The sequence below is a fragment of the Helianthus annuus genome, chromosome 10 (genome assembly GCF_002127325.2).
Source record: "Helianthus annuus cultivar XRQ/B chromosome 10, HanXRQr2.0-SUNRISE, whole genome shotgun sequence".
In the NCBI taxonomy this organism is placed as follows: domain Eukaryota; kingdom Viridiplantae; phylum Streptophyta; class Magnoliopsida; order Asterales; family Asteraceae; genus Helianthus; species Helianthus annuus.
The window spans coordinates 176,930,275-177,002,363 of NC_035442.2; the positions used below are offsets into that span (position 1 = coordinate 176,930,275).

The 72,089-nt window shown below is 37.3% G+C and overlaps 4 protein-coding genes across 4 annotated transcripts; all 4 read right to left on the bottom strand.

The window, feature by feature from the left end:
• Positions 1 to 26,440: 26,440 nt before the first annotated feature.
• Positions 26,441 to 28,684, bottom strand: LOC110886690. The gene has a single exon (XM_035978430.1). The coding sequence runs from the start codon at positions 28,682 to 28,684 to the stop codon at positions 26,441 to 26,443; it is 2,244 nt and encodes a 747-aa protein (XP_035834323.1).
• Positions 28,685 to 39,077: 10,393 nt separating this feature from the next.
• LOC110883493 lies at positions 39,078 to 39,665 on the bottom strand. Its single transcript, XM_022131224.1, has one exon. It carries the CDS (start codon positions 39,663 to 39,665, stop codon positions 39,078 to 39,080), a length of 588 nt encoding a protein of 195 aa, XP_021986916.1.
• Positions 39,666 to 48,336: 8,671 nt separating this feature from the next.
• On the bottom strand, positions 48,337 to 50,580 carry LOC118482770. The gene has a single exon (XM_035978431.1). It carries the CDS (start codon positions 50,578 to 50,580, stop codon positions 48,337 to 48,339), a length of 2,244 nt encoding a protein of 747 aa, XP_035834324.1.
• A 13,460-nt stretch (positions 50,581 to 64,040) lies between these two features.
• On the bottom strand, positions 64,041 to 66,482 carry LOC118482771. Its single transcript, XM_035978432.1, has 2 exons — positions 64,857 to 66,482; positions 64,041 to 64,231 (listed from the first exon to the last, which is right to left on the bottom strand). The coding sequence occupies exons 1-2, from the start codon at positions 66,480 to 66,482 to the stop codon at positions 64,214 to 64,216; spliced, it is 1,644 nt and encodes a 547-aa protein (XP_035834325.1). The 3' UTR covers positions 64,041 to 64,213.
• Positions 66,483 to 72,089: the final 5,607 nt, after the last annotated feature.

Sequence of the window (72,089 nt, forward strand, 5' to 3'; positions counted from 1 at the left end):
GAGTACAATCTTGCATCCCAATGACAAATCTTCATAAGGTCAACAATAGTATACCTGCACTTTCATTTCATTCTCAAGTCACATTTCATGCGTACACGGAATTCCGAAAGAACTTCACCATTAGTCTACGAACCGGAAATTAAGCGACTAGCAAGAAGGAACTTATCAAGCCGGTTAGAGGCAACAATTATCTCTAATCAAGTCACCCAAACTCCACAATCCACACCATCCATTGAACCTAATTCAATGGAGCACCAAAATTCCAATCACCCAAACACCCAACATCGATTTCAATACCGAGGAACCTTTCGCCCGAACTAAAATGTCCAACAAAATATTTCACAAGATCAACCGGGTGGTGGTAACAACTCAAGACCACCGACACCGCCTTTTCAAAACCGAGGTCCCAATAATAACCAAAGAACACCTCCACAACAAAACCTCCACCGGCACAACTCCTTACCCACTAACTTTAATGACAGGAATGTTAATTCTGATCATAGAGGCAACCGAGATCGCGGCAATCCCGCAAATGAAGACCCGTTTGTTAATATTGATGATTTGAGAAACGCAATTCCGGACGATGAACCATATAGTGTTCCCGGTTACCAATTACCAGAACACGTGAGTATTCACTCGGAATAGTCAGATGACGGGGGGATTATGATGAGCGGGTAGAAGTTGATGGGTGGGGGTATGTGAATCTAGATAATGCTTACAACGCAAGGAGGTTTGATGACGATGAGTTTGGCTATCAAAATGCCAATTTTGTGCGGAACGACAATTATGGTTGTTGGAATGTTAGAAATGATGGTTATAGAAACAACTGAAACCCACGAAACAACAATCCAAGGAATCGGAATGATGGGTATTACAATAATAACAACAATGTTAATCATAACCGGATTCTTCGTTTCATTTCATGGGAGGGGGTAATTAAGGTGGAAACCAAGGTGGGGATCGAGGTGGTAATAGAAGAGATAACCGAAGACCATTTGATCAAGAAGTTGACGGTCCACGTCGTCGTCAGCAACCTCCGAGGGGCGTTAATGACCGTTTTAGACCGGTGGTCACCGACAATGATTCATCGATTGTTTGTGAAAGAATAATGTTTGATTTTAAACCCCATTACATCAACATCCTACCCCATTTCAGTGGTAGGACTAATGATGAGCCGTATACTCATTTGGCGGAGTTTTCTTCCATATGTGGCACGATTGGAGGACATGATTTTGCTTTGGATGAGGTGAAGCTTTGGTTATTTCAGTTTTCGTTAAAGGATAAGGCGAAACAGTGGTTTCTCACACTTCCGGCGGGTAGTATCCGTACATGGGCTGAAATGCAACAGGTTTTTTCTGGAAGGGTATTATTCGATGGCGAATACCGATGATGCTAGAGATGAAATTAGGTCTTTTTGCCAACTCTCAAGTGAACCATTACACGAAGCCTTCACTCGATACAAAGAATTAATCCGGAAGTCATCATCAAATTGAAAAATGGGAGTTGGTTAAATGTTTTGTGAGGGGTTTGGACGATGGGACATGGAATCACCTCGAGTCAATGAGTAATGGGACGTTGTTGAGTAATCATGAGGACGACGATTGGGTATTCCTTGAGAGGATGAGCAAGAGGTCAAAGTCAAAGGAATCGGCCGATACAGCTAAAAACATCCCATTTCCCGATCACTTCCCGATCTCGACTCTAATTCTAAGGATCGGATCAGTACTCTAGAATGGGAGTTGGCTCGTATGAAGAGAAAAGAGGTAAATGTGGTGCAATTCGCAGTATGTGAAGATTGTGGGGAGATTGGTCATCGGACCGATCAATGTCAAATGGGACCGGGTGACTACACCGAAGAAGTGAATCAAGTGTTTGGTGATCGAAAGAATAATGACATGAATTCGAACACTTATCATCCCAGATTGAGAAATTATCCCAATTTCCGATATGGGAATGCTGCAAACCAAATGAACCCGAATTTTCAATCAGGTAATCAAAGCGGGTCATCATATCAAAATCGTCAAGGTGGTAATCAAGGAGGTTGCCAACGTAATTACAACCAAGGGTACCAAGGTCGGGACAACAACTACCAAAGTGGGTACCAAAGGAATTACAACAACCAAGGCGGTAATGGAAGTGGGTCGAACAATCAAGGCAGGAATGGTAATGATTTGAATGCCAAGATGGATGCAATGCTTTCAATGATGCAAGAGTCCAAGAAGGAGAATGAAATTCGGGACAAATCGCATGAAGCATTGGCAAAGCAAGTGGGCCAACATGCGGAAGAAGTGGCTCAAATAAGGAGAAGCATAGGGAAGCTTCCAAGTGACACCACGGTGAACCCTAAGCATCAAGGGTCGAGCTTGAAGAATACACGAGAAGTACCAATTAATATAATATCTTTAAGTAGTGGTCGAGTCGTTGATAATGGTGTTAAAACACCACCACCCCAGTTTGTTGAAGGGCTGGTGGAAGATGTTAGTGATGAGCAAATTGATGACGGTCAAACGGGTCAAAACCAAAATGTTTCTAAAAACGATAAAAATGCTCCCGTTGTGACCGCTCTTGTTCCAAAGGTTAAGGAAAATGGTGTGGAGGTTAATACCGCCCCTTATCCCGAAGCTTTATTAGGACCGTCTAAGAAAGTGGTGTATCAGCGTGGCCCACAACAAGAAGAGATGTGGGAGATTTTGTAAGACCCTAAACCATTTTAAACAAAAAGTACACAGCGGCAATACGAACCATAAAATTTCGTTCTTTATAAACATTTTAACATACCGGAAACATTTAGGATAATCTTTTTTTTTAAATTGTGTAACACTCTAGTTATTATTTTAAAGGTTTTCGTATAAATTACGAATACAGACATGTATTTAGTGTTATGTATCCTTAGGAAATTCCGAGTAAATTAAAACTTTTACAATTCATAAGCTATTCTACAAACGTGATTGGGTTCGTCGTTAAAATTTACAACGAGGCAATGTGCGGAAGCATGAGTCTTTATTTTGTTCGGTTATTCAGTTTGATCGTCTTCCGGCATCCCATAGTGTACCTACATTTCATAAACATGAAATGCTTAGTCATACAGGGTTTTAAACGTGTCTAAACGGGTCCGAGAAACAATTGATAACAAAACAACAATTTCAACCTGACCTCCACCGTAAATTACGGTGGCACCGTAATTTACGGTGGCCACTGGTTTTACATTGCCCCTACCGTAAACCAGTAGGGGACTACCGTAAGACTTTTCATCTCCGCCGTAAATTACGGTGGCACCGTAATTTACGGTGGACTCTGCATCCAGCTTTTCCAATTTGCCGTAATTTTGACCCATTCATGTTTTTATCAAACGAAACATGTTTGTTTGATCCTTATTCTCACGGTAATCATAATTTCAATAATTCCTATCATATTAGGTTCAAGTCACGGGTTCCTTACGTATCTTAAACCCGTTTACGCTCATATGCATATTTTGACCCGTTAAGGGTGTTTATGCATATGTTGATCATGAAACGCTCTCATTCATTTCTAGCATTAACATACAACATTTCTTATCAAGTGATCTTCCACCACAAACTTATTTGTGGTGGACTTAAGGGGGAAATCTATATAATCCGAGTTTTTCTCGTCGGATTACTAAATTCACGACAAAGACTCGTATGGAGTCATTTGACCAAAGGTTTACATCCTTTGCGACTTAATACTTATTTCAATTACTTACTTGATCGTAAAACTCGTTTCAAAACTACCTTTAAAGGTAGTTTGTCCAATTTAGCTTATAAGGGCGTTTTAGTCCGTTTAGCCAATCATTTACGATGAAGGACTTTTGGAAGTATATTCGACCCGCAATCCCTCTTTTAACTTATGATTTTGTTTGAAAAGTCATTAAGCTTCCCAACGCAATGTTCACTATATTAAACATTCGGTTTACTTATCAAGAAACCAAATGTTTATTTTGACTTCTATTAGCACTCGTTGAACCACATATTCTAAATGAGTGTTACCCTTTTTCACATACCTGGCGCGGATCAATATATCAACCCGTTTTTAATACCTTGCTTTTATAACCGCTAATCCATGGTGTTGCTAATACCCATTTCACATTTACTCCTGAAATAGTATAACTCGACAATAATCATTAGTCGTTATTGTCAAGAGGTGATATCTTCACCTTTTGACCCGTTTGGTCTAAGTGACCGGTTAGGTTGACGAGATGGCATTTATTACCAACTCATCTATACGACTCGCCCCGGTTTACACCGTGCGGTCATTTCACCTATTGACCGTTCCCTAACGCTTTTTAGCCTATCATAGCTTACGTCATACGGTGCCTTTCAAAATCAATAGTTATGGTCAACGCGTGACCAATTTACCGTTTTACCCTTATTGTTTGTTTTGGTTTACCCTATAAGGCAACCATTCCAACGTTTCATTTTCCATTTGTCATAAGTAATCGAATTACTGATTTTAAGTCTTTTCTAATCCATCAGCATGGTTTCTTGTCATGCTTATCTAACTTGTTCCGTGCGTCTACACACCGGAACATCATACCGCAATTATGTATTTATCTTATTCGTAACTAATACGATAAGAGAATATTCTAAAATACAAGACTAGTGTAAGCCATACTTACCTCGCACCCGAATACGCTTTTTCTTCTCGTGCTTGATTTGTTTGACCGCTTCTTTCCCAAGCCTCCACCTAGCTTGTAGAGAGTGTCAAACTATTATTATAATCCGTAAGATGATTAGATTAGTCATCTTTACTTATGACTATTTCATTTTACGGATTTCATGCCAAAACTACTATTCGATATCATCATTGGTTAATTTGACTTTTAGGAGTCAACTACCCTTAATTATCCAATAGGCATAATTAAGTTAAATCATCGTTATGATTAGAATCCGTTTTAACCCATATTTCACGTAATTAGTCAAACTAGCCAATTACGCATTTCTTTCATAAAATCCTCTTTTCAATATTCATTCGGGCATTTTAACAAACACCTTGTAGGCGAGATTTACAAGCATATTTTCTCTAATCATGTTCATCATTTTAACCAAGTTTTAGTATCAAAATCATGCCTCTATGTCTAGTGTACATGAACTACACCTAGAACTAGCATCACAACATCAAGGTTCATCCATTTAGCATCTTAATTCGAGTGTTCACCATATTTCTACAAAACCCATTTAACACATGATAGGGTAATTATCAAATCCCTAGTTTGGGCCTCAATTCATCAAGTTTTCAACTAGGGTTTGTTTCTAAACGAAGATTTCATCACAATAACACTCATAGATTCAATATTCATTCTAGAATTTCGATTATGATTGTTCATCATAATCTCAAAGTATCACCAAATCCTAAAATTCGACATACCTTGTGATCCCCACGACTAGGTGATCATTTATATGTGTTCATGCATCGATTTGGGTCTTGATTTGAGCTTCAATTTGTTGAGATTGTTGGAGCTAGGGTTTAGAGCTCTTGCTCCTTCTCCTCGACTACTTCACGCACGCACACACACATCTAGTGTGTGTGTTGTGTTATATTTTTAAGTTATAATTCCATTTTCAAGTTACCCGGCTTTGGTCCCTCGTGTTTGGTTAGTTATTAATTAGGTCACAACCTAATTATTTTCAATAATATTCCCACTTATTAACTAGGTTTAATATTCCTAGTTAACTGAACGGGTTCGGGAAGTCATAACCCGTTTTTATTTTAAGTCCCGTTACTCGGACTTTTACAAATTTCATTTCATTAAAAGCTTTTATTCACTTCTTATTTAATATTAGGATTAATTATTTAAAATCCTAATATTTACCGGGTAAGTTTTACCACTAACGGTATTTTACCCGTCTTTTAGTGCTAACGGGGTTTGATTACCAAACCTGTTTTCGGGGTGTTACAAGTCTACCCCCCTTAAAGAGGTTTCGTCCTCGAAACCTTTTCTTACATAATTTATCGAGTTTAACTCCATGCATTTGCTCTCGATAATCAATTAAGCATTTCTCCTATCTTAACCGATTGTTAGTATTACCAGAAAAGTATGGTAATACTCTTTTGGTTATTAATCATCTATGTATCTTACATGACATAATGCGACTGGGAATAATGTAATCTCGTTATTTCCACTAGTTTAATTAACTTAGCGATATTCCTTGCTTTCATATCCTATGGAATTCTTTGTGAATCCGTTACTTTGACCCGTTTAAAGGTCTTTAGTGAAATATTTCACTTTTAGCAACAAATTCCTTTGTTTTCAAATTTATCTATTCGGTTCAGCTACACCGATCCCACCGTTTTCGAGCAACCCAAATTTCTTGACTTGAATTGTTGACCTTAACTGGTCTCACTAACTAGACTTATTTGTCCAGTTCCTTTTTACCGCTTGATTTATCATATTGTGATTCTACTTCACATTACATTTCTTGACCGTGATTGTGTTACATCATGTTTAATTTATATCAACCTTTCATTTTTGAGAATATCACCTTTCGAATACATCATCTTGCGCCTATCAGTGTCAAGACTTGTATCTTTCATGCTTACTATTTAAATTCCTATCAGAATTTATGTTTGTAAGAACATTATTTCTTACTAAAACCGAAGTTTTAGTTTTAGGATCTTTTCTTTATCTTGTGTCAATCATCCTTACCGGGATATTGACAGTCCGTAATTTAATCCTTTACAGTCTTAGTTTTTATGCGGGGATTCTTAACTGATTTCCTTGCTTTATTCCATCTAACCCGTAGGTTTATCACTTAGCCTTATGGGCTATTTTTTTTTTTTATTAGACATTCACCTCTTTAAGGCGAAGTCCTTATAACTTCTTTCCAATCATGACCCGTGGGTTGTTTTGGCCCCGTAGACCTTTTGCTCTAATTAATACCTCGTAGGTTATGATGATCCCGTAGATCATCTTTTATTCGAGTCTTCCTTTAAATGTGTATACATTTATATACGCATACGGCGTTAAGGCACCATGTTTTTGCTTAACATCATTTATTATCGTTTTGATATTATCTTTGACCTTGACCGTAGTCTAAGGCTACATTCGTTTCTTTTCGGGCACATTTTCCGACTTTATGATTTCTCACGTCATTTATGCGTCGGTTTATCTTATGCTCACCATTATCCAGTTTACATACATTCGTGTTTGATTATGTCCCATTGCCGGGCTCATTATTCTCTTGCATTTAACACTACCTTTATCTGGCTAGTGCTCATTTGTGCCATTCGGCGTTATATTGTATTCAACATGTTTGACCTATTAATGTGAAATCCATCACTTATAAACAATCAACTTTATTCTTTATTCGACCCATTCGACTTCGAATAGTTGAACATATTTACTCACAATTTCTATATACGAGATTTTATAGTCATAACTCGTAATCCACGTTACTTTGATCTTTCAACCCGCGTTCACGTCTCTTGGTTTACGCATGTGTTTAATTCTTACCCATCCACCGGGTGTTTTACCGAAATTGTTATTATTGCAACCCTCCCGGTATGCATTAAGACCTCGCTTCGGTTTTTATATTCTGACTTTATCTTTAAGTTCGACGTTTTACAAAAATGACCCGTTAAGGAACATATTTGCATTTTCCGGGTTCGAGTGTAAGCACACCCCCTCCCAATGCATATCTAATTCATCTTACATGTTTACATTCTCCGGGTTCGAGTGTAAGTATCACTCCCTCCCAATATTTGTCTAAATCGTTTTACATGCTTGATGTTTTCTGGGTTCGAGTGTAAGTACACTCCCTCCCAATACTTGTCTAAATCATTTTACATGCTTGATGTTTTCTGGGTTCGAGTGTAAGTACACTCCCTCCCAATACTTGTCTAAATCATTTTACATGCTTGATGTTTTCTGGGTTCGAGTGTAAGTACACTCCCTCCCAATACTTGTCTAAATCATTTTACATGCTTGATGTTTTCTGGGTTCGAGTGTAAGTACACTCCCTCCCAATACTTGTCTAAATCATTTTACGTGCTTGTTTGTCCCTTCACCCGGGCTCATTATCCTAATGTAATACGCTCCCGTCACTTGGTTGTGCGTTTACATTATTATCAAATATTTTGCTTATCTGATTCATTTGGGTACTTTTCAATTAGTCCCATTCACCCTGCCCTTACTACATCGGATGTAAACGTGTCCGCCATAAGAAGTTCATGGTATCATATGCCGCTACTTACTTGGCCAGAGTAAGCGATTAACACATGACACGCATGACCTTTTTACAGTTTTCACATCACGCCCTATGTAAGTAATACCTCTATCTGTTTTTCTTGGAAACAATATCCCGGATAGGTTTTCTATTCAGGTCTTTCCAACTTTTCAATCTACATATGCAACTTTCAATCTCTACATATCTGTTGCATATTACTATTTATGCAATGATTTAAAACGTGCACCTGATAATGCTTGCCCTAACGGGCTTCTCTTGCCATTAGCCTTGTTCGCGGTCGTTACGCGATTTAGTCCTTGATGGGCATGTTCCTCTTGTCATGCCTCGGACTGTTCCTCTATCACATCTTGCATTTGTTTAACCTTTGCCATCTTTAAATGTAAGTGTCCTTCAATCAAGACATTCACAAAGTTAGTAATGTCAACTTTACTAAATGCCCGTATCATAGTACAAGGCTTTTGTACTATATGTGTCAACGCACGAAATGTTGTTAACCATATCTATCATTTAATTTGGGGTAACGTGTATTTCACGATAACCCTATGTGTTGTTTACAACACTTTAATACGCTAAACGATTAACATACATACACTTACCGGATTTGCGATCAAGCCTCGAACCGAACACACCTTACTCTTTAACCATGAGCTCTGATTACCAACTTGTAACACTCTAGTTATTATTTTAAAGGTTTTCGTATAAATTACGAATACAGACATGTATTTAGTGTTATGTATCCTTAGGAAATTCCGAGTAAATTAAAACTTTTACAATTCATAAGCTATTCTACGAACGTGATTGGGTTCATCGTTAAAATTTACAACGAGGCAATGTGCGGAAGCATGAGTCTTTATTTTGTTCGGTTCTTCAGTTTGATCGTCTTCCGGCATCCCATAGTGTACCTACATTTCATAAACATGAAATGCTTAGTCATACAGGGTTTTAAACGTGTCTAAACGGGTCCGAGAAACAATTGATAACAAAACAACAATTTCAACCTGACCTCCACCGTAAATTACGGTGGCACCGTAATTTACGGTGGCCACTGGTTTTACATTGCCCCTACCGTAAACCAGTAGGGGGCTACCGTAAGACTTTTCATCTCCACCGTAAATTACGGTGGCACCGTAATTTACGGTGGACTCTGCATCCAGCTTTTCCAATTTGCCGTAATTTTGACCCATTCATGTTTTTATCAAACGAAACATGTTTGTTTGATCCTTATTCTCACGGTAATCATAATTTCAATAATTCCTATCATATTAGGTTCAAGTCACGGGTTCCTTACGTATCTTAAACCCGTTTACGCTCATATGCATATTTTGACCCGTTAAGGGTGTTTATGCATATGTTGATCATGAAACGCTCTCATTCATTTCTAGCATTAACATACAACATTTCTTATCAAGTGATCTTCCACCACAAACTTATTTGTGGTGGACTTAAGGGGGAAATCTATATAATCCGAGTTTTTCTCGTCGGATTACTAAATTCACGACAAAGACTCGTATGGAGTCATTTGACCAAAGGTTTACATCCTTTGCGACTTAATACTTATTTCAATTACTTACTTGATCATAAAACTCGTTTCAAAACTACCTTTAAAGGTAGTTTGTCCAATTTAGCTTATAAGGGCGTTTTAGTCCGTTTAGCCAATCATTTACGATGAAGGACTTTTGGAAGTATATTCGACCCGCAATCCCTCTTTTAACTTATGATTTTGTTTGAAAAGTCATTAAGCTTCCCAACGCAATGTTCACTATATTAAACATTCGGTTTACTTATCAAGAAACCAAATGTTTATTTTGACTTCTATTAGCACTCGTTGAACCACATATTCTAAATGAGTGTTACCCTTTTTCACATACCTGGCGCGGATCAATATATCAACCCGTTTTTAATACCTTGCTTTTATAACCGCTAATCCATGGTGTTGCTAATACCCATTTCACATTTACTCCTGAAATAATATAACTCGACAATAATCATTAGTCGTTATTGTCAAGAGGTGATATCTTCACCTTTTGACCCGTTTGGTCTAAGTGACCGGTTAGGTTGACGAGATGGCATTTATTACCAACTCATCTATACGACTCGCCCCGGTTTACACCGTGCGGTCATTTCACCTATTTACCGTTCCCTAACGGTTTTTAGCCTATCATAGCTTACGTCATACGGTGCCTTTCAAAATCAATAGTTATGGTCAACGCGTGACCAATTTACCGTTTTACCCTTATTGTTTGTTTTGGTTTACCCTATAAGGCAACCATTCCAACGTTTCATTTTCCATTTGTCATAAGTAATCGAATTACTGATTTTAAGTCTTTTCTAATCCATCAGCATGGTTTCTTGTCATGCTTATCTAACTTGTTCCGTGCGTCTACACGCCGGAACATCATACCGCAATTATGTATTTATCTTATTCGTAACTAATACGATAAGAGAATATTCTAAAATACAAGACTAGTGTAAGCCATACTTACCTCGCACCCGAATACGCTTTTTCTTCTCGTGCTTGATTCGTTTGACCGCTTCTTTCCCAAGCCTCCACCTAGCTTGTAGAGAGTGTCAAACTATTATTATAATCCGTAAGATGATTAGATTAGTCATCTTTACTTATGACTATTTCATTTTACGGATTTCATGCCAAAACTACTATTCGATATCATCATTGGTTAATTTGACTTTTAGGAGTCAACTACCCTTAATTATCCAATAGGCATAATTAAGTTAAATCATCGTTATGATTAGAATCCGTTTTAACCCATATTTCACGTAATTAGTCAAACTAGCCAATTACGCATTTCTTTCATAAAATCCTCTTTTCAATATTCATTCGGGCATTTTAACAAACACCTTGTAGGCGAGATTTACAAGCATATTTTCTCTAATCATGTTCATCATTTTAACCAAGTTTTAGTATCAAAATCATGCCTCTATGTCTAGTGTACATGAACTACACCTAGAACTAGCATCACAACATCAAGGTTCATCCATTTAGCATCTTAATTCGAGTGTTCACCATATTTCTACAAAACCCATTTAACACATGATAGGGTAATTATCAAATCCCTAGTTTGGGCCTCAATTCATCAAGTTTTCAACTAGGGTTTGTTTCTAAACGAAGATTTCATCACAATAACACTCATAGATTCAATATTCATTCTAGAATTTCGATTATGATTGTTCATCATAATCTCAAAGTATCACCAAATCCTAAAATTCGACATACCTTGTGATCCCCACGACTAGGTGATCATTTATATGTGTTCATGCATCGATTTGGGTCTTGATTTGAGCTTCAATTTGTTGAGATTGTTGGAGCTAGGGTTTAGAGCTCTTGCTCCTTCTCCTCGACTACTTCACGCACGCACACACACATCTAGTGTGTGTGTTGTGTTATATTTTTGTTATAATTCCATTTTCAAGTTACCCGGCTTTGGTCCCTCGTGTTTGGTTAGTTATTAATTAGGTCACAACCTAATTATTTTCAATAATATTCCCACTTATTAACTAGGTTTAATATTCCTAGTTAACTGAACGGGTTCGGGAAGTCATAACCCGTTTTTATTTTAAGTCCCGTTACTCGGACTTTTACAAATTTCATTTCATTAAAAGCTTTTATTCACTTCTTATTTAATATTAGGATTAATTATTTAAAATCCTAATATTTACCGGGTAAGTTTTACCGCTAACGGTATTTTACCCGTCTTTTAGTGCTAACGGGGTTTGATTACCAAACCCGTTTTCGGGGTGTTACAAATTGCGTCCATCATTCTTACTTATATACTATATTATAATGCATGAGGCAAGGGCATTTTAAGATACCCAAAAAATAAGAACTTTTCCTCCCCTTTAATTATAGAAAGACCCCTAAAGTTTGGTCTTTTAAACACTATTTATTTTTTAGCCCCTAAACTTATTACACTTAAATCCCTAAGGTTTTATTTAAATTATAGATAATTTAGTTACAATTCACCCCTCCATAACAAACTTATAATTTTTTTACTTATTCTTGACATATCTTATAAACTATAATGTTTAAAAAAAATCCAAAGATAGCATGACGACTTACACATTTTTGTCGACGTTTCGGTAGTTGTCTTGTTCAATATCGACGCACAGATTAAAAGGTACAAGTAGTTAATGCTTCAATGTACAAGTGATTTAAGAAAATAACAAAAAATAATCTTTTTCGTACATAATGTGTAGATAAAAATAGCCACCTGTTTGACAATAATCTTACTTTCTACTCTATCAGTCCCCAAAGACGTAAAAGATGTAATGTTATTAGCACATGGTTCAATTAAAAATGTGATTAATTGAGTACAGAATATGCTTGGAACACAATCGAATGTCTAAAAATGTTAGACACTGATCGTATACAAAATACACAAAACATATGGAACACAATTAAAAATACAAATTCGAATACAGAATACACAAAACAGTGATACAACCTAAAGTCCGAGCGAGGGATATTGCTTCCAAGCATGTTCTGGCATCAACTTAGCCAGTAGTTCCGCAGATACGCCTTTCAACACTGTACAAAAAACATGTGGAACACAATCAACTTTACAAATTTGAAGTAATGATTCCTGACATATTAAGTGATTGTTTTAACATAAATGAAAAACCGTTTTTACCCGTTACGCTATACGCTACATAATGACGTGCATATGAGATCCTGTTCACAAGCTCCAATTCCAGCCCCTCACTATCCTTAAAACTCTTAAGCCCAGCTACCAAAACTTGAACTCCTGAGCCCATCTAGCCCATGCGTTTAGCCCAACTCACATACAAATAGAACAATTTTATGAGAACAATAAAAAATAACATATGTAAAATATAAAACTGACATATAGAGTGATTATTTTAACATAAATGAAGATATTATGTGTCACATTTTAAATTATTAATATATCCTATAAAAACTAAAAAATAACCACAACAAACTTTTGAAAATAAAGGGGTGGCATCTAAAATTAAACCCTAATGCGTACTACTATAAATACACAACAGATTTCCCCTATATCAATTGCTAAACAAGTTTGGAAATGGATCCAGTTCTGAATTCAAATGTTGTGAAAAACCAAGCATGCAAGATTGAAAATTCAAAGGTTAGTTTTTTTATATCGCAGCTGTGGATAATTGTTTTCTTTCTATTTACGTTTATGTGAATGTTTAACTTATTTGGATCAGAATCAGTTGCATGACGAACAAGCTTCTAAGGTATTGATTTTGTTGATTTTTAACAATTATTTTTGTATATATCTTTCATATTAACATGTTCGTTATCTATACTACATGTGTGTTTTATTGCAGGATCATGGTGATAAAAGTGTCGAAATAATTTCTCATGGTGCAATGTTTAGTTCTTATAAGTCTAATCTTCAACGTGAATTTAGTGAATAGGTAATTTTAAAGTTTAGTTGATTTTTTTAACTTTTGTATTCAATTTTTGTCCTTTTAAGGATCGAAAGTATGAGTCTCAAAGGAAGAGATCCAAGAGACTCTCTGAATGGAAATGGAGTGAGGTTATCAGTTTAGATGATTCTAAGGAAGATAATCAAGAAGAGGAACTAGAAGACACAGCCGATTCAAGCACAAAGAAGAAAACCGAATTAAAAATTCCTCAAGTGTCAATTCAGAAGCGGAACAGATTTCATTCAACATAATATGAAATCTTTCTAAGTGTTTTTTTTTTTTCATTTTCAGTTATGTTTGATCTAGACAATTTCATTTTCAGTTGTTTTGTTTTCATTTTCAGTTGTCATTTTCAGTGTTTTAAGATTTAATGCAATCTAATAAAGTTTATTTTATATTTTAATTTTAGTTTTGGTGTTAATATAATGTACTATTGACCATATTAATAAAGATATAAACTCTTAACATCCTATTTTTTTATACCTGTAAAAAAACTTAATTTAAGAATTTAAGTTAAATGTCTAGAACATACTTACAAGTCAATGAAAATTTTATACTTAAAGTTTATTGGATGGATACTATATGGATATTTAAAAAAAGTAATGAACTTTAAAGAAAAGATTATACTTTATAACTTAACCAATAAAATGAACATACTTTGCAATTATAACTTACCTTTTATTTTTTGTCTTTTGATTATTAATTTTTATTAAAAAAAAAACTTTATTTCTTAAAAGAAAAGACTTTTTTTAAAAACAAAACTATATAAATACTAAATTTTGTTGCAAGGTTTTAGGGATTATAAGTTAACTATGTTCTTATAGATTATATTAGTCAGTTTCAAAACAACTCTTATATGTTGAGTGGATACATTTTTTTATCGATTCTAAGTTATAACCAGATTGTGTTTACATTTTTTAGGGATTATTAGTTAAAATTAAACTAATAATCCCTAGTGGTGGAGTGACTTGGGTTCTCCAATGGAGACCCAAGTTCAATTCCCATTAGTGCCACTTTGGTGGCCACCGACACCCGCTTTAAAGCCGGACCGAGGACACTCGAGGTCTCGGGTTTGAAACATGTTTCTTACCCCTCTTTGATGGCTATGGGTATTTGCCGCCAGGGATCCTTGTCGGGTGGTGAAATGGGAAGGGAGATCCCTTCCGCGGTCAGGGGTACCGTGCAACTACCCTTTTTTTTAGTTAAAATTAAACTCATATAGATAAGATTAGTTAGTTGAAACAAACTACAAGTTAATAAGAATTCGTTGGTTTAAAAGTGCTATATATACAACTTATTTTCATTAGTTTTTATATAAAAAAGATAACAAAACTTTATTTCTTAAAAGAAAAGACTTTTTTTTTTAAAAAAAAGTTTGTAACAAGTAAAATGAATAATAATTTACGATCTTCACTATATAATACTAAATTTTGTTGCAAGGTTTTAGGGATTATAAGTTAACTATGTTCTTATAGATTATATTAGCCAGTTTCAAAAAAACTCTTACATGTTGACTAGATACAATTTTTTATGGATTATAAGTTATAACCAGATTGTGTTTACATTTTTTCAGGGATTATTAGTTAAAATTAAACTCATATAGATAAGATTAGTTAGTTGAAACAAACTACAGGTTATTAAGAATTCGTTGGCTAAGCAGTTAATGCGGAAAAATATCGGTTATCGGTCAAGGACCGATATCTGAGATATCGTTTATCGCGGTGATATATCGGTGAGATATCGGTAATTTCTAATATAGTGCATAAATATATATACACATATAGAACTGTAACACCCTAATTCGTAAATGACTAAAGTCGCAGCGGAAACGCGTACCATAAAATTTCTTTCCTTATAATTACCTTGACTTACTTAAAACTTCATTTTAACACAACTTTTTCACATGAAGTCATCAACCGACTCATTTACAATTAAATACGTGACATGGGTTTTCTAAATTTCAACACCAACGTTCCCGTACAATCTGTCTTGTGACTCGATCCTCGATCTCTAATCCTTGAAGATCCTCATGACTCGTACAACCTGCGCTCACCACATTTAAAATTTATAACATTAGTACGCATTATAACATACAAGATCTATTCACGTTCACTTTCCGTTCCGTTAACTCTTTTACATCCCGATTTTCCATCTAATCATAAAATCCATGGTGAGGCATCCTTGCTATTCCTGCGTTACACTTCATTCACCAGACACGCTATTAATATCATTAGTACTCAATTTCATTGAAACATATGCATACCGACATTTATACATACTTATACATTTTTTCCTATGTTCACACATAGTTAATTATGTACATAAATACATACCCACATATAAACACCACTACGTTAATACATGCATATCTACATACACCCATATCCACATCATCACGCACACTCGTGACATTATACATATATGCATACATACATCCCTACTTGTACACCTTTCAAACTCATACATGTCTACTCTCATACATACCGTCATATAACCACGTACTTACTCACATACTTATAAACATACATCCATACCTATCTACATATGTTCATACACTTAATACTTATAAAAACATGGGTTAAATTAGTCGTACGTAACTTGAAACGCGTTTAAAACGAGTTCCCGATACAAAACGGAGCAAACGAACAGTTTTTCGCCAAGCAGCCACCCACCTATATTTACCTATGCCTTTCTACTTATTTCGCTCCACATATATATGCATACACGCTCAACGTATCCCATAAACATTCTATAATAAATTTAGAATACGATTCGGGACTCCTTTTCGGTTACGGGACTGTTTTGTACGAATTCTGCACATTATACTGAACTGGCAGCTGATGCACGGCCATGCGTCCAACCGCACGACCGTGCAGTTCCTATGACGTTGGGGGCACTGGCAGTGCACAAGCTAGTGCAATGATTTTCTCGAAATCGCAAGACCATGCGGCCAATCGCACGACCATGCGGCCAAGCGCATGACCATGCGCCATTTCGCTGCAGATCCATTTCGATATCCGAAAACGCTAAAACTTGCGTAACTTTTGAACCGTTTACCCGTTTAACCTCCCGTTTCTTCCCACATGCTTGTAAATTCACATTCTACCATATGGACTTAAAATCCTACCTCCGGATTAAGGAAAATATTCACTTAAAGCTCTCGGCTCATTACCTTTTTACAAGTTTTGACCCGTTTATGCATTTACCAACATAACTTGCTTATTTGACCCAAATTTTCCGGAAACCTTATGACTTCAATATTACCAATCATAAAGATTAAATCCTTGGATGCCTTGCATCCTCTTAACCTATTTTCGCTCAAAAGCTTATTTTGACCCATTAAGGGTATTTGCTCATTTTAAGGTCCTTGGCTTACGAAAATCATATTTCTCGCTTTCCTACTTTTTCAAAACATTCACCTAATCAAATAGATTGTTTCTAATCAACTTTTAAGACCATTTGCCCGTTTTACCCATCAAGGGCGATTTTGTCAACTTTGACCCATCCTTTACTACAAAAGACTTCATTGCATGATTAACCAATCCTATTACTTAACTACAACTCTAATCACACATACCTGGCTCGGATCAAAGCTATGACCCGTTTTAATACTTCATGCACTAAATAGCTAGTTAATAGCAACATAATTCCTTTCGCTATTCATTCTGTGAAAGCATAATACTTGACAAAACAATTCGTTAGTTATTATCGCCAAATGGTGATATCTTCACCATTTGACCCGTTAAGTCTAAACGTCCAATTTATTCTTGTGGGATTTTGGTTATTCATTATCCCAATCATATAACTTATTCCCCCGTTAACTCGTAACAAAATCACTATAATACCCTTTTTTACCCTTTTTGACCATCAAACTTAGCTTCTTAACATCGACCCATGTTCCGACCCATATCAAAGCTTGTCGGAACATTATAATTCACATAATTACTTGCCATGTTCGTAATCACTATATTGAATAGATATTTTACAAAAAGGGGTGTAAGCTTTACTTACCTCACATCCAAATATGCTTCCCGTTTGCATAAGTCTCGTTTGACCCGCTTCTTTCCCAAGCTTCCTTGCCGCTTACCAAGCATCAACTATCATATATCATTCTAATGATAGTTAGTTTATTCATCATTCGTCACAACCCTTTCATCACACGGACCTTATATGGAATTTATCATTCAACTTTATAACATGCTAATCTATCGTTTCTTATCCGTTTTCTTTAAGCATTCGCACACATGTATGATTTCAAACATCATTAACATAAGTAGTTCATCATTTTACATCACACTATCTAAACGCACTTCTCGCATTAGTTAACTATCAAATATCTCATTATCACATTCTACACCTAATTACCACGTTCTTGCATACAATTTCACCTTCTAGTTTCACCTAGTCATTTTATCAAACACTTGGCGCGCGTACAACATTTTAAGCTCTATGTACAGGTGTTTTATGCATAACCTACTAGTAAACTTCACTAAACTCAACCATTCAACAATTTCACATGATTCATTCATCCTATAACATGATTGGCTATTAATACATTAGTATTTATGCTTTCATTCAACAAAATTACACAATTGGAAGATCATCATTCATTAACATACTACTAGAACAAGTGGGTTTCTCCTCAATTCTTCATTATAACCAAATTCAAGCATAAGTCATATTCAATAAGGTGATTCTAACTCATATGCATCTTCAATTCATTCAATTTTCATAATTTGATTGAAACCCATTTCATCAACTACCATCAAAAAACAAAATTTAACATACCTCATGTTGAGAACTCATAGATAATTGAAAATCCAGTCACATGCATTCGAAATTCGTCCTCAATCTCACCCAATTTATAAATTTTTGGATCAATTGGAGAAGAAGGGTTTTCCTTCTCCTGCTCCTGCCTTGCGTCGCACATACACACATCCCACACACTACACTTTCAATTTTATTCTTATTAATTTGTTACATGTTCACTTCCAACCCCTAAGGTTTCACTTGGTTATTAATAAGGCAAAGCTTTTATTCTTTCTACCCCTTTTTCTTTTTCCATACAACCTAACTTAGTTAATTAACTAAAACCTTTAAACACAAGGTAAATTCACAATTCGGATTTTTGGGGCGTTACAAGTCTACACCCCTTAAAGGAGGTTTCGTCCCCGAAACCTTCCTTATTCGAATCAAACCAATTCTACTCGTACTCCTTTTAAGTTGTTCATTCACAATACTTATGCTAGACTCTATTCCAGAGCTCTTATTAGTGTCCTTCGTTTCATATTGCTAGTTTCTAGCACATATCATCCCTAGCATTTCATTCATTGAATTTAATCCAAAAGTATACAATCCTTACTCGTATTGATTTTAAGTTTACGGCTTGCCTCTAACTTCCTATTTAAGCATATTACATTCATATATCGAAATAAATCGATTTATTTCCTTCTACTCATACATCATGTACAATCTTTCATTTTATTCGCCTTGAGTCATCCTTAGCATCCCATTACTAATGTTACTTCTAATTATCTTAATGTTTATACGAGAGGTCAACATATCATCATAGGCATACTATAATCATCTATTTATATCAATACTTACTCATAATCACAAGCTAAACATCTTACTAACCTTGACTTCGTCGTGTATACCAACGGTTTGTGGCCCGAGTCGGTCCGTTTCTTCATGGGTTCATGTAATACTTACATTGATTGCTTCCATTGATTTGATGAGCACCCGCCTATGCGCATCCTTTCAACAATGCCTTGTTCAAATGAACATGGCCAACAAGCCCAACATCAAAATTAGCACTTTCCATCGATACTCGTCATTATTACTTTTTCTCCATACTTATTTTATTTGGGGTTTTAAATGCTCCTAATTCTTTTATTCTTAAAATTATTTCATTAACCTTTTCGCAGAACTTCCCCTTCCCGGCCATACTTAAGTTATCAAAGCATTAACTAACGAGCCCAAATGGCAATCGCCATCTAACCCGCATAACCCGTTTGTCCTTTCGACCTTCTTGCATGCAACGCATTCGCATAAATACATTCATATATATATAAATATATATGAAAATTTAAGCATAGTTAGAATCATATCGCTTAAGAAACATTTACTTGTCTGGTTTGTAATTACTTACACCTTCGGATATTTTCACTCCTATCATACTTTTGTTCATTTGCTTTACGTTTACTTATATGACTTGTGTGACACAATTATGGTCAGACTATTGACTTCTTCTCAAGTAGACTAGCTTTAGACGTTTATACCTTAAATCCGTTTCGCGGATTTGAACACCTTACTCATACCTTTCGTACCTTTCATGTTTTGAATCCGTCTCACGAATTCAAATATTGCATTCACCTCTTTCATTCTTTGAAGCCGTCTCGCGGATTCAATCATTTCATTCGCATATTTCATTCCTTGAATGTACTCTCAATCCCCCGAGAGTCTTACTACCCATTTTACCCACACGCCTAGCTGCTACCAAACTCTATCGGACATACCTGTAATAATTATCACGGTCTCACGAACGTCATACGTTTCTTGTGTACTGGCCAGGCACACATTCCACGTACTAGTTTCGTGTCTTCGCGTAATCGTCACCTTATGTCCAAAGAATTTAGTTTCGGCTCGTGTAACATTTTCAAAACTTATTTACCGTGTCGTTATCATAATTTGTTCAAAATTTTTCTTTCACTTGCTTAACCATACCATTTCATACGACCATACGTTAGGTTTACGTACCTGGGGTCAATTCGTTTCATTACTTGCCTCGATGCCGGTCCTAGACCGCATTCACGGATCATCTCTTCCAACAATTGCGCTTACCCTTCACAAAACATACGATTAGTTTCCTTCAATTACATAATCTAATACTTACTTACATTCACTTTTGCCCTTAGGCCTCGATCGAGTCTTGGATTGTACGGTTTCTTGGTCACGAGAGCACACCGGTTTGAGTTCAAGTATTTACCTCCTGTTACTTGATTCTCTCAAACCAGGGCTCTGATACCAACTTGTAACACCCTAATTCGTAAATGACTAAAGTCGCAGCGGAAACGCGTACCATAAAATTTCTTTCCTTATAATTACCTTGACTTACTTAAAACTTCATTTTAACACAACTTTTTCACATGAAGTCATCAACCGACTCATTTACAATCAAATACGTGACATGGGTTTTCTAAATTTCAACACCAACGTTCCCGTACAATCTGTCTTGTGACTCGATCCTCGATCTCTAATCCTTGAAGATCCTCATAACTCGTACAACCTGCGCTCACCACTTTTAAAATTTATAACATTAGTACGCATTATAACATACAAGATCTATTCACGTACACTTTCCGTTCCGTTAACTCTTTTACATCCCGATTTTCCATCTAATCATAAAATCCATGGTGAGGCATCCTTGCTATTCATGCGTTACACTTCATTCACCAGACACGCTATTAATATCATTAGTACTCAATTTCATTGAAACATATGCGTACCGACATTTATACATACTTATACATTTTTTCCTATGTTCACACATAGTTAATTATGTACATAAATACATACCCACATATAAACACCACTACGTTAATACATGCATATCTACATACACCCATATCCACATCATCACGCACACTCGTGACATTTTACATATATGCATACATACATCCCTACTTGTACACCTTTCAAACTCATACATGTCTACTCTCATACATACCGTCATATAACCACGTACTTACTCACATACTTATAAACATACATCCATACCTATCTACACATGTTCATACACTTAATACTTATAAAAACGTGGGTTAAATTAGTCGTACGTAACTTGAAACGCGTTTAAAACGAGTTCCCGATACAAAACGGAGCAAACGAACAGTTTTTCGCCAAGCAGCCACCCACCTATATTTACCTATGCCTTTCTACTTATTTCGCTCCATATATATATGCATACAAGCTCATCGTATCCCATAAACATTCTATAATAAATTTAGAATACGATTCGGGACTCCTTTTCGGTTACGGGACTGTTTTGTACGAATTCTGCACATTATACTGAACTGGCAGCTGATGCACGGCCATGCGTCCAACCGCATCGCACGACCGTGCAGTTCCTACGACGTTGGGGGCACTGGCAGTGCACAAGCTAGTGCAATGATTTTCTCGAAATCGCACGACCATGCGGCCAAGCGCACGACCATGCGGCCAAGCGCACGACCATGCGGCCAAGCGCATGACCATGCGCCATTTCGCTGCAGATCCATTTCGATATCCGAAAACGCTAAAACTTGCGTAACTTTTGAACCGTTTACCCGTTTAACCTCCCGTTTCTTCCCACATGCTTGTAAATTCACATTCTACCATATGGACTTAAAATCCTACCTCCGGATTAAGGAAAATATTCACTTAAAGCTCTCGGCTCATTACCTTTTTACAAGTTTTGACCCGTTTATGCATTTACCAACATAACTTGCTTATTTGACCCAAATTTTCCGGAAACCTTATGACTTCAATATTACCAATCATAAAGATTAAATCCTTGGATGCCTTGCATCCTCTTAACCTATTTTCGCTCAAAAGCTTATTTTGACCCATTAAGGGTATTTGCTCATTTTAAGGTCCTTGGCTTACGAAAATCATATTTCTCGCTTTCCTACTTTTTCAAAACATTCACCTAATCAAATAGATTGTTTCTAATCAACTTTTAAGACCATTTGCCCGTTTTACCCATCAAGGGCGATTTTGTCAACTTTGACCCATCCTTTACTACAAAAGACTTCATTGCATGATTAACCAATCCTATTACTTAACTACAACTCTAATCACACATACCTGGCTCGGATCAAAGCTATGACCCGTTTTAATACTTCATGCACTAAATAGCTAGTTAATAGCAACATAATTCCTTTCGCTATTCATTCTGTGAAAGCATAATACTTGACAAAACAATTCGTTAGTTATTATCGCCAAATGGTGATATCTTCACCATTTGACCCGTTAAGTCTAAACGTCCAATTTATTCTTGTGGGATTTTGGTTATTCATTATCCCAATCATATAACTTATTCCCCCGTTAACTCGTAACAAAATCACTATAATACCCTTTTTTACCCTTTTTGACCATCAAACTTAGCTTCTTAACATCGACCCATGTTCCGACCCATATCAAAGCTTGTCGGAACATTATAATTCACATAATTACTTGCCATGTTCGTAATCACTATATTGAATAGATATTTTACAAAAAGGGGTGTAAGCTTTACTTACCTCACATCCAAATATGCTTCCCGTTTGCATAAGTCTCGTTTGACCCGCTTCTTTCCCAAGCTTCCTTGCCGCTTACCAAGCATCAACTATCATATATCATTCTAATGATAGTTAGTTTATTCATCATTCGTCACAACCCTTTCATCACACGGACCTTATATGGAATTTATCATTCAACTTTATAACATGCTAATCTATCGTTTCTTATCCGTTTTCTTTAAGCATTCGCACACATGTATGATTTCAAACATCATTAACATAAGTAGTTCATCATTTTACATCACACTATCTAAACGCACTTCTCGCATTAGTTAACTATCAAATATCTCATTATCACATTCTACACCTAATTACCACGTTCTTGCATACAATTTCACCTTCTAGTTTCACCTAGTCATTTTATCAAACACTTGGCGCGCGTACAACATTTTAAGCTCTATGTACATGTGTTTTATGCATAACCTACTAGTAAACTTCACTAAACTCAACCATTCAACAATTTCACATGATTCATTCATCCTATAACATGATTGGCTATTAATACATTAGTATTTATGCTTTCATTCAACAAAATTACACAATTGGAAGATCATCATTCATTAACATACTACTAGAACAAGTGGGTTTCTCCTCAATTCTTCATTATAACCAAATTCAAGCATAAGTCATATTCAATATGGTGATTCTAACTCATATGCATCTTCAATTCATTCAATTTTCATAATTTGATTGAAACCCATTTCATCAACTACCATCAAAACACAAAATTTAACATACCTCATGTTGAGAACTCATAGATAACTGAAAATCCAGTCACATGCATTCGAAATTCGTCCTCAATCTCACCCAATTTATAAATTTTTGGATCATTTGGAGAAGATGGGTTTTCCTTCTCCTGCTCAGGAGGTGGCGTCTTCGACGCCCCTGGTGGCGTAGGCGACGCCGCACAGATAGTGGGTTTTTCTGTTTTTGTGTTTCTCGCTTCCGATTGACCCGTTTCGCGTCCCGGTGGTCCGTTTTTCGTCCCGATAGCCCGAAAAGCTCCTTAAACTTCATCAACCCTGCAAAACATAATTTTAATTAAAAGTAGGCTATTCGAAATTAAAACCCATGTAAAAACATCAAGTTACGCAATTACGAACACCGTTATTCGACCAAGTATCAACGCGAAAAACCACAAATGGATTTTATAAATCTTAAGAGATTAACAAATCCACACCAAAATTTAGTCAAAAGTTATATAAAAGTTCTCTATAACAAACCCTACATCCGGAGAAGATCACGAGTGAATTAGCCGCGCGTGGTCGTCATGATATCTCTACAACCTTGAATTCCGTGTACCATATGCGAACCCAAAACTCAGCCGTAAAAACTTGCGATCCTCCCAAAAAGCTGTCGTCTAACAAATCCCAAAAATCCTCCTATGCGAACTCCTCTCAGTCAAAACCTTTTCTTTTCGTATCCCCCTTCCTTTTGCGATATACCCTCTTTATCATTCCAAACCAATACCATCCACTGACTTTATCTTTTGGGCCACCCAACTACTAGGCTCAACCGAGTCCATATACCAAAATTTTAATATTGATGGCCCACTGTTTATCTGACTTCAAAGCCCTTTTGACCTTCTCGTTTCTGTTGCCCAACTCAAGTATTTCAAGTTACATAAATTCACTCCAACATGTTTTGAGACTTTAGTGCATTTGAAATAGATATTAGCCATGGGTTAAGGTATTCTATAAAGACTTCTAAAAATAAGAAGTGCACAAATACACAATGAATGACACAAGATGACACAATATTGAACAAAATATAACACAATGCCGAAAATATAACACAATGTCGAGAAAAAAACACAATGAGTCGAAAAAAAGACACCATGACACAAATATAGAAAAGACACAATGATAAATAAAAGATATAATGATAATAAACAAAAATTCTAAAATCTACAACCTACAAATTCAAAAGCGAAAGCCTAAAATCTCACATCGTATAGAGTACGATGAGACAACTCCAACGTCGCTTGAATGAGATCAATCGGAGTCCGTTTAATACCCTTTGTATGACTTCTTATTTTTAAAAGCCTTTGTATTTAATTCTAAACCATTAGCCCTACATACAAAAGTTGATTGTATTAAATGAAATTAAAACCACTTCATAATATATCCCAATAACAATTAAGCCCATGATAGTTTATCTAATTCCATGTCTTAGTGATTTACGTGATGATGTTGTTCAATATTAACTTTAATTGAATTTAAGTAATTTATTATTTCTTTCGACATATAAAACATAAAAACCACTCAAACTAATATCTTGTATAATATTATCGATGCATTTTTGCCATAATTAATTCCAATAAAGTTAACCTAAAATACACCAATCAGATACTCAAGTTTTATAAAATAGTCATAAGTCTAATATCTACATCTACAAGTTCAAAGTTACAAATGATCCACAACTAGTTTTATGCCTCGCCAACGTTGTGGGGCGATACACCAAATATTGTCAGAACCAATGGGTGAGTGTTAGGCAACTGCCTGATACGAATAAGAATTACATTGAGCCAGTGCTAAAAAAAATGATGGCAACACTATAATTTTGAACAGAGGCAAAATCGTAATTTTAAACTGTGGGCAAAATTGCAGTTCTGAACAGGGGTAAAATCGTAATTTGTACGGGCGAATAAGGAAGTGCCAAGCAGCTGCCTTACACTATTTCCTGCTATGGCCTTCAAAAAGTAAAATTCAAAAAACCACGATTAATTACTAAAAAGAATAAACGTAGAAAGACTAAACATGTGTACCAACAAAGTTAAACCTGGGAGACTAAACATGGATAAAAACAAAGTTAACCAGTAAAAAGAAATTATTTTTAAAACAGAGGAACTAAACATGTATATTTACGAAGTTAAGGGTTCAAAAATTAAATACAAAAAACTTCGATCCATTAGGGGTGCGTAGACTATATATTGAAACACCATGAGGGAGAATAGTCCGGGTGTTTCAATATATAGGTATGACACTATTCCCCTCATGGTGTTTCAATATAAAGGTAATTAAGAAATAAATGGTCAACGATTTCACATGTTATATACCTTTTCTTAAGTATCCTTTTGCTCACCAACAATCACTTTATTGTTAACACAATAAGATAAAAGCCAATAAAGAGTATGATCATATAAATGAGTCATGGTATACCAAAACAATAAGGAAATGCATCCAAACATTCTTCTAACCACATGAAAACCGAATAACAAAAGGTATAACTTGTAAAAGTTTACAACCTAGTAAACCAGGAAAGAGTACACATTATGAGAACCAACGACTTGGTCAATGGTCTTTGTGGATGCTAGTTGTTCAAACTAACTTCTTAAGACCGTTCTGATGACTTTGAGAAGCAAAGGTATTTGCCAATGAAAGTCACATTAGCGTCATACTAAAGGAGGAAATCTAAAGGGGATAAGAAATAATTAACTTCATATCCAGAATTATTACCTGAAGAAACCGAAATGTTTTTTTTTTTTAGGAATCAGGGATTACTTAAATAAGAACGCCATTTGTCGAGATATGGCATGTCACTTGGATCCATGTTTGGAATATAGTGATCTTGAAGGATTCCGATTATTTGTGTAGTCTCACCTAGAAGTTGGGCTGCATCTTTGACACTCGCCTCCCTTTCCTCTATCGCACAAGTGTGGCATTTCATTCTTATGACTTGTGGTAAGTTGGTGAGACAAGCGGCGATTATGTCAGCGATCATTGATGATAAGGTATCAAATAGTTCCTTTTGGCTAACTGTGGCATCATTGTTGGTGTGGTAGGCAAGCAGGATTGTTTCAGTTATACGATACATTGAGTAGGCACAAATAGACCTTGTTATGGGATCATCATTTGGACCTCCAATATTATTCTTGCTTGTCTCCTTCGTGAAAGCCATGTTTTTAGCTCTATCCCTTAACCATTCAACAATCTGCCCGGCTGTATTCATTTGAAGAGCAGGGTCTTGCAACTCGTTTCCTAACCATTTTTTGCCTAATCTAATTTCTCGCCACAAAGTTTCAGTCGCCTTTTGCGCACTAACATGGTTATCGGTTGCATTGAGGCCTTTTTCCACAATTGTGACATATACCAGACCTTCCCTCACACTTTCTAACAAGCTATCAACTTCCTCCTTTTCGATCGCAGGAAGAGAAACTGCAATGGCTGTTAAGGTTACCACAGGTAACCTCCAACAGTCTTGATAATCTACTTTTGATGGAACATCATGATCAATGTGGTCAAACTTTTGCACTCCTTGAAAATCTCTAGTACTTTTTTTAAGTAACTTCATGAGATTGTCAGGTGAACTTTTTGCACCCTTTTCCATAAATTGGTTTACATATTTTATAAGGCCTACCAGTGTTCTCTCAGCAAGCTCGATGTCATCATCAAGTTGTAAAACGTAAGGGCGAAGATCATTGTTTCGTTCCAACTTCTCAAACTTCTTTCCCAGTGAAGTAAACACGGCCTTTAATAACCACTTCATACAACGGAAACAATACAAGACACATATCATAAAGAGAAACGGGGCCAAGGCCGTTATCTTGCACATCACTACAACTCCCTTTTGAAACTTTATACATAAGCTGAGAATTAGCTTTTTCAAAGTCTCAATGATCACCTCGAGGTTGCGGCTACGAAATTCATGTATACCACCATGTTTCCAATCATATAACTTCCATGTCCAGTAGCTCTCTACTTTAAAGACCTTAAAATGGTTTAAAATGATTTTGGATGAAACTTTAAAGCTTAATGTTGCAAAACATCTAGAAAGTGGTGCAATTGCACCAATCACAACTCCGATAGATTGTACTATGAGAATTACCATCATCGACCACTTATAAACCGACTGATAGTCCTTCTCCTTCATACCCATAATACCTACTAGCATAGTAAGAGCGTGTAAGCCAGTGATTAAAGCACATATTACCCCAGAAGCAGATGCTGCAGGAGAGCAAGCTGTGATGAATTGGGGGCTGCCACTTGCTGCCATAATCCAGTGGTTGCGCACATGCTTTTGCAGCTTCTCAACAGTTAATAATCTTCCTGATGATTGTTGAATGTCTTCTGAAGCTGCATCATGACGTTTTTGGTATTTTGATTCTATAATCTGTTTGGATTTTACAATCGCTAATGATGAACACAGATGTAATAGCAACAACTCAAGTAACCAAGTCACATACATGATGGCTACTATGGCGCTTAGACTATCTAAAACACCTGTTTGTATTTGAATGCAAACATTCACAACCAATGTGATTACAAGAACACACAAAGCTGTGATGTTTGACAGAAGTTCATCGTTGTTCATGGTTGCTAAACAAGGTAATAAATTAGCCATCATGGTGCACATAAAGGCCATGCTTCCGAGCTTGGCTGTTTGGTCCACAACACCCGGCATCGAACCACTTAGATCCACAGGTAGTTTCATTGCTATAGATATAAGGGTGAGAAAAGCAGCATTAATTCTAAAGTATTTACACGGAAACCATAGCTGTCGGCTACGTAAACCATGTATTAAATCAGCCACCATGGCAAGGATGCAAACCAGAGATGCCAACGCGATATACAACCCAATCCATAACATAGGTTTGCTATAAGTCTCTTCCAAATCTGATTGGTATATTAAGTTCACACATCCCAGCAAGGAAGTTCGCGTAGTATTAGAAAAATCATACACGTTTAAGAGTTTATCTAACTGTTCTAGAAGATCATTTGTTGACTGGTGACCCATAACTATATCTGAGGAATGATGATTTGATCGAGATAAACTGAAGTTGGCTGGGTTTAGGTGCAGAGGAAGGATGAAATTTGTGTTAAGACTTGACTACTAGTGCTGCATTTCAAACCTGCGAGCTGATGGGTGACCCCAGGAAACTTTATTTGCACTAATTTGGAAAACAAATTTTGAAAGCTTCGCCCACATATAATGCAGGCAAAATTGTGGACTCCATCTTATTGTTTTTTTATAATAAAGTTTTTCTTCAATGCATTTAAAATAAATCAATTTGAAATGACTTGTTCATAAGTTATAACGAGCCATACATGTTTCACGGCCGGCTCTATAATTTGGATCATTTTGCTAAAAAAACAACAGATGTAGTCCAATCCAAGTTTTTTTTTTTTTTAGCCTAAAACTGTAGTATCCTAGTCCAATGCGCTACTTTAACAAAAAAAAGTTGGCCTAATTTGTGTACACACCCACACCTAGGGCTGTAAACGAACCGAACGTTCAGCGAACAGTTCATGAACCGTTCGGCGGGAAATTCGTTTATGTTCGTTCGTTTAATAAACGAACGAACATGAACAAGAAATTTCGTTCGATTAGTTAAATGAACGAACATGAACAGAGGTCTCGTTCGTTCGATTGCGTTCGTGAACGTTCGGTAAGGTGTTCGTGAACATTCGTTGATTTGTGTTCGTTTATGTTTTTGTGTTTTAATTGAAGATCTTTGTACTTTCTTTTATTTTATTTGTACTTTTTATATTATTAAACTTTTATTTATTTTATTACCCTAACAATGAAACTAGGAAACTCACTTTCACCTTGTTTATACATCATTTCCCTTTCATTTCTCATTATTTACATCGGCGAACACGATCGACCTCCGTTCCACAATAAGGGATTCAAGTTCGAGTGCTACTCTCTGGGCCATCTATCTTTATCCTTCGCCGCGTTCGCCAAATTTATTTGTGTTCCTTTGTGTTCGTGAACCGTTCGCGAACACGCTCATTTCTTTAATGAACGAACACGAACATAAAATCCCGTTCGGTAAGTGTTCATGAACCGTTCGTGAACACATTTATTTCCTTAACGAACGGACACGAACAAGGCCTTGTTCGTGTTCGTTCGGTTCGTTTACAGCCCTACACACCCACACTGTTGTTGGGTGACCACGTGATAGATAAAGAACATTGTCACTAGTAATCATGTAAAATAGTATCTTTTTAATTAAAAAAGCATAACAATATCATACTCATGAATTAAAGACAATTAAATGCTTCTTATTATGATGTAATTTGTTTGTGTAAATATATTAATCATGTAAAATAGTATCTTTAAAATCGTGATGGAAGTTTATACAAAAGTCAAAGGACTATGTCATATGTTTTAAAACTTGTAATTACTTCCGAGGTTTTACATATAAACACATGTAAAGGTCATTTAAATATAAAAATTAATATTTCTACATTTTTGTACTTTGTTAACAGTTTTCTTTACTATTTTTACTTATATATATATATATATATATATATATATATATATATATATATATATATATATATATATATATATATATATATATATATATATATATATATTTTAACGGTTTTTACCTGTGTTTATATGCAAAGGTTCTGAAAAATTATTAGGTAAAAATGTGTTTTTTACATGTAAAAATATTATTTATGTGTTTTAACTATGTAAAAATTCTTTCTTATATAAAATTTTATTTTTATTAAAAAAATTTGAAGCTTTTGCAAATAAACACAATGCAAAATTCGTTTCAATAAAAACTAAGAAAATGAAAATATTTTGAAAAAACAATTGACAACAAAGTATTGTTTTTTTTTAAATTTAATATTTTTATTTGAAGGGATTCTATAAATTGATTATCTATTATTTATTATTACTATATATAATATATAAGAGAGGGAAAGTTTAAAATTAAGAGGTATAAATTTTATGGCATTGTGTACAACTCATTCATGCACCCCACATGAAAGGATAAGACATATTTTCTTCTTTTCTTTTGAACTTAGAACAAAATGGAAATGAGGATTCAAATTTGAAATTGAAATGCTTATGAGGAAGGGATGTGTTGTTAGTTGACCTAAAACAACTCTCGCTCATATGACCCCCCCCCCCTCCCCCCTCTTATTTTAGAAACACTCTCATTTGAAAAACCCTAGCTCATTCCTTCTTATATTCTCAGACCTCTTCTTCTTAGCTTCTCGACGACTACAACTCTAGAACATCCCTTGGTACTCTGAGAAGACCGACAACAAGATCACGCACATCTTTGGCCACCTTCATCTTTACTAACTTGGTGCTTATAACCTCCGCCGGAGCGGTTGGGGCTTTGGTTTATGATCTAGGGCTTTAGTTATCATAAACTGCAGGTAATTCCATGTTAAACCTAGCTTTGATTTATAATCTACGGCTTTGATTTATGACTACACTCGGATACATTATTATTACTTTAGTTAACTGGATTTATGAAGGAAAACTGCTATTGTTTTTTAGCAATAACTTTTATGAAATCTCAATAGTTTATGTATTGGTGACTTGGGGGCATGTATGTTGAACAAAGCGATACAAGATAGGGTATAGATGTTTTGTAGCAAAACAAACTAAGAATGGAATGTCACTACAACATCTAATGAAACAATTGAGATTTGACAAGCATTAGTTAATTAGTATAATAAGCTACTCAATGAAAAATGGGTAAATTACACTTTTCGTCCTTTATGTTTGTACCGGATTGCAATGGATAGATTTTAACTTCAATAATTACATTCACAGACCATCCTTTATTTGAAAAACTTATTACACCTTTCGTCCTTTAGCACTAAACCACTTAAAATTATCAGTTAAGTGTGGTCATGTGCAAGGCACATGAGGGTATTTAAGTCCTTTTACCCTATCAATTTATTTAAAAGTATACTTATATATATATATATATATATATATATATATATATATATATATATATATATATATATATATATATATATATATATAGGCTAATTATAATGAGAAAACTCAGTCCAGTTGACTAAACCCTGAAAACTCTAATATGTGGCTAGGATTGATCCACGTTTAAATTGTTATTTGAAGAAGCAAGAGCATGATAGTAATTTTATATGTTTCACTTTTGACATCTTTTTGATGGGGATGGTGATGTCTGCACACGCAGACTTCCTCTCCTTGTATCAAACCTCCCTCTTGTCATGCTTTTTAATAAATGCTTGTACTTGGAGACTTTCTTCTTCTCTCCTTTCTTACTCTCACAACCTTCCAATATCATATCTTCTCATCAGCTTCTTTCTCTTCATTTATTCACACCATAGAGAATGTGTTAAAGAGAATCCTTACTCACCATTGAAGTGTCACACCCCGATTTTCGGTTTGTGCGGAAGCGTATGGCGAGGTGTGACGAGAGCGGCAATCGTTACAATCAATCGAGTAAACAACATATTTGAAACATAAAAGATGTTCATCCATACATTTGATTCAAAACCATAATTTACATTACATATGTCTTGTTTGAAACTTGAAACAACAACTTTAACTACATTATTCAAAGTTCAAAACATAACACTAAAAACGGATGACATCATAAAAGCTTGCGTTCTTGATAACCACTTGAACATATTTTCCCAAAGCCATCCACTAATCTCCTGTAATACATGTTAATTTTGAAAACGTCAACAAAAGTTGAGTGAATTCATATTATTTTGTTTTCGCATCAAATGAGTCTCCAAAACATTTGAAGTAATAAAATTCGTTTTTGTATAGTATGATAAAAAAATTGTATGATCATTAGTGTGTTGCAAGGACACTAATATGTATGCCGAATAGGAGGCAACCAAACCTTGACAATTTATCGTGTGTGTCAACGACACTAGTTTGGACACAAAGGCACTCTTGACGATCGTGGTTATCGTTGTCGTTAAGAGTGGGGCTTGCCAAAACCCAAATAGATCTATCCGTTTGTTCCTCGGTACTTGTTTATTCATTAATGGCCCCTTTATTTTAACACCTATCCGCATGTGATCAAAATAGTTTCATTGTATTATCATACTATTTTTAACATGTATACATCCCCAAAAGTTTAAAACTATAAACATTCAAAGTAAAAGGGGAAAACATGAACTCACAGATTTGCGTTCCGTGCAAATCTCTATTCGATTCCTTGTTCGCGGTTCGTTTCTCGACCTACAAGTGTTCTAATCTAGTTAGACACTTAGGTTTGTTTTTGTGTATGGTACAAATATTCTATCTTGTATTTTGTTTTCGTGTTTTCGTATATATATAACTTCCTTGTATATATACATTTATTTTATTTTATTTGTTTTTGAATGGGCTCAATTTATGTTTTATAATTTAAGTCCATTTTGGATATTTGGTGCTTATAGGCCTAGCCCAAATAACTTTGTTTAAAAAAAAAATGGGTCAAGCCCAAATTAATTTGTAGGAGTGGGCCTTAGCCCAAAACATTTTATAAAAGTAGGACTAGCCCAATTTAGTTTGTAATTGTGGACTTAGCCCAAATAATTTGTGTAAGAATGGGCCTAGCCCAAATTGTTTTCAAAAAAAAAATATATCTAGTCCATAATAATTGTAAAGATTGGGTTTTTAGCCCAAATAGTTTGTAAAGTGGGCTTTAGCCCAAATTTGACTAAAAATATATTTTTAGTCTATTGTTTTGTAAAAGTGGGCCTAGCCCAAATTTTTATTTATGTGAAATTGGACCTTAGCCCAATTTTAACTTATGGACTATTTTCTTTGTTTACAAGAATTTGGGCTAGTCAAAATAACAATAGTAATACTTGTATTTTTATAAAAATCTAGTTTTTATAAAAATCATTAGTTATGCCATAATTAAACGTTTTTAGTGCATAAGCTTTTGTGACGGCTTGTATTTTATTCTAGTCATTTACTACTTGTCGGTTTTATTTATTCGTATCATTTATCCCGTTTGTGTTGTCCGTCACGTTTTACCATTTGCTTTGTTTGTGCCATTTTTGTTTGTCCAAAAGTCCATATAGTCCAATAGTGTCCGAATTTGTCAATTTGTGTTTTCGTGTCCAAGGATGGACATTTTATTTCGTTTTCAAGTTTATATATATATTTTGTAATTTTTATGGATGTGTAATAATTTTGCATTTGTTCCTACTAGAACTAACATATGATGTACACATCAAAATATATAAACTTATGATACTTGATGAATACTTTTGTAAGTACACATTTTATCCAAAAATATATACTTGTCATTTTTATTTAGAAATCTTTTTATAAAACATGGATTTATGACTTTGTCCAAAATTTGTTTAACCATGTTTAAAGACTCCAAATAATTGTTTTAGTACAAACTTCTTTGTTTAACAACTTTTAACACATCACAAAATTTATAAAAATTTTGCCATAATTTTGTTTGAAATATGAATTTTCCCCAAGTTTATACAAAACTTGTTTTCAAATTATTTCAATAAAAAACATCATCAAGTATCAATATCTATCAAAATTTGTCAACAAAAGTAGCATGAACATGATATTGTTCTTATCTTTCCCAAAAAGGAAACTTTATTCCTTATTTTTGCCAAAAAATTGTAGAAAGAGATTTTATGAAAAACTCTTGTTTTAGATGTCTTACAAAGTCATTTGAAGCATAAACACGTATTCAAAATGTTTACTACTAACATATTTCTTGCTTTTGATTCTTTCCAGAAATGGAAACTTTATTCAATAAATTTTTCAAAAATTTATTTTCTTGTTTTTAAATGGTTTTTCACATTTTACTAGCATGCATGTTCATCAAAAACTCATGTTCATTCCTTTGTTGATGAATCTTGGTTGATCCTACATGCATGTATGTAGATCATATTTTTGAGTAGAAATAACCAAGATTCAAGTTTATTAGCCTAGATTTCTCCAAGTTCATCTCATAATCATAGAAAAATCATGGTTAAAAATAATGATTTTTAGTTGTTTCTTGTTGTTTTTCATATGTGATTATGATGAACTTGTAAAAGAAATCAAAAATAAAGTGAGACTAGTGTAGTGTTCTTACAATTTTTCCAAGAAAACAAAGATGATGATAAGAAATCTTGATGATTTTAAGCTTCAAGTTCCACCAAAAGGGCTCCAACTAGCTTTTCTAAACACCCTAGTAGTTTGATTCATCCATGGACCTCCATACTTGCAATAATCTCTAGTGTTTGAATTTTGAAAATGTGAAGATGGTGGTGTGTTTGGTTCAAACGATTTTAGAGAGAGAGTGTGTAGAAGTTGTAGTGTTTTGATGGTTTTTGGAAAATGGAAAAAGGATGGAGTGTAAAAGAATGATTACTTGGATTTTGAATTACACTAATCATATTTATTAAGTTCCCAACACATCAAGAAGGAAAATGGTGGCAAAGAAGGGGTCCCACCAGCCGTGAATCAGCCATGGGGGGAGAGTATTTGCTGATTTTTTATAAAAAAATATTGTTTACACATAAACTTTAAGCATTTTTAGAACTTTGACATTTTATATAAAAATATCTATAAGGTTTTAAGCTCTAATATTTTAAAGTAATGTGACACTAGGTAAAACTAGTTCACCAAAATTTTTAGTTTGTAATTCGGGTGAAAAAGCCGGTTCGGGTCCTGTACCGGGTTAAATACTGACACCGTGTTTCGTTTGGATAAATACATAACAAAAATTATTTTTGCACTTGTTTTATTATCCAAATAATTATTCCAACTTTTTAGACTAAAAATTTTATTATTTTTGACACGGTTCCGGTACCGGCTTTGCTGACTGGCAGTTTACTGAACTAGCCGTGCAGCTTAACACAATAAGATTCGATTGCGGATTTTGTGTCGTTTTTAATACCCATTATATTATTTATGTCAAATAATATTTATTTTTGGGTTTTTCGGACAGTTACTGTTTCGTTCTACGGAATGCTGTACATTTCCGTAGGATTGCTGTATTTTTCTACGGACTTGGACAATTTGGTTTTTAATTGGAATTTTGTAAATGATAAGGCACATATTATTTTTGGACAAAGCTTTTTATAGAATATTTGTGTAGACATAACTGTATGTCTTGTTTTCATTGTGTCAGACTGTACCGCGACTAGTACTGACAAGTATCGTTTATTCGCGTTCCTATTGTTAGTCTAGGGTATTGTTTCTAATCGCAACGGATACGCTATCATAATTTACTATGATTTTTGTAATTCCTAGACCTTTAAGACTTCAATTAATTAAAACCAAGTCGTATACGCGAAAACAAAAATTTTAAATAGTTGTTCAGGTTGTACGGAATTGTTGGAATTTTGCCGTTTGTCACATTCTCCCCCTGTTAAAGAAAATTTCGTCCTGAAATTTTTAATCTTCGTCCCTTCTTAGTTGGGACTTTCTTAAACAAATGAGGGTACTTCTTTTTTTTATTTCATCTTTTCGTGCCCATGTGAACTCGGGTCCTCGTTTCGAGTTCCATCGGACTTTGATTAGTTTGATTCGACTTCTCCTTGTTTTGTGAATCTTTGAAACCAGAACCTCAACAGGTTCTTCGATGAAATGGAGTTTGTCGTCTGCATGGATTTCGTCCGGGGGAATAATAAGTGTTTCATCCGAAAGACACCTTTTCAAATTCGACACATGAAAAGTGTCGTGAATGCTACTGAGTGTTTCTGGCAGTTTTAACTTGTAGGCGACATTTTCAATCTTTTCCAAGATCTCATAAGGTCCTATGTATCTCGGGCTAAGCTTCCCTTTCTTACCGAATCTAGCTACGCCTTTCCATGGCGAGACTTTTAACAACACCTTGTCTCCAACTTCAAAAGACAACGGTTTGCGACGTCTATCCGCGTAGCTTTTCTGTCTGTCTCGAGCCGCCTTGATACGGTCTCGAATCTTGAATATTTTATCGGTAGTTTCTTGAACTAACTCAGGACCTAACATTTGTTTGTCGCCTAATTCTGCCCAGCATAGCGGAGATCGACACTTACGGCCATATAATGCTTCGAATGGTGCGGCTTTAATACTCGTGTGATAACTGTTATTGTATGAGAACTCCACTAGAGGCAAGTGAGTATCCCAATTTCCACCTAAGTCCATCACACAAGCACGCAAACTGTCTTCTAGAGTTTGAATTGTGCGTTCACTTTGACCGTCAGTTTGGGGATGAAAGGCCGTACTCAAATTTAATTGGGAATCCAAAGGCCTTTTAAAAAGACTGCCAAATCCTTGATATAAAACGACCGTCTCGGTCAGAGATGATCAACAAAGGTATACCATGTCTTGCTACAATTTCTCTGAGATAGATTTCAGCTAACTTCTCAGTACTATCTTTCTCACGAATAGGCAAGAAGTGAGCTGACTTGGTTAATCGGTCGACGATTACCCAAATCATGTCGTGACCACGGGAAGTTCTGGGTAATTTAATTACGAAATCCATAGAAATATGTTCCCATTTTCAATTAGGGATTTCGGGTTGTTGTAGCAATCCAGATGGTTATTGGTACTCGACCTTAATTTTAGCACATGTTAGACATTTTCCAACATATGTCGCAATATCACCTTTGATATTAGGCCACCAATAAAATTCCTTGAGATCGTGATACATCTTATCTGCTCCAGGATGTATCGAATATTTGGATTCGTGTGCCTCGTCAAGAATTAGGTCTCGAAGACCACCAAAACGAGGAATCCAAATTCTATTCATGAAATATAAGGCTCCGTTCTCTTTTGGCTCTAGCTGTTTTTCCATACCTCTAAGCATTTCTGCTTTGACATTTTCTGATTTTAATGCTTCTTGCTGAGCATCATGAATTCGAGAGGTAAGGTCGTTATGAATTGTGAGTCTTAAAGATCGCACACGCAAAGGTTTAACTCGTTCCTTTCGACTTAATGCATCCGCGACAACGTTCGCTTTGCTCGGATGATATTTGATCTCGCAATCGTAGTCATTCAACAATTCGACCCCTCGTCTTTGGCACATATTTAACTCTTTCTGGTTAAATATATGTTGAAGACTCTTGTGATCCGTGAATATCGTGCATTAGGTACCATAAAGGTAATGATGCCAAATTTTTAATTCAAATACGACTGCACCTAACTCTAGGTCATGTGTGGTATAGTTCCTTTCGTGAATCTTTAATTGGCGTGATGCATATGCAATAACTTTCTCCCTTTGCATCAACACGCATCCTAACCCTTGCCGTGAGGCGTCACAATAGACTACGAAATCATCTGTACCGTCTGGGAGTGACATAATTGGAGTATTACAGAGTTTGTCTTTAAGCAGTTGAAAAGCTGCTTCTTGTTTCTCTCCCCATTCAAATTTCTTATCTTTTGAGTGAGAGAAGTAAGGGATTGTGCAATCTTCGAAAAGTTCTCAATGAATCTTTGATAATAACCGGCCAATCCAAGGAATTGACGTATTTCGGTCGGTGTCTTTGGTGCACTCCAATTCTTTATGGCCTCAATTTTCGATGGATCAACATGTATGCCTTTCCCGTTGACTACATGTCCGAGAAATTGAACTTCACAAAGCCAAAATTTCGCATTTGGAAAATTTCGCATACAGTTTCTCCTTTTTCAACAACTCAAGAATAGTTCTAAGATGGTGCTCGTGTTCCTCCTTGTTTCGTGAATATATCAGTATATCATCGATAAACACTATCACGAATTTGTCAAGGTAAGGCTTGCACACGCGGTTCATTAAGTCCATGAACACTGCTGGTGCATTTGTTAGGCCAAATGGCATGACAAGAAACTCGTAATGACCGTAGCGAGTTCGGAATGTCGTTTTTGGAACACTTTCTTCTTGAATCCTGAGTTGATGGTATCCTGATCTCAAATCGATCTTCGAATAATAACTCAATCCTTGTAGTTGATCAACTAGATTGTCAATCCTCGGTAATGGATACCAATTCTTGATTGTGAGTATATTCAACTCCCGATAGTCTATGCACATCCTAAAACTTTTGTCCTTCTTCTTCACGAATAACACTGGAGCTCCCCAGGGTGAGTAGCTTGGTCTAATTAAAACCTTATCCAACAACTCCTGGAGTTGTGTGGATAATTCCTGCATCTCCGAAGGAGCTAATCGGTATGGAGACTTTGACACAGGTGCGACACCTGGAATTAAGTCTATTCGAAATTCGACTTGTCGTTGTGGAGGTATTCCCGGCAAGTCTTCAGGAAAGACTTCAGGGAATTCCTTCACAACCGGGATTTCCTCAAGTTTTAGCTCATTGGCCTTCTTGTCAACAATGTGCGCTAAGAATGCTATACATCCTTTTCGTAGGCACTTTCGGATTTTCATACAAGAAATGATTCGCAACGGCGTTTCGTTTTTCTCACCGTGAACAAGAAGTGTTTCATTATTAGTAAGGGGAATTCAAATGATTTTGTCGTAACACACGACTTTGGCTTGGTTGGTAGATAACCAATCCATTCCAACTACAATATCAAAACTACCTAGTTGAACGGGCATTAGGTCAATTTTGAATTTTCGTCCTCCTAACTCCAAGGAGCATCCTTTAATAATGTTATTGGATTCAATCACCTTTCCATTCGCTAATTCGATAGTGAATGGAAAATCTAGTTTAGTTGAATTTAGTCCAAGCATATCTTTAAATTCTAAAGGTATAAAACTAAAATCTGCACCGGTATCAAATAAAATAGAAGCGAAATGATCGTTGACAGGAAACGTACCGGTGATTACGTTGGGATCCTGTTGCGCTTCTTTGGCTCCAACCACAAAGGCTCGTCCGTGGCCTTTGATTTCTTTGGAACAGTCTTTCTTGAAGTGTCCCATATCACCACAATTGAAACAGCCTTGGTTTTGTCCTTGTTCATTTCTATTACCATTGCCTCCATCTTTCTTGCCTTTGTTTTTTTTTTTCTTTGTTGTTACTCCATCAATTTTTAGTGCGATGACCCATTTTCCCGCATTTATCACACTTGGTGGCTTGGCATCCACCATAGTGGTGATAACCACACTGTTTACACTTAGGTGCATTCCCATTATATTTCTTACCACTCATTTCCGTTGTGGCAACGAATGCCTTGGTTTTTCTTACTCGTAGGGTTTTCTTATGTTTGTTGTTCGACATAGAATCTTTCTTGAAATATGAATACTTTCTCTTATTGTTACTCGAAGTAGACTCCACATGCGTCTCCTTTTTCACCGCACCTTTATTCAGTTTTCCCATCCTTACTACATCCTCGTAAGACTTAAGGCAAGAGTTATAGCTTGAACAATTCTCAATATGGTTCCTCCAGTTCCGCCATTATTTGCAGTATGGTTTGCTTCATGTTGTATGATTGCTTCTGCAACTCACTGGTTCAGTAGAGCATCAAGCTCAGCTCGTGTTATAGGTAAGGGTTCCGTCTGGGCTTAAAAAGTGTTACTTCGTTCTGGTGCCATGATCTTCATATATATATAAAATATATATCGAAGAGATTAGACATGAACGAAAATAAAAACATATCGTCACGCACTTTGATCATAAGGTCAAGATAGATCATAATGATACTTTGCAAATCTTTCGCACCATATTCATCACATCCTTGCAGGGATGTAAAATAAATTACAACAGTGTGTCAATAAGAAAATATCAACTTATATATGCCATGTCACATTTTTACAATTATTTTAGTAAAGAAAACAAAAATAATCTCGGAGTTACATCACTTCGGTCGATACACGACATATAGTAATATATAAAATAAGGTGAAGTCTTTTCTTCTCATTGTTCCTGATTGATATTAAGTCTCCAAGTCTTCAACAGTCTTTAGTCTTTCACAAAATCGGGTATACTTCCCAAAAGTTAGTAATTGAACATAACTACCGTGGTGTGGGATGTGTAAGTGAAGACTTAGAAATTAGACCGTGAAGGCACGTAACCTCCTCCTCGAGACCAAAAATGTGCCTAATGGTGGCTGTCAAGTGGTTCTCAAGGGTATGAATGTGTTCCTCAAATGATAGAGGCGCTTTGTAGAATGTAGAGTGTTGAGGTACTGATAGGGGAAAAAATGATAGTAATGGGGTATTCCGGGGGAGGTCGAGTAGCAAAAATCTGAGTCTCAAGATCATGGACTCATCGAAAGGGAAAACTAAGATGAATCTTGGAAGATAAAACTCATAGTTTATAATAATAAGCGGAAAATGGCATGGAAGATAAGGATTAGATGGGCTCATGTCCGATAGTGAGGTTGAGAATGTGCATCGGAATAGTAAGGTGGAGAGTCGTGGGTGATAGGATGTATGTGTTGTCCATATGCCTTAGCAGAACAACCATCTATTCAGGAGGGAAAAACCAAGCAGTTACCTCTATCCTTACAGTATGTATTCCATACTCTATGGACCTTGGTCGTCCAAAGTACGGAAAGTCCTTCATCGCATTAACTCATGTGACGAATACATTGGTATTGTTTGAGCTCAACGAATTCCAACAAAGTTATGATTTCTATAGATGTCGAATGGAATATGGTAAGAGACTTGCGCCATGGCTCGTGCCATATTACCCTTTGAGACAAAACGAATGTCAAATAACGGATTTTATCGCAATAACTCCAATAAATATGATAAGGTGTTATAGGCACCGTGAGATTAACCCAAATGTTGGAGTTTTAGAATGTTTGAGGAAAATCCTTCCTGGATGGTTTTCCTAATTTGTTTGCTTAGATGACTTGTCTCAGCTGACTTGTGATATAGATCGGATGCCAGGCACGAAATCAATACGTGTAGTTTTTAATGTATTGTGGGGAATCATAGTAATCACCTTAGTTAGCGTTCTAAGAAATGGAAAAATTGAATTCTTAAGTAACAACTCAATAATTTTGAACAGGTAGTGATCATTAGTCTGACCCGCAGGGCCCACCAGGATTCCCATCCACTGCAAGTTACTATTACGTGGGCCCCCGTAATAATAAATTGCCTTGGATGGTCACCCTAGCATTCCCTCGTTCAAAACAGACGATCAGTCGGAGAGGGGGACGTGATTATCTAATTACCTTTAACATAGAATGGACCTTCATGATGGTCCACGCGTTAATACTTGTAGCTATCGCTCGCGGAATGGCACGAAGTTAAGAAATAGAAGTAAGAGGATTCATAACAATAATGGCTGAATGGGTACCTTCAAGATGAGTGTTTCATCTTCCTTGTCTTGACAAGAATGTCACCAATCATGATTAATATGAACCATAAGGACCTCGTTCCTACTAATAGAGTATTCATCCAAGCTACCACCTCCACCTAATTGTCATCATCGAGGTCAGGCATTTTCCGTATCTGAGGGAAAACAACCATCTTTTATGGAATGTCGAGCTCAGGGTTTCACTTAGGGACTACGCCCTACCATGAGCTCATCAACAGATGCGAGGTCAATACGCTTGTTATGAGAGTCCAGAATAATAATAGAATTTGAATACTAAGATATCATGGTCGTGGCAAAATAATCCGTACAACGTACACATGTGAACAACTTATAAATAATCGATTTTTGGACAATTGTACTTTTGTTTTCATCGTTGTTTATATCGTATATCATTTCCAGTTCGACTTATTGTTATCGTGTCTAAACCCCATAGTCTTGTACCAAATAAACTAGTCTTTGGTATCATGGTTTCGAACTATCGTTTAATACTATAACATAGTATCCTTGCATTATCGTTTTGTATTAGTGGACGCTTTGTAAAAATATAATGTAGAACGCTTGTTGTAAAGAACATCGTTTTGAAATTGTAGACTAGACTCAAAAAGAATCTTAGTTCACTACAATTGATGCTCTGATACCAGGTCTGTCACACCCCGATTTTCGGTTTGTGCGGAAGCGTATGGCGAGGTGTGACGAGAGCGGCAATCGTTACAATCAATCGAGTAAACAACATATTTGAAACATAAAAGATGTTCATCCATACATTTGATTCAAAACCATAATTTACATTACATATGTCTTGTTTGAAACTTGAAACAACAACTTTAACTACATTATTCAAAGTTCAAAACATAACACTAAAAACGGATGACATCATAAAAGCTTGCGTTCTTGATAACCACTTGAACATATTTTCCCAAAGCCGTCCACTAATCTCCTGTAATACATGTTAATTTTGAAAACGTCAACAAAAGTTGAGTGAATTCATATTATTTTGTTTTCGCATCAAATGAGTCTCCAAAACATTTGAAGTAATAAAATTCGTTTTTGTATAGTATGATAAAAAAAATTGTATGATCATTAGTGTGTTGCAAGGAAAAGAAGCAGAAACGCCAACAGGTCAAAAAGATTGAAAAAGCAATTAAAACTGATGTGGTTCAAAAACAATCTGTTGCTGTAAAACCAGAAAATTCCAAAACTTCAAATAGTCAAGAAGTTAAAATATTAAAGAAAGACACTGGTAAAACAAAACAGACATGGAAACCTAAATCGGTTACTGAATCAGGGGGACCATCACAATTTACAAACCATCAAAGACAAGAAGTTATTGTCATTGATGAAAATGGAAGACCCAAGACCACAATGGCTTGGGTCCCTCTCTCCAACTAATCTCTGAATGAGTGTGCAGGAAGTTCCAGGAGGAACTATTGATAGTCTTAGGATTGTTGATAGTGGAATGTCCTTGCACAAGATAGGCGACAGAAGAAATTGTTGCCTTTGATGGAGAGAGAGGAAAGAAAAAGAAAATGTGGCTGAATGAAGTTGCAAAATTCGACCAAATGAAGAACGTGCCAAAAATTTGGTCATTCTGGTTTTTGATCGGGTCCTCAGGAACGAATGAAGTGAAATGTGTGCCGATGCCTTTGCATGGATTGAACATCCGCACACCATTTCTGAAAGAGAAAGTCAAAGACCTTCGCTGGTACAATGTGGAAGACCAGCCGGACCCGGAGGTTTATGATTTTATTGCTGTCAAGAGACTTTTCAGTAGTTGCAAATTCGACTTTGAAGTCCACACCGGGTGGATATCCAGTTGGGAGAGTGCTTAGATTCCTTGCAATGCACGGAACAGTTGCAGGATACGCCTTTAAATTCTTAATCTCTCCTATACTTGTCGATATTTAAGCTACTTTGTGAATTATTATTATCTCGAACAGCACTCTTTGACCTGACACGTTGATCTCGGATATCACCTCACACGTGATTGTTTCAATATGAAACTCATCAATGTTGTCATGGTCCGCACCGCTTACCGACATGCCAACTCACTTTTCCAAAATTTGTTAAATCTTTTCTGATAAAACTTAATTTTGGTAAACGGCATTAAGGTCAAGCACAAGAGTAAACCAACATCGGAAAATCATTTTTGTAAATATCTTTGTGTCTTTTAAATTTATCTTAGTTTATTGATTTTAGGGGGAGTAAATACAAAAATCAGAAAATCCAAAAACATCGAAAAATTTCAAAAACACAAAAACAATAGAAAAACAAAAATGAGTTTCCTGGCGAGCAAAAGAGAAAATGATAGTACATCAGTGGTCTATCCAAACCTCTTTAAACCTTAAATGAAAAACGATAAGCAGCTCTATATAAGATGTATCGGTAGGCTCACAATCATTTTAAAGTGTGCAGGGTGATATAAATCTTAATCGACTGAAGACCAGGTGGGAACCATTCATTGGCATATGGTCTTAGTACCGAAATTCGTTTGATAGATTGCCGAGGTTCTGAGATATTCGGTCTTTATGCTGCTTATCATCTGGGTATCATGGTTGTATCTTTTACCGAAAAATAACGGGGACGCAAGTCTAGATCTTCCATGATACTATACATACGTGTACATATTACATACTGCATTCGACCTCAATAAGTGATAAACAATCACATGTCCAAACAAATAAGTGATAAATATATCACATTTTTCCGGGTGCCAAGTTCGTCTCTCTGCTGTACGGAAGTACTGACCTGTTCACGGACTTGCACCTGTGCCCTCATGCATATGAAAATCAAGTTCCTCATCAATAAGTGATTATATCACATAGGGCTTGTTTTCAAATCAAAATAAGTGAGTATCTCACAATTTTATACGGTCAAACAGATGATAATCGGTATACTCACCGGTAAGATGAACACTCGTGCATACCTTGATACGGGAATGTGTCGTGATGTGGATGAACACCGGTCGGTAAGTATAAATCATACCTTAACGTATCCCCTCGCCATGATTACATCTGATAAGTTGAGTTTAAGTGGACAACAATACCGATAATTGTTATAGGATGCTTATCTTAATGTTAACTAACTGAACAACAAGAGTGTTTTGGCATGACCGTACACTGATATGATTCTCTTACCCTCGAAACTCGCAAAAAGAATGTCTGTATATATTTATTTACTGCTTAACTCTTATTGTTTTTCTTTTAAACAGTTTCGTCGTTTGGTGCATATCAGCACGACATTAGCGGTGATGTCGTTTGATAACACTCAAAGGATTTTAAATTGTTGTCTTTTAATTTCAAAAATACCAAAAAGATTTTAGGCGTGTTTTAATATAAACTTTGTAAAAGCCAAAAAGATTTTCTTTCTACTTTATTTTCGATCGTACAATGTTGGAGCTCGAGTCTTCGTTACCTGAAACCTGAATGAAAACCGAACTGACTAAATCTTCATAAACGGTCGAAATTTGCATGTTTTGAAAGTTAAAGGCTAAAATTGACAAATTTATTAAACTTTCAAACTGTCGGACGGTGTTTGATTGTGACGTGGTCATTCGTGTGTCATTTGTTTATACTATATTCCAAGCAGTTGTTCTCATTATGCGTTTAGATTTCTTGCATGTGCAGATTCTAAAGGCTAGGAGAACATGGTCGATGACAAAGCTTTGGAATGAAGACACGACGAGAAGGCGCTCAAAAGATGAAGATGATCGAGTAGCCGCTGACCATCATCAACACCACAAGGATCTCACTTCATAAAGATCAAGTCATTCACGAGCACAGCTCAAAGGGGGAGCTTATGTTAAGGGGGAGTTTGTCAACACACTTCCTACATGATACGGGTAGTTTGTTGATACACTCTCTGCTTTCAAGACGTGAAGACTTTGAAGATCCTCCGACAATGAAGACTTGAAAGGACATCAGAGTTTTGGGAACTCGAAGACCAAAGACCGTCGAAGTTCGAGACGAGTCGACAACTATAGAAGATAAAGACAAAGCTACAGCCATGGGGGAGTTTGTTGATGCACTTGTGTCTGTACTTTGTCTGTATTCGGTCTGTATGTAAACGATGTCCTTGGTAGTCTGTAAGTTGACCAAGTCAACCATCCTCCGGATTGACTTGGCCAACAGTTAGCATATGCTTGTTGTTTGTCTGCCTCGAAGGATGAGTGATCGAAGGATAATGCAGATCCTTCGATCACCTCGAAAGATATGCTTCGATTGTTAGACCTCGAAGGATCATCCTTTGAGGTCATTGCTGATCATTCGAACATCATGTCATCGATAGATGATCCTTCGGACCATCTATCGGATCCTTCGGACAAGACCTGCTGTGTATGGGTATATATACCCATGCAGTGTGTTGAGTTAGACAGACAGAGACAGTTCTGTGAGTGCACACCCGAGAGATAGAGAGACAAGTTGAGAGCTTTCTGTCCGGAACCACACACACACACTTTGAGAGTTTACAAGTTAGGTTTGTAAACATTGTGCTTGTAACCGAAACCTTCATTTGCATTAATACAAGTTGTGTTAATCGGTGAACCCTTGTGTGTTGTGTTTATACTTGCTTAATCCCGGTTTGCTCGCTAGCTTGGATTCCGCACTCGCTAGTGGGTTAGTATAACAAGGTTTGAGGTTCGTCATCCTCCGACAAAAAGGGACCTACAATTAGCCATGGGTTAAGTTATTCTATAAAGACTTCGAAAAATAAAAAGTGTACAAATACACAATGAATGACACAAGATGACACAATGTTGAACAAAATATATAACACAATGCCGAAAATATAACACAATCTCGAGGAAAAAAACACAACGAGTCGAAAAAAAGACACCATGACACAAATATAGAAAAGACACAATGATAAATAAAAGATATAATGATAATAAACAAAAATTCTAAAATCTACAACCTACAAATTCAAAAGTGAAAACCTAAAATCTCACATCGTAGAGTACAATGAGACAATTCCAATGTCGCTTGAATGAGGTCAATCAAAGTCCGTTTAATACCCTTTGTATGACTTCTTAGTTTTAGAAGCCTTTGTATTTGATTCTAAACCATTAGCCCTACATATAAAAGTTGATTGTATTAAATGAAATTAAAACCACTTCATAATAAATCCCAATAACAATTAAGCCCATGATAGTTTATTTAATTCCATGTCTTAGTGATTTACGTGATGATGTTATTCAAAATTAACTTTAATTGTATTTAAGTAATTTATTATTTCTTTCGACTTATAAAACATAAAAACCACTCAAACTAATATCTTGTGTAAAATTATCGATGCATTTTTACCATAATTAATTCGAATAAAGTTAACCTAAAATACACCAATCAGATACTGAAATTTTATAAAATAGTCATAAGTCTAATATCTACATCTACAAGTTCAAAGTTACAAATGATCCACAACTAGTTTTATGCCTCACCAGCGTTGTGGGGCGATACATCAAATATTGTCAGAACCAATGGGTAAGTGTTAGGCAACTGCCTGATACGAATAAGAATTACATTGAGTCAGTGCTAAAAAAAATGATGGCAACACTATAATTTTGAACAGAAGCAAAATCGTAATTTTAAATTGTGGGCAAAATTGTAGTTTTGAACATGGGAAAAATTGTAATTTGTACAGCCGAATGAGGAAGTGCCAAGCAGCTGCCTTACACTATTTCCTGCTATGGCCTTCAAAAAGTAAAATTCAAAAAACCACGATTAATTACTAAAAAGAATAAATGTAGAAAGACTAAATATGTGTACCAACAAAGTTAAACCTGAGAGACTAAACATGGATAAAAACAAAGTTAACCAGTAAAAAGAAATCATTTTTAAAACAGAGGAACTAAACATGTATATTTACGAAGTTAAGGGTTCAAAAATTAAATACAAAAAACTTCGATCCATTAGGGGTGCCAGACTATATATTGAAACACCATGAGGGAGAATAATCCTGGTGTTTCAATATATAGGTATGACACTATTCCGCTCATGGTGTTTCAATATAAAGGTAATTAAGAAATAAATGGTCTTCAACGATTTCACATGTTATATACCTATTCTTAAGTATCCTTTTGCTCACCAACAATCACTTTATTGTTAACACAATAAGATAAAAGCCAATAAAGAGTATGAGCATATAAATGAGTCATGGTATACCAAAACAATAAGGAAATGCATCCAAACATTCTTCTAACCACATGAAAACCGAATAACAAAAGGTATAACTTGTAAAAGTTTACAACCTAGTAAACTAGGAAAGAGTACACATTATGAGAACCAATGACTTGGTCAATGGTCTTTCTGGACGCTAATTGTGCAAACTAACTTCTTAAGACCGTTCTGATGACTTTGAGAAGCAAAGGCATTTGCCAATGAAAGTCACATAAGCGTCATACCAAAGGAGGAAATCTAAAGGGGATAAGAAATACTTAACTTCATATCCAGAAGTATTACCTGAGAAAACCGAAATGCTTTTTTTTTTTTTTTTTAATCAGGGATTACTTAAATAAGAACGCCATTTGTCGAGATATGGCATGTCACTTGGATCCATGTTTGGAATATAGTGATCTTGAAGGATTTCGATTATTTGCGTAGTCTCACCTAGAAGTTGGGCTGCATCTTTGACACTCGCCTCCCTTTCCTCTATCGCACAAGTGTGGCATTTCATTCTTATGACTTGTGGTAAGTTGGTGAGACAAGCGGCAATTATGTCAGCAATCATTGATGATAAGGTATCAAATAGTTCCTTTTGGCTAACTGTGGCATCATTGTTGGTGTGGTAGGCAAGCAGGAGTGTTTCAGTTATACGATACATTGAGTAGGCACAAATAGACCTTGTTATGGGATCATCATTTGGACCTCCAATATTATTCTTGCTTGTCTCCTTCGTGAAAGCCATGTTTTTAGCTCTATCCCTTAACCATTCAACAATCTGCCCGGCTGCATTCATTTGAAGAGCAGGGTCTTGCAACTCGTTTCCTAACCATTTTTTGCCTAATCTAATTTCTCGCCACAAAGTTTCAGTCGCCTTTTGCGCACTTACATGGTTATCGGTTGCATTGAGGCCTTTTTCCACAATTGTGACATATACCAGACCTTCCCTCACACTTTCTAACAAGCTATCAACTTCCTCCTTTTCGATTGCAGGAAGAGAAACTGCAATGGCTGTTAAGGTTACCACTGGTAACCTCCAACAATCTTGATAATCTACTTTTGATGGAACATCATGATCAATGTGGTCAAACTTTTGCACTCCTTGAAAATCTCTAGTACTTTTCTTAAGTAACTTCATTAGATTGTCAGGTGAACTTTTTGCACCCTTTTCCATAAATTGGTTTACATATTTTATAAGGCCTACCAGTGTTCTCTCAGCAAGCTCGATGTCATCATCAAGTTGTAAAACGTAAGGGCGAAGATCATTGTTTCGTTCCAACTTCTCAAACTTCTTTCCCAGTGAAGTAAACACGGCCTTTAATAACCACTTCATACAACGGAAACAATACAAGACACATATCATAAAGAGAAACGGGGCCAAGGCCGTTATCTTGCACATCACTACAACTCCCTTTTGAAACTTTATACATAAGCTGAGAATTAGCTTTTTCAAAGTCTCAATGATCACCTCGAGGTTGCGGCTACGAAATTCATGTATACCACCATGTTTCCAATCATATAACTTCCATGTCCAGTAGCTCTCTACTTTAAAGACCTTAAAATGGTTTAAAATGATTTTGGATGAAACTTTAAAGCTTAATGTTGCAAAACATCTAGAAAGTGGTGCAATTGCACCAATCACAACTCCGATAGATTGTACTATGAGAATTACCATCATCGACCACTTATAAACCGACTGATAGTCCTTCTCCTTCATACCCATAATACCTACTAGCATAGTAAGAGCGTGTAAGCCAGTGATTAAAGCACATATTACCCCAGAAGCAGATGCTACAGGAGAGCAAGCTGTGATGAATTGGGGGCTGCCACTTGCTGCCATAATCCAGTGGTTGCGCACATGTTTTTGCAGCTTCTCAACAGTTAATAATCTTCCTGATGATTGTTGAATGTCTTCTGAAGCTGCATCATGACGTTTTTGGTATTTTGATTCTATAATCTCTTTGGATTTTAGAATCGCTAACGATGAACACAGATGTAATAGCAACAACTCAAGTAACCAAGTCACATACATGATGGCTACTATGGCGCTTAGACTATCTAAAACACCCGTTTGTATTTGAATGCAAACATTCACAACCAATGTGATTACAAGAACACACAAAGCTGTGATGTTTGACAGAAGTTCATCGTTGTTCATGGTTGCTAAACAAGGTAATAAATTAGCCATCATGGTGCACATAAAGGCCATGCTTCCGAGCTTGGCTGTTTGGTCCACAACACCTGGCATCGAACCACTTAGATCCACAGGTAGTTTCATTGCTATAGATATAAGGGTGAGAAAAGCAGCATTAATTCTAAAGTATTTACACGGAAACCATAGCTGTCGGCTACGTAAACCATGTAGTAAATCAGCCACCATGGCAAGGATGCAAGCCAGAGATGCCAACGCGATATACAACCCAATCCATAACATAGGTTTGCTATAAGTCTCTTCCAAATCTGATTGGTATATTAAGTTCACGCATCCCAGCAAGGAAGTTCGCGTAGTATTAGAAAAATCATACACGTTTAAGAGTTTATCTAACTGTTCTAGAAGATCATTTGTTGACTGGTGACCCATAACTATATCTGAGGAATGATGATTTGATCGAGATAAACTGAAGTTGGCTGGGTTTAGGTGCAAAGGAAGGATGAAATTTGTGTTAAGACTTGACTACTAGTGCTGCATTTCAAACCTGCGAGCTGATGGGTTACCCCATGAAACTTTATTTGCACTAATTTGGAAAACAAATTTTGAAAGCTTCGCCCACATATAATGGAGTCAAAATTGTGGACTCCATCTTATTGTTTTTTTAATATAATAAAGTTTTTCTTCAATGCATTTAAAATAAATCAATTTGAAATGACTTGTTTATAAGTTATAACGAGCCATACATGTTTCACGGCCGGCTCTATAATTTGGATCATTATGCTAAAAAACAACAGATGTAGTCCAATTCAAGGTTTTTTTTTTTTTTTTTTTTTTTTTTTTTTTTTTTTTTTTTAGCCTAAAACTGTAGTATCTGTTGATGCATTTTTGTCTCTGTCACTAGTCTTGTAATTTACGATGTATTTTGTACGGTCTTTTATCGCTTATCGAGTCTGTATTCGCAGTCGACCAAGTCGGATATCCTCCTATCCGCTTGTGTCCGACTTATTTGTCTCCTCTGTTATGTAATAGTTTGTGAACAATGCATGTTGCATGTTAAGGGTATATCTGTCAATATATGTGCTTATTTTGTGCCTGCTGTTTGCTGTCTGTTTGCAGCAAACAGTTGACCATTTGCAGCCTTCGACGAAACAGATGTGTTTCGTCGAAACACTAGTCGACGAAACAGACTTTGGTCTGTTGTATCTGTTTCGTCATGGTCAGCAACGAAACAGTTCGTCGTCTGATGGGGTTAGTGTTGGGCCCAGTTCCGTTTCGTCGAGCCTAGTTTGGTTTCGTCGAGTTCTCTGGCCCAGCTGCTATATAAAGGCACACTTTGTCTCAGTTACAACTTAGAGATAAGGGAGCATACCCAATGGTCATTCTGTGTTTGTATCAGTTGTACTCTTATCCAGTTTAATCAATTGAGTGTGTTTCATTGGTTAAACCATTGTTCTTACTTTGTTCTATGTTTGATTTGGCATAGTTACGGGGATTCCGCACTCGTAACATTGTTTGTTATAAACAAGGATTAGGTTGTTGATATCGATCCTCCGGTTTCGGGACCTACAAGTGGTATCAGAGCTCTAGGCTCTTATCCTTGTTTAAAATCAAACATAGTTCGGTTTTATCAAGTGTTTGTGTGATTTTCATTAAAGTGTTCTTGAAAACTCATATTTTCCGGAAAAGCTCTTCAAAAATCTGTTGAAATATGGTTGTTTGCTAAAGAGTTTTATCAAAAACCTCGTTAGATTGTTTGCTTGTGTGATAAACCGGGTTTTTAGTGAAAGTCTTGTGCATTTTAGTGTTTCGGAAAATTTATTGGTGACCGGAAAGTTCACATTTTCTGGGTTGGTTCTTCATTTATTCAAAGGATATTCAAGTTGTTCTTGAATATTCATTGGATATTGAATTATTTTTAAAAACAGAAAAAGAATTGAAAAGGATTAACCTATTGTTTACCATACATTAGTTGGTAGTCGTAGCATGGGGTAAAGTAAGAAAGGTAGTGTGAGTTGACAGTCTGTGGATAAGATTTGACCTACCTCACCAACTCTGGTTACCTTTTTCAACGAAACAAACCTCGACGAATCAAACTATCGACGAAACAGATTCGCGACGAATCAAAAAGTGTTTCGCCAAAGGTCCCTTCGACGAATCAAAAAGTGTTTCGCCAAAGGTCCCTTCAACGAATCAAAAAGTGTTTCGCCATAATACTTCCACGAAACATACTCTGTTTCGTCATAAGTGATTTCGACGAAACAGAATCTGTTTTGTGGAAAAGTGTTTCGTCGTGTGGGATACCATTTTTAAACAGAAGGTTTGCAAAACTATTATAACATTGTGTTTTCAAGTGTTTGGTCAGGTATTCCTCTTGTATACATTGAAGATGAGTTGCACAAGCCCGTAGGACTGGAGTACGGACCCACGACCAGGTCAAAGCTCAAATCAGACATCTATGGCTTCATACTTAGCAAACTCCATACCTCAAAAACAACCTTCCATAAGTGCAAGTCAATGGGCTGAGCGAAAGTGAGACGGGTAGCAACAATCGCCCGCCCAAGTTAAATCACATGAATGATTATCCATCATGGAAGGGACGTTTCCATAAGTATGTTCAAGGGCAAAGCACCGAACTTTGGACGTGTTTCATTAATGCAGTCAACCCTGCCCTCGAATTAGCAGCATCAACTTCAGCAGGTTATGCTAATATGCTTGAAGATGATAAGAAAGCCTATGACTTGGAGAAAAAGGCGTTTGCTATTCTTACACAAGCGCTTCACAAAGAAATCTATCATCAATTTGGATATTGTAAGACCACGAAAAGCCTATGGGATGCATTGGTGGCGAGAGGAGAAGGGAATGCAGCTTCTAGGAAGACTCACCATGATTTGTTAAAGAAAGAGTTTGAATCATTTCAGTTCTTGGAAAATGAAACCCTAAATGATATGACTTCTCGTTTCTATCATTTGATTAGTGAAATGAGTTCTTACAATGTTAATGCTACCCATCAGGAAATGATTGCTCGGTTTGCTGATGCTCTACCTCCTAAGTGGAGTCCATTCATTGAGCTTCTGAAACATACGGGTGCACTGGATGCAGCCAATGCCAGTCTCTATGAATTCATTGAGAAGTTAGAGCACAAGAATGAAAAAGAAATTAGGAAGGCTAAAAGAATTGCAGCTGCACCTCCTCAAAATACAGAAATGTATTTGCCTGGTTTTGGTCCTTCAGCTAGTTCTAGTTCTGTTCAGCAACCAAAGCTTCAAACGGCGTTTGTATCCAATACAAACTCTTCTCCGTTTCCACAGTTCAATCAAGCACAACCACAGTGGGATCAAAATGCTTATCTTTCACAATCCATTCCTACACCTCAAGTTACGACAGCTCAACCACAGTTCTATCAAAGTGCTTATCTTTCACAATCAATACCCACACCTCAAGCACAACCACAACAACAAGCTCATTATACCAACAATCCTCCACCCCTAAACCCTAACACGGTCAGAGTCGATACTTCAAACCTCTCACAAGTTAGCATTGAGGTAGCAAAGGAGCATATGGAACTCACTAATACAATGGTCAGTGCTTACTGCGGGTTGGTCGCAGGTCAAATTGGAAACATCAATATGACCAATGAAGATTATCAACAGATCGACAGGGATGAAATGGAGTTAATGGATATTAAATGGGCATTTTCAAGTTCAGTTAGAAGGGCAAAGGACTTCATGGCTCGAACTGGAAGAACTTCGTTGGAAGGCAAAAAGGATACGAAGTACGGGTTTGATATAAATGCAGTCACATGTTTCAATTGTGGCGAGAAGGTGCACTTCAAACGTGAGTGCACTCGACCAACCAAACAAGCCAATCATAACCCATTCAGAAACTAGACGAGTACTTCAAATGTCAATGCCCAACAAGAAAATCGTGAAAGGAGGATTGTAGCAGTGAATAACAATCAGAACCAGTCTGGACCATCAAATCCCAATCGAGCATTGACTGTTCAAGCTGACGAAGGGTGTGACTGGTCTGTACAGTTTGGGGAAGGTGATCAAGGAGGAGGAACAACATGTTATGCAAAGATCATCAATCACATTAAGCACGTTCATAAGGAGGAATTTTCTGAAAGTGACGACAGTTCGGGTTATACCGGGAGTTCTGATGAAGAAAGTTCTGTTTCGGGAGATGATCACTCTGAGTCTGATGTGAAGGAGGAAGCAAGTTCTGATGTTGAAGACTTGTTAAATGAAGCTGAGGAGTTGAAATGTCAGAAATTAGTTCTGATCAAGAAGGCTGTTGTAGCATCTAAGGAAATGGAGAAGTTCTTCTCTAAAGATGGATCTTTTTCTTTTCATACTGCCTTTATGGAAAATGTCTCAGCCTCTACGAGTCAGGTAAATTCTGAAACTCCTGCTCCTAGTGTTTGTAAATCTTGTGCAGATCTGAAGCTTGAATCCGAAAAGCTTCATAGTCATAATCAAAGTTTGGTTATTGAACTGTCTAAGTGCAAAGAGGCAAATATGGCTTTTGTAAAACCCGTGAGGATCACAATGATATCAATCTAACTTTGTGAGAGTGCGGAAAACCAAACACAAAGGTGATTCAAGAAACAATATATAAACAGATCGAATAAAACACAATGAATAAACAAACCAAACTTGCATTCAACTTGAAGATGACTGATACAAGATCGGTAGGAACTCGGTTCCTTGCTATGTGTCGCCCCTGCTTCTATTCGGTATCAACAACCCTTAATCTATTGATTAAGGGTGTTTAAATACAAAACATAAGGGCCGAAACTACAAGCCCATGCGACACACTTACAAGCCCAACCCACATAAGATTAACCCAAAACATAATTAAACTAATTACAAGATCAATCCCTATATATTGTTAACTTGCATGAATAAACCTTTATGTTCCAACAATCTCCCCCTAGGTTTATGCATACAAGTTCTTCTTGCTTCAGCTTCCTTAATGACCACCACTCATGTTATCCTTGTATCCACCAAATCCCTTTCTGTGAATATGCATCACAGAGGCTACAGCAGACGTCCACCCTTTAGCAATTTCTTCATATTTTTCGGTGGCTCGGATTTGGTTGCTTGCCAGTACTGCAAGATCTTCAGGTGCAAGATTCAATAAATCAATCTGATCCACCAGACAGTAACTTTCATCTCCATCACAAACGATCACAGCTTGACCAAGTCTTTCATTATATGCCCAGAAGTGCATCGTCTTCAACGCCCCTTTCGGAATCTTCCTTACCAACGGAATAGTCTTTTCTTTATCAGTAGCGGGCCAGTGTACTATCTTCATCCGCTTGTTGGTGTATGGATCCCTGATCCCTTTTGCTGGTTTAACTGTGGTATCTGCTGTACGCATCGAAGGAAAGCCTTTTGCCACTTCCCTTTTCAATCTCTCGAAGAACATATAACCAGGACCATTAGGCTTATCATCCACATAAGGTTTATTTACCAGATCTGTCAAATCAACCTTAGTGAATGACTGAAATTGCCCTGATCGCTTGTACCATTCGACTGGTCCAACCTTCCTCTTAATCCACCATCGTTTACGATCGTGATCATACCCCCAGCTAACTACACCAGATCTATTCCCTTTCTTGTCATAGAGAGTTTCACCCACATCCATCAAATGATGTGTAGCATGCGCATCTTCATCGTCAGGATTAGCATTCTTGTTTTTCAGAATCACAAACTCTCTCTTCTTCTTCAACCTTTCAGCTTTCGCTTTTTCTGCTTCTGGATCAGTAACCCGTTCAAAGTACTTTTCCATAGCAGCAGCCTTTTCAGCATTATCCTTCTCGAAAGCTTTCTTTCTGTTCTCTACATCGGTGGGATCAGAAAACTCTTGACCAAACTTCTTCTCAAGTTTGCCTCGCATATCATAAACAATATTGAATAACAGGCCAACATCTCCCTGTAGTTGTTCAATTTGTTGATCCTTCTTCACAATAATGTCTTCAAGCTGTATGATCTTAGCATCTTTATGTATGGAATCTTGTTCGAGCACAACCAAACGCTTCTTCATTTCCCTCATACTTATGAACTCATCATCATCGCTTGAATCACTGTCAAAAGGCATTCTGAGTGGTTCAACAGGTCGTTTACCACTAGAGCTGCCCGGTTCTTCATGAATAGTACCGGAAGATCCAGCACCAACAGCTCCAGAGGGCCCAGCTTCAGTACGAGTCTCAACACTAGATACAGCTTCAGTTTGAACTTCAATATTAGGCACTACTTCATTTTGAGCTTCAGCATTTGCCATAACTGTATCATCACCTTGAGTTCCAGCATCAAACTCAAAGATGTTGTCTGTAGTGATCGTGGTAGTGGTGTCATCAACATTTCTTTCGAAATCAAAATTGTATAAACCTTCAGCATCATCAGCAACAGCAACAGATTGATCTTTCCTTTGTTCAATAAACATTCCAGGTCTCGGATCCCGTCTTTTCCTTTTTAGTGGAATATCATCAGAATCCCTTGGGCTTTCTTCAGGCTCTTCAGTAGACACTGACAGATTAGTAGGAGGATTACCCATCGTGTCAGTCACTTTCTTTAACAACAGAGCCAAGTTCTCAGCAGAAATCACTGGAGTAACAGTAGAAACGGTTTCAGCATTAGCTTCAGGAGGAAGCTCTATGTTATCATCATCAGAATCACACGTAATCTCAACACCTTCATCGTCAGAGTTGATGGTGATACGCTCTGGCTCAGGCTCATTTTCATCTCTTTGCTGGATGTCATGCTCTTCAGCTACTATGGCACGTGCTGGTACGGCTAGTGCCCTGACTAAATTCACAGCAACTTCTTCAGTCTCAGCAAACTGACCGAACTTCTCCAAAGCAATCAAACCTTCAAACTTCTTTTCTGTTCCTTTCTTTGTTGTAAGTGCTCCAAAACAAGAAGGACCCATGGGCTTTAATTCCAGTGTGTTGCCCGATCTCTTCAATTCTGGATATCGAGCATTCAGAATCATTTGTACAAACCTAGGATACATCAGAAACTTATCCTTTCTAAGCCCGATAGCATTCCTCTTCATTGCTTCTAAGACATATCGCGAATAATTGAACGGCTCATTTGTAATTACGCAGATCAATGCAGCCGTTTGTGTTGTGTTTAGTTGATCAGTTCCTCCTCGGTTCTCAGTCATGCACAATAGGAACGTGTGCAATAATAAGCGCCAATATGGATGAACAAACTTCTTGACCAGGGGCGGAAATCTCCCTTCATAGCTTAGACGTGGCAAGATAGCTTCAATTACCCCAGCAGCAAGCTCGATTGGATCCGCTTCTTGATCATTAAACTGCAACACCTCCCTGATACCCTGCTCTGTCACAATAATCGTTGTTCCGTCAATTTCAGCAGCTATCGCTCCTTTGCCTTCAACTATTTCCACCTTCGCAGTCTTCCAGAAGTCTCGGATAAGACTTTCATACACTACCGGATTGTCTCGAAGAGCGTGAGCAATGCGGCATGTATTCAAGCCTTTAATCAAAGACGTGTACAACTCCTTGTGCTTTACAGGTGGGGGTGCCAAATACGCAACTTGATTGTGAGAAGCAATAAACTTGAGGTCCATTTTTCTGCAAATACACAAACAACACATAAGTTCCCAAATTTAACAGTGATAAAAATAAGAATTAAAAATAAACACTGTTACTGTTCACTCGTAACCATGAGTCGCAACCCAAGGTTTCGAGTCGAAACCGTGAGTCGCAACCAGGATAACTGAGTCGCAACCATGAGATTGCGAGTCGCAACCGAGCAAGATGAGTCGCAACCATGAGATTGCGAGTCGCAACCGAACAAGATGGGTCGCAACCATGAGTCGCAATCTCGAGGTTGCAAGTCGTAATCGTTGGTCTCGAGTCCAGTTGTTCTTGATTTCGACTGGAATCTTCAAGAATTCGCCGGAAAAATCATCGGAATCTTCAAGAACTCGTCGGAAAACTCATCGGAAACTTCAAGAACTCATCGGAAACCTGCAAAACTTGAACAATGACGTCATAATTTCTGTTGATGATCTACCTTAATTGCGAGTCGCAACCGGAATTCGAGTCGGAATCTTGATTTCGGCCGGAATTGTTGAGAGAAAATTAGAGAAGATTTCGAGTGGATTATGGTGATAATGACTCGTGATCAGCATTTATATGGCCAATGTTCTCATGGGCCCAAATTTGTTGGGCCTAGGCCTTATGAACTTGGGCTTAATATCTTTTAGCATTTTGGGCTAAATAAAATGATTTTCAAAAATAATTTCAACCAACCCAACTAAAAAATCTGATTTTTCAAAAATAAACCATTAACCCATTGAGCATTTGTGTTGCAAAATAAAAACCTAAAAAAAACAAAAATAAATAATAAAATAAAATATTATTTACAAAAATAAAAACAGGAAATTTGCATAGATGCTCAGGGATCAAATCACAGGGTCTCGGGCATGACTTCACTTATCAACACTGATCTACTAGAGGATGATCTAGACAATTGCCAGTATATTTGTCCTCTTAAACTCATCTCCCTAGATCTTTTCCATATAACTGCCTGTATCTCCTTTTATCATGTTTTGATATTTTAATAATGAACACCCAAACAAATACTAATCAAATCCCGGAATTATACACAGCTCACTCTATCATGCAAGCAGTTTCCCTACCACATATTTCACAAGCCCAATCCAAATTTCTGAAATCTTAACTGGGAATAGGTTGAGAAAAGAACAGAATAGATCTTAAAAAGAGATGATATAATATACAGATCAAATGAGTTTTCTCAATTTGATATAGGTTTCTTGGGTTTCTTTTGGGCACTAGAGGGCCTCTTTCGGGTGTTTAATTGATCTACAGATCGACAACGTACAGCTAGGTCAGCATGTATCAGGATGCAGCAGAAGCCGACGTTGCCTAGCACCTCCAGGTCAGCATGTATCTGGATGCAGCAGAGGAGGTACACGACTTTTTCAGATAAGATTTCAGAATCAGACCGAAATTGTGTGTATCGGGAAAAGCATACAAACATTCAAATAGACATGAGCTAATTCCAAGTGATTTTCTTTTCTGAGGTCATGTACTGGTTTAGTTCTGAACAGAAACAGCCATTGTTTCCAATCTTAAGGATAGAGCCTACCAACACATCATACTAGAGTCAAACAATTTCGATACTGGTCTTACATGAGTCAGCCCTTGACCATAAAGTGAAAATTCATTTCATTTCCCAGTCCAGCCACACTTCCTTTTGAAACTCTTTTTGTATTTTTTTTTTAATTTTCCAATGTTTTTGTATTTTTCGATTTTTCAATGTTTTTGTATTTTTCGATTTTTCTCCCCCTAAATTTGTGCATAAATAAAAACTACCTAAGAATAGAAAACTGTATGAACAAATTTACCTACGAAAATACAAAACATGCTCAATCAGTAAAACGGATCATTTTTAGAAAATCCACAAGCACTCTGAATTTCGAGCTGCTGACAGGTTTAGTGAACAAATCGGCAGCATTTGCATCTGTGTCGATCTGTTCAAGCGTAATCAGACCTCTGTCAAAGCAGTCTCGAATGAAATGAACTTTAATATCAATGTGCTTGGTTTTGGAGTGAAAAACAGGATTTCTAACAATTTGTATTGCAGCATCATTATCACAGTAAATAGTAGTGTTAAGATATGTCAAACCATAATCCTGCAATTGATGTTGCATCCACACCACTTGAGAGCAAGAAGCAGAAGCAGCAACATACTCAGCTTCAGCTGTGGATATCGCTACCGTTTGTTGTTTCTTGCACTGCCAAGAAATGAGCCGATCACCCAAAAATTGACATCCCGCAGAAGTGGATTTCCTGTCACTGTCAGTACCTCCAAAATTGCTGTCAGAGAAAGCAAACAAGTCAAAATTGGAATCTCTCGGATACCACAGGCCAAACCGAGGTCTGCCTTTAAGATACCGAAAGATCCGTTTAACAGCAATAAGATGAGAAGTTTTAGGATTAGCCTGATAGCGTGCACAGTTGCAAACAGCAAACATGATGTCCGGACGGCTAGCAGTGAGATACATCAATGACCCGATCATTGACCTATATTGACGTTGATTTACAGACTCTCCTTCTTCATCTTCAGTCAACAATGGTCTCTCAGCCATAGGTGTCTCAGCAGGCTTTGCATCCGTGAACTTGAACTTTGCCAGCACATCATCCACATACTTCCCTTGATGAATCAGAATTCCTTGCGAACTCTGCTTGACTTGAAGGCCCAAAAACAGAGTCATCTCCCCCAGAGCACTCATTTCAAACTTTTTCTTCATAACTTTCTCGAATTCCTTGCATAGATCCTCGCTAGTTGATCCGAAAATAATATCATCAACGTAGATTTGAACCAAGATTTGATCACTGCCTATCCTCTTGATGAACAAAGTCTGGTCAATAGTGCCTCGTGTATATCCATGAGCCAACAGATGTTCTGTTAGGGTGGCATACCAAGCTCGAGGAGCCTGGTGTAACCCATACAGTGCCTTGTCTAACTTGTAGGCATAATCAGGATGATCTGGATGCACAAATCCTGGCGGTTGCTCAACAAAAATTTCCTCCTTCACATCTCCATAGAGAAACGCGGTCTTGACATCCATCTGATAGACAGTGAATCCCATGTATGACGCGTACGCCAAAAAGATCCGGATGGCTTCAAGTCGTGCAACCGGAGCATAAACTTCATCATAATCCAGTCCTTCGATTTGCCTAAATCCCTGAACCACCAGTCTTGCTTTGTTTCGAACAATGACACCTGCAGAATCCTGCTTGTTTCGAAAAACCCATCTAGTTCCAAGCTTACGCTTTCCTGCTGGCAACTTGACAAGCTTCCATACTCCAAGTTTTTCAAACTGGTTCAGCTCTTCGTGCATAGCATCTACCCAGCCAGGTTCCTGCAAAGCTATATCAATGGTTTTAGGTTCGATTTGAGAAAGATAACTAGAATATAAGCAAGTGTTAATGGTCCCTGATTGACTCCTGGTCAAAACTCCTGCATTTACAGGACCAATCACATTTTCGATTGGATGATTGCGTTGAACGCTCGTCGGTATGGCCAAATCTGGTACCGTCTCCTCTTCAGTGGTGGTGTTGCTACACTCCCCCTCATCAGGTGCACTTGTAGTGTGAATTACAGGAGAAGTGACTGTACAATCCTCAGGGATTGGATCAGGAAACATTGCAGAGTCACTGGTTGATGCACCTTCAGGGGATTGATTGACCACCGGTGTCGGTGTAGGATGTTGCGTGAACACCATTCCCGGCGGATCAACAGTATGATGCTTTACAATTTCATCTATCTGTACTTCGTCCTCTGTATCTTCAAACGACAATGGTTGTTTTGGAACTGATTCACCTGCAACTGAAACATCACTTGACAAAATGTTAAATGATTTAAACAGAGCAGAATAATCATATAACCAATCTGGACCGACTCTAGCGTCCGTAGCATTCTCTTCAAGCCATTCGATGTTGCACGACTCAACGACTTTCCTAGTTACTTTGTTGTATACCCTATAAGCAGAGCCTTTAGCATATCCAACAAAGTAACATTCGTCACCTTTGACTTCAAACTTTCCATTTGAGTCCATTAGTAATAACACACATGGACAACCAAAAATACGAAAGTGTGAAACCGAAGGTTTATGTCCTTCCAGAATCTCGTAAGGGGTTTTCATGTGACGTTTATTAACTAAAGCATGATTCTGGATATAACAAGCCGTGCTAACAGCTTCGGCCCAAAAGAAGCTAGGAAGCTTTGAATCAGCCAGCATGGTACGTGCTGCCTCAATTAGAGTACGATTCCTTCTTTCAGCCACTCCATTCTGTTGTGGAGTTCGAGGCGCACTGAACTGTCGATCAATTCCCTTTTCACTGCAGAACGTATCCAAAGTAACATTCTTGAATTCTGTTCCATTGTCTGATCGAATAACCTTCACCTTAGTACTCGCTTGATTTTCAGCCAATGTAATAAACTGTTTCACCAGTGCAGCAGTTTCGTTTTTGTGACTAAGAAAATACACCCATGTGTAGCGAGAGTAATCATCGACGATTACTAGACAGTAGGCTTTCTTCCCGATACTCAGCACATTCACTGGACCAAAAAGATCCATGTGAAGTAGTTCGAGTACAGTCTTTGTCGAGGGTACTGGTTTAGACTTGTGAGGTTTTCGATGAGCCTTCCCTTTCGCACAAGCAACACACTTCTCTACCAACATGAAATCCTTGATCGGAAGATCTCGTACCAATTGACCTTTAGCTAGACGATTCAGATTTTTCATATTCACGTGCCCTAGTCGACGGTGCCACAATAAACCATCATGCTCTGAAATCTTCGAGAATAGGCAGGTGATCTCTTCACATGGCTTCTTGTTCATATCAATGACGTAAGCGTTTCCTTTTCTTTCAGCTGTCATCAAGAACCAGTCTTCTGGAATAACAATCCCAGGCTTGAGAACATGACAACCTTTCTTCGTAAAGTGAACTGAATTTCCTCTATCACAAATTTGCGAAATGCTCAACAAATTGTGCTTCAGTTCTGGAACATAGTTAACATTTTCAAAGCTGAGAACTCCGTTTTGAACAGTTCCTTTCAACGTGATTCTGCCAGATTCACCTCCCGCAAACGAGACATATCCACCATTAAATTTTTTGACATTCACAAGTTGGGATAAGTCTCCTGTCATGTGCCTGGAACAGCCACTATCCATGTACCAGAGGCGCACGGTAGTCCTCCACAGCTGTTCCTGCACGAATAGCGGGATTAGTTAGATTTAGGAACCCAGCCCATAGTGGATCTGGGTTTTCCTTGAGCATCGAAATACGTTACCCTCTGCCAGATTAAATTGTCTTTGTTTAAGAATTTTGATAAACTTGCATTGACAGAATTGTTATGAAGTGGATGAGGCAGATTGGAATGCTTGGCCTTGGGTTTAGGTTTCCAATATTGTTTAGACCAGTTGTTAGCATAATTACCAAACGCTTGAAATCTGTTTTCAGAAAAATGATTTTGCTGATTTTTATGTCTACGTTTGGCTGCATTCCAATCTTGATCAGAAGGCTTGACCTTACGATGGTCGTTCTTCATTGTCTTAGACTGATGAGTCGTCATTGACTTAGAAGGACCAGATCGATTTGATTTGACTTTCTGATGCTGTGCATGTTTAGTTTTAGACTGCACAGAGGAAGATGGAGAGACACAGTTTCTGGCAATGTGCCCAGCTATCCCACAGTTGAAACAAATTTGCCGTTTCACTGCGGAAGATTTTTGACGATTCACAGAGGCTGCGGGTCTTTTGGGTCTTGTAGATGGAGCTTGCTTGTTCTGTTTTGATTTACTTGCTTGTGCCTTCCCTGAGCTTGTAGATACCTGAGGATCAGAATCAGAACTAGCACTGGCACAAGCATGAGAATCCGAAAAATTTGATTTTTCATTTTTAACTGCTTCATGAAAATCATTTTGATTAGAGTTTTCAGGGGTTGACTTATGATTTTCTTCACAATCATTTTCTTTTAAATTTTCATTTAAGAAAACTTCTTTCTCTTTTTGCAAATCATTTTGAGTTTCAGTCTCGATCGAAGCTGAGACGTCATCAACAAATTTCGATTCCTTTCGATCATTGTCATCCAATGATGTTCCCTCAGATTCATCAGTAGAAATATTTACTGAATTTGATTCACACGAAAAATCAGTATGTGATTGAGTTTCCTGTGAAGCATCATCAGTGGTTTCACTGGATGTGTTCTGAGGAACATCGTTGGTCACACTATTTTCTCCTAGAGAATCAGAAATATCAGAATCACAACTTTCAGCAGTTTCAAAACAATCATCATCACACGCAGTTTTAAAAAATTCATCACAAGCATTCACTGTTTTGCCCAAAACATCAGGCCCAAAAGAAGACGAAACATAACTATGAAAAGAGTTCAAAAACGCTTGTCCAAACACACAACCAGAATTAGTATCATCAAAAGAAGTTTTAGAAGAATCAGATTCTAAAACTTGTTCACTTCCAAACACATCTCCCCATATCACTTCAGGTACTTTATCTGCACATGACGAAGAACTGTTAGGATCAAAAGTACCCTTTGACACAAAACATGTCTCTGATTTTACCTGCTCTTCAGTAAATTTGCCATTGATTGATGACTTACTGTTTTTGGAACTTTCAACATTTACCGAGGGCTTATTATTTTTGGGTCCGTATGTCATTTTACTTTCATTCAGCATCTCCTCCTCGGTCATAGGCAAGTAGGTATAATTGTTATTGTACGGAGGAGGAGCCTGATTATAACCCAAACCCGACCCTTTCTTTTTAGAATAAGCCAGTTGTTGATCACAGAGATTCTTGACTAATTTACTGGAGGAATCAAATTTTTTAATATTTAACTCATTAATTTGATATTTATCCCGAACATTCTCCAGTTCCTTAGTTACCTCACACAATTTTTCTTTAACCATGATGAGTTGTGCCGTGGCTACACTAACATCGTCTTTGAGTTGGACGATATCCTTACGCTGAGCTTCGATTTTCTCTTTGAAAAGTTTTTCATTTTTCGTTAAAGTGAAATTTTTGCGTTTAATTTCATTATAATCTTCAATTAGCTCAGCGTTATGGATTCTATAGGCCTCAACTCGTTCCCTACATTCAGAAGTGCAAAAAACAGAAAGTACCTCTTCTTTGGTGAGACCCTTAACCGGAGCTGACAGAATTTGAGTCATGAAGGCGAAGTTTTCAGCTGACGACTCCTCCTCCTGTGCAGCCTTCACATCGTCACTCACAGAAGCATTGCTGGCCATGAAAGCGATATTGCTTGGGGTGGCTTGATTCTCAGGAGCTGAAATGTTTAATCTTTCGATCTCTGAACTCCAGTCAAAAGGCGAATCAGGCTGAACCACCAAAGCTTGGGCCAATCCCACTTGTGGGCTTCCACTGTTGACACTATCAGCAGGCACACCAGTTGTAGTCACAAGGGCTCTTTCTCGATTTGGTGTAACAGGAGCAGCAGGCTGAGCTGGAGTTTGTTCATCATTCACCTTGGGTTTCGTACAGTTTCTAGCCAAATGACCCTGTTCATGACAATTATAACAACGATATTCAAACGGCATCTTTACGGGTCCTGTGAACTTAAGATTTTGCCATTTGTTTTTCCCTGTCTTCCTCACAAAGTTTTTAGCTCTAAAAGCCGCCATAGCCATCTGCCACGTGATATCCATTTCTTCCACATCCTCTGGATGAATTTGATCCAAATCATCCATGGAAAACTTAGGAGGGTCAAGATTTCCCGAAGCAAAGGCGTTCATGCAATTTATGACAGATGCTGCAATTTCAAGATTTTCCTTTGACTGCCTAGAGAAGAAAGCAACCATTTCATTGCTAGCAACAGAAACAGAAGGTGCAGCAGAAGTCTTTCCAGCACTTGCAGGGGAAGCTTGAGTGGAAGACCCTGAGTTGTAGACATTTGCTGAAGTGGGAGCAGGTTTAGTATTGCGAAACATTTGGAATCCTCCTTGAGACAGAAGAGCTGTATTGCTGTCACTGGATGCAGTGGGGGCTATAGAAAAACCGGCAGCCAGCATACTGTTCTTGTAGTTAGTCTCTCTCTGCTTGTCATCCAATTCACAAGCTTTAATATGCGAGATCATCTCAGACAGGGTGCATCTTGCAAGATCTTTTGTTTTCTTTATCATAGCAACATGATGATCCCAGCTCTTGGGTAATGCATTGAGAAGTTGCCTATTTGTCGAAGCATTTGTGGTGTGAATTTCTTCCATTTGCATTTGAGTCACCAGCTTGACAAACCTTTGGATCTGATTATCCACTGTTTCACCATAAATATGGTTGAAGTTGTTGAAATTCTGTTGCAGCAAGTTCCTTCTGCTTTCTTTCATGTCCTCATTACCTTCATACACTTCCACCAGAGAGTCCCAAAGTTCCTTGGCAGATTTACAAGTGCGAAATCCCATAGCAATGTTTGGACCCAAACCCATGGTCAGATAAGAAAGAGCTCTATCATCTTCTTCAACAATAAGCAGATCATCTTCCGTGTATTGATCACGAGGCTTCTTTACTTTGACTTCAGGTTCAGTAGGGCTTTCCATCATGATCTCTCTTGGTCCTCTCAATATGCTGCGCCATAGCTTGTAGTCTTTAACTTTCAGATGCTGTTCAAATCGCCATTTCCACTCGGGAAAGTCATTAGCATCAGTTAAACGTGGAATACGCGTTGTGGTTCCTAGCTTTGAATCCAATTCTTGTTGCTGAGTTAAAGCAGACAATTCACTGTTGGTGGTTGACATTTTTAATAAATCAGATAATTAATTGATTGATTTAATCAGTTAATTAATTGATTGATTTAATTAAGTCCAAGTCAACAGTCCAAAAGTCCGTTTCAATTTGTCGTTGCGAGTCGTAACTGGGTTGCGAGTGGAATGTGCGAGTCGTAATGAGGTGATTTCGAGTCGTAATGAGGTGTTTGCGAGTCGTAATCGTAGACGGTTGCGAGTCAGGTCAAACTTGAATGTGAGTCGTAACCAATATGGTTGCGAGTCGTAACAGGACAGGATGAGCCGAAACCGTGGTTGCGAGTGATGATCAAAAAGCTGGTTGCGAGTCGTAACTGGGCGAGATGAACCGAAACCAAGGCTGATTGCGAGTCGCAACTAAACCGTGATGAGCCGTAACTGGGAGATTGCGAGTCGGAACCTGCAAAACAGAAAGTGATAAGGACTGTTTACTCGCAATCCCGATTTTTCAGCAGTTTCCAAAATTCAAAGATTTGGTAATCTTCGAATCTGATGAACCAATATCCCGAGATTTCAGCAAACACCGAGACTGAAATCAAACAGAACCAAAATCAGTAATTTTTCAAGGAATTTTCAGGAACAGTCGATGAACAGATCTGCATACACACTTCAACAAATCGAATCAGTAAAATATGAGATTCTTGAATCTGATTGATATCAAACCGAGCCTTTGAATGGCTTCAATGGCTCTGATACCAATTGTAAAACCCGTGAGGATCACAATGATATCAATCTAACTTTGTGAGAGTGCGGAAAACCAAACACAAAGGTGATTCAAGAAACAATATATAAACAGATCGAATAAAACACAATGAATAAACAAACCAAACTTGCATTCAACTTGAAGATGACTGATACAAGATCGGTAGGAACTCGGTTCCTTGCTATGTGTCGCCCCTGCTTCTATTCGGTATCAACAACCCTTAATCTATTGATTAAGGGTGTTTAAATACAAAACATAAGGGCCGAAACTACAAGCCCATGCGACACACTTACAAGCCCAACCCACATAAGATTAACCCAAAACATAATTAAACTAATTACAAGATCAATCCCTATATATTGTTAACTTGCATGAATAAACCTTTATGTTCCAACAGCTTTAGTTCGAAACGAAAAAGAATTTAAATCTGTAATCGAAACCTTAAAGAAAAGTGTTTCCGAAGTTAACAAGGTGGTTTATCATAAACAAGTTAGCATAAACGATTACATAAACATTGTTGAGGAAACCAAAAAGGAACTAGCCATAGCCAAATGCCAGCATGATGCTATCAAGCAAAAATTGGAGAGTTATTCTAACTCCCGATTTGTGCTTGATCACATCATCGATGTTCAACAACTGAAAGGAAACAAGAAAGGCGTAGGGTATGAGAAATGTCCGCCCCCTTTGAGACATAACTATACCAAAATGCCTGATGAAGAGGATATGCCACGGTATGAACCCAGTCTGCCTCTTGATTATGAGGAATTTTCTACTGGCCTAGGGTTCAAACCGGACAGTTCCTCAAACACATCATCTGAGCAACCAGAAACCTCAACATGTACGAAACAAAGTCCTCCAATCATTGAGGACTATGAGTCGTCAGATGATGAATCAGAATCAGATATTAGTGATCAGGATAAATCACTTAACAAGATGAAAGGAGTAGAAATTCCACTTGAAAATCATATTCTTTGTAATCTTGATACTCCTGTGGTCAAACAAGTGATAGATCCTGTCAAGAATGACAAGACATCTGTGTCTACCATTAAGAGCAGTAATGTGTTGTACACTTTGGTTGGTGATTCTAGAATCTATTCAGATCACGATTTTCCAATTAAAAATGTCAATCCATCTTCGATTGATAAAGTTTTTGAAGATAACACAAACAAGTTTTTGGGAAAAACACTTCCAGGAGTCGTTGTAACTCAACGTGATCCAGTTCCTAAGGCTGAGATTAGAAAACAATTTGGAAATCAAAAACCACCAACAAAACAACAACCTATTGCTTCTAAGGGTAAACAACCAGAAAGGCGAGCTCAAAAGCCTAATGTTTCTCAATCGAAATCTGAAACAAAAGGAGCTCGTTATCAAAAGAAAGCAAAAGATGTCAAATTCGTAGCATCAAAGGGTACGGATAAAATTGAGACTTTTGAAAACAAATCAAACACCGATTTTGTACAACAAGTCACGATTTTAAAACGTAACAGTGAAAACAATTACACTCAACATACAAACGGTTGTGATGAAAAGGCAAGTACCTCAGGCTCTACGGGTTCGACATCTGTTGGTCAATCAAATTCTCCTAAGTTTGTGGAAAGGAGAACATGTTTTAAATGTGGGGAGTTTGGGCATATCATTAAGAATTGCACAAACACTCCAAAAGATAAATTTGTTGAGAAAGCACCACCTGAAAAGGTTCACCCTCAACGTCGTCCCATTTCACCAAAACATGATAAACGAACTGTTAAAGAATAAGAAACGAAACAACGACGTAAGAACATCAAAGCTATTGAAAAGGCTTTAAAATCTGAAGTCAAAACAGTAAAAAGGGAACCAAGTGTTTTACAACCATTGAAACTAGAAGCTTCAAAATCTGTTTACAACACTCAATCTGGTAAACAAAAACAAACTTGGAAACCTAAGACGGGTGATAGTTCAGGGGGAGCTGTTGTGTTTGAGAATCATCAAGAAATTGAGATCACTTTTCGTGATGCTCAGGGACGACCCAAGACCATTAAGGCTTGGGTCCCCATCCTCAACTGATCTTTCAATGATATGTGCAGGATGTTCCAGGAGGAACTATTAATAGTCATTGGATTGTTGATAGTGGAGCATCCAGGCACATGACAGGCGACTTACGGCTTCTGTATGATGTGAGAAATATTAGAGGAAGCTATGTCGCATTTGTGGGAGACAAAGGCGGATACATCACTGGAGAGGGAAGTATCTCCAATGGTATTGTGTGTTTCGATAAGATCAATTATGTTCGTCAAATTGATCATAATCTTCTCGATGTGTCGCAAATCTACGATAAAAAGTTCACCGTGCATTTTGATGATGCCGGTTGTTATGTGCTTAAACCTGGTTTCAAGATTCCTAAAGAATGGATTCTCTTATCGGCTCCAAGAGTTAATGATCTCTATATTCTTGATATGAGCCAAGCGATTACAACATCTGCACAAGTCACTTGCTTTGTCTCTAAAGCCACAGAAAAGGAGTCTATATCTTGGCACAGAAGAATGGGGCACATTCACTTGAGGAAGATGAATCATTTGGTGAAAAACAATCTTGTGAATGGTGTGCCTGTGAGAAGTTTCCATTTACAAGATATCTGTGTTTCGTGCCAGAAAGGGAAGTAAACAAAGAAGTCTCACCCTTTGAAGAAAATCAATACTGTTAGCATGCCTCTCGAACGTCTTCATTTGGACCTGTTTGGACCTATGAAACACAAGACAACTTCCGGGGATGCTTACTGTCTGGTGGTTACTGACGATTATTCTAGATTTTCTTGGGTATCTTTTATGGCACACAAAAGTGATACTCCTGGCATCCTCAAAGATCTTCTTACAATGTTGGAGAATCTCTACACGTTGAAAGTTAAGAGGATCAGAAGCGACAACGGAACGGAGTTCAAGAATCATGTGATGGATGAGTTCTGTACTTCAAAGGGCATTCTGCATGAATACAGTTCTCGTTACACTCCACAACAAAATGGCGTCGCTGAAAGGAAGAATCGGACAATAATCGAAACTGCAAGAACAATGCTGGTAGAGTCGGAACTCCCTGTTCAATTCTGGGGGGAGGCTGTGTCGACTGCGTGCTACACATTAAACCGAGTTCTTACAGTTAAGAGACATGGCAAAACTTGTTTCGAACTTCTACAGAAAAGGAAACCGGATCTTTCTTACTTAGAACCGTTTGGCGCTCCATGTACTATGATTGAGCCGGATGGAAAGTTTGGCGCGAAAGCTATCGACGGTTTCTTCCTTGGATATGCAACTCCAAATTTTCGTGTATGGAATCTGACAACCAAAAAGATTGAACTATGGAGTGAAGTAAGGGTTCAAAGGTACACAAGTCCTATTAGGGCTCCGGGTGATCCTTGGATGTTCGATTACGATGGACTATTTGACTCCTTTAATCTGCCAACCTTTGACGAAGAATCTGCAGCTGCTAGAATGTTATTTGACAGTGACAACGCTGCTGACTCGCCATTGGTTAGACCTGTTATCGTTAACCCTCAAGGTTCTTCTTCGGTTAACAATACGGTACAAAATGAGGTATTTGAAGATGCTACTGATTACAATGAGTCATCGGAAGATGATGAATATCATGATGCGGCAGAAGGATCTTCAGCTCCAGTTGCTCCTGTTCAGGGTGCTTCTTTGGAAACTCCTCTTGTGCAGAATGTAGATACTGCTGAAGGAAATGCATCCACTTCTACACACATTCCAGGTGTGGAATTGGTTGTTGATCTTAATCTTAACAATTTGGGTATCAATGCTCGTGTTCCTGAAAATACTGAAATGAGGATTCATGATACCCATCCCCAGCAGAATATTATAGGAGATGTCCATCACGGTGTGCAGACGCGTAATCAGCTGAGAAATAACCAGAATGCCGGTTTATATTCAGCCATCAGAGAATCTGGTCTTCAAAATGATTGGTCCTTCGCGTGTTACGTTTCACAAGAAGAACCGAAATCTTGGAAAGAAGCCTTAAAGGATAATGCTTGGGTTGAAGCCATGCAGGACGAACTGCAGCAATTTCAAAAGCTTGGTGTTTGGAAGCTTGTTGAAAGGCCGGAGAATTACAAGAAAATTGGCACTCGCTGGGTTTTTAAATGCAAGAAGGACGATCGTGGAGTAGTTATTCGTAACAAGGTGAGACTGGTGGTTCAAGGTTTTCGGCAGATTGAGGGGATTGACTACAATGAAGTTTATTCACCAGTTGCACGTCTGGAAGCTATTCGGATCTTTCTTGCTTATGCTTCTTTTAAAGGATTCAAAGTCTACCATATGGATGTCAAAAGTGCTTTTCTTCATCGGATAGTTCAAGAAGAGGTGTACGTCGAACAGCCTCCAGGCTTTGAAGATCCAATTCACCCCGATCGAGTCTGGTTGCTCAACAAAGCTCTTTATGGTTTACATCAAGCACCTAGAGCTTGGTACGCAACCTTATCCAACTATCTTCTGGAGAATGGATTTCGACGAGGTCTTATCGATTGCACTCTCTTTATCAAGGAACAAGATGGAGATCTTCTGTTGGTACAGGTATATGTTGATGATATCATATTCGGTTCTACTAATGATTCTTTGTGCAGGCAATCGAACGTATTATGCAGGAAAAATTCGAGATGAGCGCTATGGGGGAGATGACTTTCTTTTTGGGCCTACAAGTTCAACAAACCGAGTCTGGGATATTCATCCATCAGACTAAATATGTTGGTGACATCTTGAGCCGGTTCCAGATGTCAGACGCAACTGTGACACCTGTGTCACTGTAACCGTCAAACAAATTCCAAACCAATGAAATTTTGTGTTTCATACATGGGATAGTGAAAATATGTGTATCATTGTCACATATCTATTCTTGTTCGATTTCGGGCTTTAAATCGC

Excerpts from the sequence above, each read along its gene's own strand:
- LOC110886690 (XM_035978430.1), bottom strand. The coding sequence starts at position 28,684 with ATGGGTCACCAGTCAACAAATGATCTTCTAGAACAGTTAGATAAACTC.
- LOC118482770 (XM_035978431.1), bottom strand. The coding sequence starts at position 50,580 with ATGGGTCACCAGTCAACAAATGATCTTCTAGAACAGTTAGATAAACTC.
- LOC110883493 (XM_022131224.1), bottom strand. The coding sequence starts at position 39,665 with ATGGTGGATGCCAAGCCACCAAGTGTGATAAATGCGGGAAAATGGGTC.
- LOC118482771 (XM_035978432.1), bottom strand. The coding sequence starts at position 66,482 with ATGTCAACCACCAACAGTGAATTGTCTGCTTTAACTCAGCAACAAGAA.